At 36.8% G+C, this 72,089-nt stretch overlaps 4 protein-coding genes and 1 long non-coding RNA gene across 6 annotated transcripts; 4 read left to right on the top strand and 1 right to left on the bottom strand.

The window, feature by feature from the left end:
• The first annotated feature begins 26,179 nt into the window (after positions 1 to 26,179).
• Positions 26,180 to 36,624, top strand: LOC143596507 (agamous-like MADS-box protein AGL12). 2 transcript variants are annotated; one of them, XM_077075263.1, is made up of 7 exons: positions 26,186 to 26,588; positions 29,202 to 29,283; positions 31,517 to 31,578; positions 31,697 to 31,796; positions 32,720 to 32,761; positions 36,267 to 36,308; positions 36,412 to 36,608. In XM_077075263.1, the coding sequence occupies exons 1-7, from the start codon at positions 26,407 to 26,409 to the stop codon at positions 36,502 to 36,504; spliced, it is 603 nt and encodes a 200-aa protein (XP_076931378.1). In that variant the 5' UTR covers positions 26,186 to 26,406; the 3' UTR covers positions 36,505 to 36,608. The 2 variants fall into 2 exon arrangements, with proteins under 2 accessions (XP_076931379.1, XP_076931378.1); XM_077075264.1 differs by lacking the exon at positions 32,720 to 32,761 and having other exon boundaries at positions 26,180 to 26,588; positions 36,412 to 36,624.
• A 7,618-nt stretch (positions 36,625 to 44,242) lies between these two features.
• On the top strand, positions 44,243 to 47,098 carry LOC143596506 (GDSL esterase/lipase At1g71691-like). The gene is made up of 5 exons (XM_077075262.1): positions 44,243 to 44,931; positions 45,419 to 45,546; positions 45,796 to 46,035; positions 46,126 to 46,375; positions 46,461 to 47,098. Exons 1-5 carry the CDS (start codon positions 44,658 to 44,660, stop codon positions 46,679 to 46,681), a joined length of 1,113 nt encoding a protein of 370 aa, XP_076931377.1. The 5' UTR covers positions 44,243 to 44,657; the 3' UTR covers positions 46,682 to 47,098.
• Positions 47,099 to 50,367: 3,269 nt separating this feature from the next.
• Positions 50,368 to 53,880, bottom strand: LOC143596508 (GDSL esterase/lipase At1g33811-like). Its single transcript, XM_077075265.1, has 6 exons — positions 53,763 to 53,880; positions 51,817 to 52,044; positions 51,405 to 51,529; positions 51,037 to 51,285; positions 50,685 to 50,949; positions 50,368 to 50,582 (listed from the first exon to the last, which is right to left on the bottom strand). The coding sequence occupies exons 1-6, from the start codon at positions 53,878 to 53,880 to the stop codon at positions 50,368 to 50,370; spliced, it is 1,200 nt and encodes a 399-aa protein (XP_076931380.1).
• Positions 53,881 to 56,479: 2,599 nt separating this feature from the next.
• On the top strand, positions 56,480 to 57,572 carry LOC143596505 (uncharacterized). The gene is made up of 2 exons (XR_013146723.1): positions 56,480 to 56,538; positions 57,300 to 57,572. It is a non-coding gene; the product is annotated as an uncharacterized LOC143596505 (long non-coding RNA).
• Positions 57,573 to 59,454: 1,882 nt separating this feature from the next.
• LOC143596504 (uncharacterized) lies at positions 59,455 to 62,493 on the top strand. Its single transcript, XM_077075261.1, has 7 exons — positions 59,455 to 59,929; positions 61,242 to 61,294; positions 61,441 to 61,533; positions 61,627 to 61,850; positions 61,969 to 62,035; positions 62,112 to 62,222; positions 62,304 to 62,493. Exons 1-7 carry the CDS (start codon positions 59,494 to 59,496, stop codon positions 62,325 to 62,327), a joined length of 1,008 nt encoding a protein of 335 aa, XP_076931376.1. The 5' UTR covers positions 59,455 to 59,493; the 3' UTR covers positions 62,328 to 62,493.
• The last annotated feature ends 9,596 nt before the right edge of the window (positions 62,494 to 72,089 follow it).

The raw sequence follows: 72,089 nt of genomic DNA, 5'->3' as shown, positions 1-72,089 counted from the left end.
AAAATCATCCCCGTCGGATGAGGTATGAAGAGGATTCGACCTAAGGGTGAAACCAGGCCTTAAATATGGAATAAAATCATCAAAATCCGCTTTCATGCATCCAACGAATCGTAGTTTGATAGTGATGATTCACATAACCTAATCCGACAAAATAACAAAAGTGAACTCGGTCTACCAAATTACTAGTTCGTTAGTATAAAACTCCAAATAAATCAATGGTCAAAGGTAAATGGTTCAATCAGTATAAGAACTTAATCCTAAATAGTGATCAGCGCCAGCCATGGCCTATGGCAGGGTAGTCGACCGCCATAGGCCTGACCACCCGGTAGGCCTGAAAAGTTTTTAAAATTTTTTTATATTTTATATATGTATATATATATATATATTGTTATAAAAAAATTATATTTGAACCTATATTTTGAGTTTTTTTTAGGCCTATTTAAAATTTGTCCACAATCTATATTGCCCAATTATTTGTAGCCCAATGCCCATAACCCATTTACATTTTTTTGATTGTTTAGAATATTAGATAGATTATAGAACATCAGGAAGCAGAAGGTTTTAAATTAAAAATACAAACCACCATCTTCCATAGTACCGTACGGTACCACAAACCACCGCAGGCACTCGGCAGCTTGCACCACCACCACTGGCAGCCGGCTCCGCCTCCAGCCTCCTCCTCCGTGACTCCGTCCAGCCCTGCTCCAGCGCCCAGCCAGGTTAGTTATTTACTTGTTTACTTTTATTATAAAACTTAGTGAGTTAGGGAGTTAGGGTTAGTAACAGTTTTGATTGTTTATAGTTTCTTTCATTATGTAGATTTCTTGAATTGTTGTTTTTCAGTTTATTTCAAGTTGTCAACAGTAGGTTTGATTGTTTTAATGTTTTAGATTTTCAGTATATAATCACTAATCAGTTTGTTTGTTAATTTTTACTTTGTTTTTGTTTATTGAATAACATAATAAGAGACTAAGAGTAACACATATATATTATTTTATTCAGGAAAATGCCTCCTAAATACAAGGCGAACATAGATTATCAAGAATTGATCGAGAGTTTTGCTTCAAAAAATGCAAGGCGAGCTAGCATCGCGTTTCGTTTAGGTATGTAAATTAGATTATTTTGCTAGAATATTTACGTTTTGTGTATTGAAATTAATATTATCATCGTATGATTTGCTTTTTTAGTTATGAGTTATCAAGTTTATATTTTACTTAACTCTTAAGGCCCAAATTTAGATTCACCTTGTTGGGCCTAGTTTTGTGGTTTGAGCTTGTTTGTATTTATCTCTTTGTATTTGGGCTTGGGTTTTCGGTACGCATGTAAACCGAGAACACTTATGTGTTCTCGGTGGGCTTGGTGTTGTTTGGGTCGGCCACTGGTTGTTATCCCTATATATAGAGGTGTGATGTATAGGGTTATGGTTGTTCATTCTCATTATTATCAAGTATTATAAGTGCTTAAGCACCCGACGTATTCAATATATACACGTGTGTTTTGAAGCAATTACGTGTTAGTTTACTTGTTATTTCTCGTGTTCTTGAATCACCGAGCATTGGTATTCCGCACCAATACTCGTTTGGTTGATATCATATTGTAGTGATCCAGATTCGGGACTTACAATTGGTATCAGAGCCTTTGACAAATTCAGGCTCGTTATTGTGATATTAATGGATTCAAGATCGTACTGTATTTGGTGGTGTAGGAGTATTTCCAGCGAGACAATGTTTGGAGAAGAAAGATCAATCTATTTTTGGATAAGAATTTGTTTGACTAGAAAATTAATTCGACTCCCACAATAGTTGGAAAGTTGTTATTCAGTTGAGATTTCCTTAGTGTTCTCAGTCCACATAGTTCTCGGCAAGCTTGTGTTCTCAGCAAACTAGTGATCTCGGTCAAACTGATTTGGTCAACTTTCACATAGTTCTCGGCAAGGTTGTGTTCTCGGAAAACTAGTGATCTCGGTCAAACTGATTTGGTCAATTTACACAGTTCTCGGTAAGGGGGAGTTTTCGGTCTAAAGGTTGGTCAACCAGAGTAGTTTTCGGTCAACTATTTGGTCAGCTTTGTGTTCTCGGTCAACATTAGTTCTTACTTTAGTTCTCGGCCCAAAATTCTTTGTTCTCTGCCCAGTCTGCGTTTGGGCTTCTCTTATTGGACTTACATTTTAATTGGACCTAAAATAACTCAGTAACAGTTTTGAAATGGCCAAGTTAACCAATGGTAGCAACTCAACCAACTCGTCACTTCACCAAGAACTTGATTCAATCATGGGTACTGCTACTCGCATACCTCGTTTATTGTCCCACGAGGGGTTTAGTGAATGGAAATTTCGCTTCGAACATTATGCCAAAATGAAAGATGCGAAAATTTGGAGAAGCATTGTGAGGGGACCTCAAGTGATTACTTATCAAAGAGAAAATTCAAATGAGGTTCTTGTAAAGCCGGTTGTTGACTATGATGATGATGATTTTGCTAAGGTTGAAGAAGACGAGAAAGCTCTATCAACTCTAACCATGGCTCTTTCACCTGAGACTGCTCTTCAATTTAGAGAACTCCAAACAGCTAAGGAATTGTGGGCTGCACTGATAGAGGTCTATGAAGGTAATGAGGATATGAAAAGAAGTCGCCAAGATCTTCTAAGAGAAAAATTTAACATGTTTAGTCATGTTCTGGGAGAGACACTGGAGTCCCAACTTCAAAGATTCATATCTCTTGTAACTGAAATGAGATCTGCTGGAATCTTTCTACAAACCTCAGAGATTAACAACAAGTTGGTGAATTCTCTGCCTAAGAATTGGTACATGAATGTTGTAGTTATTAAAAAGACTAAAGATCTTAATAGAATGAGCATAACTAAGATGATTGCTACTATTAAGGCCTGTGATATGGATGATAAACAACGGGCAATAAATCATGCTAGTTCTTATAGTGCTGCTGGATATAACATTGCGTCAAACAGTGCTCTCATGTCACAAGATAGTTTCTCTTTGTTCAAACCTACTCAACAACCACCATAGGGAAAATTTCAGATGTTTTCATCTACTCTCGGTCAATCATCGTCATCCAACTCACCCAACTCAGCTCCAGTATTTTTCACCAAGTCTGGTCAGTCTACAACTGAATCAGGAAAAACCACTCCTAGTCAAAACTTTAGTCAGATCCCCACCATACCGAAAGAAACTCAAGAGAATATCGCGTTAATGGCAGGATTTATGAACTGTTACCATGCGTTTCTGGCTGGAGACTTGGTCCAACCCATGGCTGCTACTGAATTTGATAAGATTCATCCTGATGATGTTGAAGAAATGGACATCGCGTGGCAAATTGCCATGGTGGTTTTCCGTGTTAAGAAGTTTACTAAAAGGACGGGTAGAAATAATTGGAACATGCCAAATAATCAAAAAGTGGGTTTTAACAAGGAGACTCTCAGGTGTTATAACTGTCATGAGCCGCGTCATTTTGCTCGTGAATGCACCAATCCGGCTAAAGATGGGAATACGGAAAGGGCTTTGGTTCCAGCTGGAAATGCTCGGGGTGAAACTGGAGGAAGTTTGGGAAACGGTGAAAGAAGTATGGTTGCTCAAACGTTCTCTTGGAAAGGTCAGATGGCTGCGCTAAACATTGGAAATCAGACTGCAAATTTCGCAACTGTTGAAGACTCGGAAGAAGAAAACATTGCTGAGGAGAAGGTCAAGGAGCTTCAGTTTGCATACATGGCATTCACTTCTCCAGATTTGTCTGAGGTACATTTTCAACCATGCTCTTTAAATTGTGGTGAGAAAATAGAAATGTATAAACTTCATAATGACAGTCTAAGTAGAGATATGGAAAGAATAAAATCTGAGAGTTTCAAACTTAAGAAAAATGAAAAGGGATTTTTAGACAAAATTGAATCTCTTAACAAAGACATTAAGAAACTTAAGTCTGATCTTAGCATTAAGAGCTGTCACCATCGTGATGCCAAACAAGAAATCGTAGAATTAACTGCTAAACTGGAAGCCTCCAAGCTAGAAATATTGAAACTCACTAGCAAATTTGAAAAGGCTGAACTTGATTTTAAGAAATTCGATGGTTCCAGTAAAGTAGTTGATTCAATGATTGAAAATCAGCTATGGTGGAAAGAAAATGAAGGTGAAGGAATAGGATACAGTCAAGTTCCTCTACCTTACAATCACAACTATGTCCCTACCCCTGTCACCAAAGAACAGGAGGAAAAGATAAAGGACATGAAGTATGGCAAACAAGACAAAGGTGATGAAACCAGCTCTACGGATGCTGGTTCGTCTACTTTAAATATGAATGATTCTAATGTTTCTACTTCATGTGCAGAAAGAGTAATTGTGAAGGAATGGACTGATGAGGATGACGACCCGTGTTTAGATTTTGATAATAATGTTGTTTCTGATGTTTCTTTAGATCTTCCTGTTTTGAATTCTGTTATTCCGACTGTTTGTGTGGGCTCTGTTTTAAAGAGCAAGGATTCTTGTGTGGTTGATTCGGTTAAGACTTTAAAATCTAATAATGTGGTTTCTAATAAAAGCAAAATTTCAAAAAATTCAAAAACATCAGAAAAAATATGTTGCACCTAAGTTTGTCAAGGAGGGATGCTCTAAAGACAAACAAGGTGATAAGTTCAAAAGGCAAAATGTGAATTCTCACAAATCTAAACAGACTGGTCCACACAACCAGTTCAGACAAGGAGCTGCCAAAGTGATTTTTTCATAAAACGTCAGACATGTTTCAACTGTGGCACTCCTGGTCATATTGCCAGAAATTGTCCACATCGTCCGTACATTCCATACTACGGATTTTATCAAAGGAATATGCCATATGCACCTCATAATGCATATAGGCCAGGGTTTAGACATTATTCGGCTAGTTCCTTTGACGATGGAATTGAAACAAATCTGGCAGGTTTAGTCCTCATCAGACCAAACCCAACATGATCAAAAGAAGGGTTAGTAAAGGTGTTTCAAGTTCAAAATCACATATAAACTCTAACACTAGACCTAAACAGGAGAAGAAAACGGTTTCATCTAATCATTCTACGTCTAAAACACCGGAGATCATGACAACCATTCGTACGTATAACTCCAAGTCTCACAGACATAGATGGTTGCCTAAGTCTCCGGCCAAAGAGTCAACAAAATCTATTTTTGATTATCAAAATGACATGTCATGGCAATCTGTGACAACTGTAGACGAATCAGGGTCACCCAGCGTAAGTATGGACTGGGTACAAAAACTAACTAATCCCGCGTTTCGTGTAGGGACAGCTATGGAAGAATATCATCAGACCTTGGTATGTTGATAGTGGTTGTTCCAGGCACATGACAGGAGACATCACCCAACTACACGACATTCAAACATTTAATGGCGGGTATGTGTCCTTTGCGAGAGGTGAGAAAGTAAAGATCACTCAAAAGGGTACTGTAAGTAACAGTGTGTTGAAATTTGAAAATGTTAATTTTGTTCCAGAATTGAAGCACAGTCTTTTAAGTGTGTCGCAAATTTGTGACAAAGATTTTTCAACTCATTTTACTAAAAAGGAGTGCTTAATTCTGAAACCGTGTATAATCATACCAGAAGAATGGATTCTTGTTCGATCACAACGAAAAGATAATGCTTATGTGATCGACATGAACCAAAATGTTCCCGACGAAATTACATGCTTGTTTTCAAAAGTGTCGGAACATAATGTGATGCTTTGGCATCGTCGGCTTGGTCATGCTAATATAAAAAATCTAAATCGTCTTGCTAAAAACAATTTGGTGCGTGGCTTGCCAATCAAGGATTTTGTGACTGTTGAAAAATGTGTTGCATGTGCTTTGGGGAAACATCATCGAAAATCTCATAAACCTAAGCTAATTAATACCATCTCATATGTTTTTCAATTACTTCATATGGACCTTTTTGGGCCGGTTCATGTTTTAAGTTTATCTCATAGCTCTTATTGTCTCGTTATTACTTATGACTACTCACATTTTACATGGGTATTTTTCTTGTCAAATAAGAGTGAAACTGCAGATCTGATCAAGAAGTTTGTTGATGCTATGCATGAAGAACTGAATCAGTTTGAGAAGTTAAAGGTATGGAGACTGGTTAAATTGCCGGAAGGAAAGAAAGCTCTTGATACAAGATGGGTTTTTAGGAACAAGCAAGATAACACTGGGGTTATTGTTCGTAATAAGGCACGACTGGTAGTTCGTGGGTTTCGCTAGGTTGAAGGGTTAGATTACACAGAAGTCTATGCTCCAGTAGCTAGGCATGAGGCCATTAGAATTTTTCTGGCATATGCATCATATATGGGTTTTACAGTTTATCAGATGGATGTTAAAACAACGTTTTTGTATGGTGAGGTCAAAGAAGAAATTTATGTCGATCAGCCGCCGGGTTTCGTTGACTCTAAGAAGCCAAATCATGTTTACAAGTTAGACAAGGCTCTGTACGAGCTACATCAGGCTCCACGGGCGTGGTATGCTACACTGACCGCGCACCTACTTGACCACGGCTACAAGCGGGGAACGATTGATCAAACTTTGTTCCAGAAAACTGTCGGAAAAGATTTGATTCTGGTTCAGATTTATGTTGACGACATCATCTTCGGTTCCACCAGTGCTGACTTCTGAAAAGAATTTGAAGGCGTTATGAAGAAAAGATTTGAGATGAGTTCATTGGGTGAAATGACAACATTTCTGGGGTTACAGGTTCGCCAAAGTCCATCGGGTATTCTGTTACATCAAGGAAAGTACGTTGAAGATATGTTGGCTAAGTTTGAGCTTCAAGATTGCAAGAGAGCTAATACTCCAATGGCTGAAAGACCGCTTTTGTCATCTGATCCTTAAGGGAGTCCCGTAGATCAGACATACTATCGATCGATGATCGGGTCTCCGATGTATCTCACAGCCAGTCGTTCCGACATAATGTTCGCAGTCTGCCAATGTGCTCGCTTCCAGGCTAATCCTAAACTCTCTCATTTAATTGCTGTTAAAGTTATTTTTAGATATCTAAAGGGACAACCGAAGTTAGGTCTTTGGTATCCCAAGCAATCAGAATTTGATCTTTATGCTTTGCTGATAGCAATTATGGTGGAGATGACATTGACAAGAAATCCTCGTCAGCTGCCTGCCAGTTTCTCGGAGATCGGCTCATTTCATGGCAGTGTAAGAAACAACAAACAGTGTCTACTTCGACAGCCGAAGTAGAGTATGTTGTTGCGTCCGCTTGTTGGTCTCAGGTTATCTGTATGCAAAATCAGTTGCTGGATTACGGTTTGGAATTTCTTGACACTCCTATTTTCTGTGATAATGAAGCAGCCATTGCTATTGTGAAAAACCCAGTCCAACATTCTAAAACGAAGCACATCGATATTAAAATTCATTTTATTCGTGACTATTTCGACCGAAAAATGATTCATCTTGAACAGGTCCACACCGATAATAACGTGGCGGACTTATTTACCAAACCGGTCGGAACAACAAAATTTAATGTGCTTGTGAGTTTTCTTAAAATGCTACGTTTCGAGGATTGAGTCTTTTTGGGGATAAATTTGTACTTGTGTTTAGTTTTTGCACAAATTTAGGGGGGAGAAAAATTAAAAATGTAAAAAATAGTGTATGTGCGTTGTCTTTAAAATATATATATATATATTGAGTTTCACTAATTTCATTTTCTCTTAAAATTATGTCGGTTGCTCAAGTTTGAAGGACATATACTTGTATATGGTTGGTCTGGTGTTCTACTTGTAGTTTCACAGAATAACCATTTACCTAACGACTGAAAGCACCCGGGGCGATTATGATAAATTTTTTTGTGTTTGTGCTCTTTCACTTAAAATTATGTCGGTAACTCTGAGTTGGAAGGACATGTGTTTTCATGCATGTTTGGTCCAGTTAACCACTTGTGGTTACAATGGATAGCCATTAACCTGAAAGCTTAAAGTAACCGGGGTGACTGAATGCTTAACACGTGTGTTTTATCTAACTCTCTAGGAAATTATATTACTATTCAGTTAACAGCTTTTAGAAGCATCAAAAATATTTTCAAATGAAAATTGATCCAACCTTTGGAAAATGATAGATAAATTGTTTTTGTGTGCCTAACGGGTGAAGTTATTAAGCTTAAAAAGGCCCTAGAACAGTCATTGATACTGTACGGTAGCTTTCCATGATGCGTAAAAGTTAAAGTGATATAAACTAAATTTGCTAAGCTTAATGTGGAGGGTCATTTTGAAGACAGGTGCATGTCTCCAGATACATCTCTCTGAATGATAAGCAGAAAAGCAATTACCCAGTCATACACGAGCCCGTTAGTGTCTTGATCACCAAAAATATTGTGCTATTACATTTATTATTATTATTCAAAAAAAAATCAACAGAAGAGTTATCTATGAGTTACTTATCTACTATTAAGTTATTTTCTATAAAGGCTTAAAGGGACAAACGAGAACTACAGAGATGGGGGCACACAAGTAAGTCCTGTCATGTCTCGAATGAAAGGTTTGTCAGTTTACTGGCACTAAATCCAACGTTCAACCTTAAAGCCTAAAATTTTGCGTTCATAAAAACTTTTGATCAAGCACTAGGGGGTTGGAGTCAAATTGGGGTGATCTGGGGAAAGCCGAATACGCTTTGAGAATATATAGGAGGCACCACAGGCCCACGAGTGATGTCCATCTAAGCTTTATGCCGAACTGAACCCTAATCATATCACTGATACAATGAAAATCATGCTAAGTATGTTATACCGGCTATCAACCTGTCTCTTTGCGTCATAATAATGCTGAACAATAATCCTTGTGACAGCCTCTTAAACGATATGATTCCATGTTCGGATCTTTTCATAAAAGGGCGGCAGTTTTACGAAGAACTGAAATTTGATCCCGACAATAAATATAAAGGGAGTTTTTCTTTTTTTTTTGGTAAAAGTATTTTCTTTATTTTATTTTATTTTATTCTGTCCTGTCTTGGGTAATTTTATCTTTCTTCAAAATTACTCTCCTCGAAACGTTTGTATAATCCATTTCTTTAAACTTAGGCTTTGAAAGTTTTGGACCTTCCAAATGGGTCATGATTCATGTATTGGGCTATTTTTCAAAGTCTTTGAAAGTGTTAAAAGCTTTGGGCTGGCTTTATTGGATTTTCGGCTCACCTTGAGCCCTCAAAAGGTTTTCGGCCCGGCCCGCTGATTTTGATATATATGTTAAAGAGCTTCCTTTACTCATTCTTATTATCTTCTCAATCTCAAAAACCCTCTCAGCCGAGATCCTATTTTATAATATTTCTTGCCGAGATTTAAACTCTTTTACTCATTAAAGCTTCAAGTGTGTTTGGTAAATAGCAGGTACTGGAGATGGTTTCATGTCTCTAAGAAATATTGTTGTGGCCTTACAAACTGTCCTTATGGATGACTTGATGAACTCTGATCCTTGGTGTTGTGAGAAAAAAAGGGGTTTTGATGGATTTAATAGTGGTTAATTAAGGGTTTTCGGTTGATCTCAACCAATTTGTTGCAGGTTTAATGGTGGTTTCAGGGATCTCGGTGGAATTGAAGGGGATTGCTCGTTTCCCGAGGAGGAATCCAAAAGGGTTTTCCTGTTCACAGCTGTGATGGAGTTCTCGATTGACTTTCGTTGACCGAGAACTCCCTATCATGACAGAAAATCTCGTTCTTGCCCAAGTCCTGATCGAGAACCCTTGTTCCTGGTTAAACACTGACAGAGAACCCCCCTTCATGACAGAAAACTTTGTTTTTAGCTAAATCGTGACCGAGAACCATTGTTCTCGGTTAAATTGTTGACAGAGAACCTATTTTTGACCGAGATCCCCCCTGCCTGGTCCATATTCTCACTGTTTGGGCCCAGATTCTCATTGTGGTTCACTTTTGGGCCTCTCCAACGTAGACTGGATCACCACAGAAGTTCTTTTAAGCCCACCATGCCTAATAATCCTAGTGAATTTTAATTTATGGTTAAAACGTCCATTACTTCTATCTAACTTGCTAAGTTTGGTGCAAATATGGCTGATCAAAATTCGTTAAAGTTTGTAGAGACTCATAATATAGCTGGTCACCTGTATGATCCACCTTTGGCTCATAAGGAGTTCATGTCGATGATTTTTGGACTGAATACTTGCAGGATCTCTCATGCTCTTCGTGAGAATCCTATCATTTTCAAGAAGATGGTCATTGACTTCTGGAAGAATGCAAAGATCAACTCTCAAGGAGCAGACGGAGTTATTTCAATCGTCTCCAAAATACAGATGAAGCTTGTTACTGTTACTGAAGCCATTATCAGAGAAGTACTTTTGTTTGGGGATCAACCCGACTACCCAACTGAGTACTCTGCAGCCGAAGTTACTGAAGTAATTACAAGAATGGGGTATGAAGACACTTATACACCGGCAATCAAGAAATTATTTAATCCTTACTGGAGATACCTATTGCACACGTTTTTCACATGTATCTCAGGAAGACAGAGGGGTACCGATGAAATCAGCCACACTCAAATATCTGTCGTTGCTGCTCTGATCATGGGATGGAACTACAACTATTCCAAGTTCGTCTTTAATGAAATGATAAGCAATCTAAGGGCAAAGAAGAAGGAGATGTTTTTGATGTACCCAAGGTTTTTACAGATGATTTTTGACTCTCATTACACCGACTTGGTTAAATCTGTTGAAACTTTGGATGTGAAATCTATGGGACCCAGTTCCTTTGGGTTAATGAAGCAGTCAAGAAAAGGAGCCAAAGTGGTTTACAGGGGATTGAGACCACTTGAAAAATTCGGTCATTTCGCTGAGACCGAAGCTGAGCCTGTCGTGGCTCAGGTTGCCAACGAGCATGTGGCTCCCACCCAACCACGTGCTGCAACGTTTGAGATTTCAGATGACGAAGATGATGAAGAAGAGCTCCGTCAGCTCAGTACTCTTACAAATGATGAAATTGAACACTGTCAGACAGACACCCCTCAAAGTACTAAAGATTTAAGTGCTTTGGAAGCTGTGAAAGCATTATTGCAGTCAACTGCGCTAAAACCTCCTCAGTCTGTTGCTGAAGTCAATGAAGAAGACATAGCTGAAGATCCAACTGCAGACTTAGGTCCTCGAAAACGGAGAGAAAGAAAGATCCGAGGCCTGGAGTGCTGATAGATGAATCTGAAATAACCACTATTCCAACAACAAACGAAACAACCAACCCAGTTCAACTTTCAACTCAACCTGAGACACCTGCTTCAGAAACACAAGCTGAACAAGATATACCTGCGGATGAGCCATCATTCCATGATTTGCTGACCGGTGATTTCGGTGATGACTTTGACTTTGATTTTGAAGCAGAAATTCCTTACACCGACACTACAGACATTCCTTCCGGCTCATCTGGCCCTGACACTCAGAGTCAGTCAAGCACCAGTATGTCAGATAAAGTTGCCCAGATTCTGGCGATGCAAGAAACCTATCTTCAGAATAAAGGTAAAGGGGTGATTTTTGAAGATGCTCCTGTTGATGTTCATGCATTGCAACGTAGAGTTTTTGAACTCGAACAAGATGCAGTAGTCAAAGATGTTCGTATTCAGGAATTGGAGGCGGGAAATTCCGACAAAGACTCCAAGATTAAGGAATTACAGTCCAATATGGGAGAGTTAACTGCACTCTATCTTGACCTCCAACAAAAGCTCTTTCAAAAGTTTGGAGATGAATTTAAAGGCAGTAATGATGAATCCTCCAAAGTACCTAATGTGAGTCAAGGTGCTAGTTCTACTGCTCGTTCTGTTGAAAATATTGATGACTCGAAATCTCTGCAACATTATCTAGATGCTCCTCCTGTCTCCAAAGAGAAATATGACAGAATTAAGAAGAATCTTTTTGAAAAAGGAAAGAAAAAGCTGCTGGTGATGAAAAACTCAAATCAGAATGTGGAATCGTCGGATCATCCAGACAGGTTGTTATTGAGTTTCAAAAGGGCTTTAATAGTAAATATGGTGATCGATCGGGAGTTTTATCATGGGGCTTTGATGCGGATAAAAATATGTGGTGGGTTAAAAGGAAATCAGGGGCCACCGAATACTACAAGAAGATGAAAGATTTTGGCTCCTGGACGAAAGTGGATTTAAGTGATTTAATCAACTCTCCATTCACTAATCCAACTAATGATAAAAGAGGTACTGATTTCTGGAATTTCCTGAAACGAGAGGTAAATCGAGGCTTCCCGAACATGAAGACTGTTGAGTCCTTTCTAAAGAAAGCCAAGGGAGTCCTGGATCCGAGGACCGGAAAAACTATGGTTAACGTAATGTGGCCAGCAACAAACAAGCTAACTCACATTCCTGTTCCTGACCAGATACCTGATGGCACATTGATGGCACATTGGATGATATGAGATTCTGGATATATGATAGTGTCACCGCCACTGTCATTATAAAGCTGAAAAAGGGGAAGGGCCAGTACAAATTTGTTGAACCAAGAGATTTACTAAAGCTGGGAGAGCGTGACATCAAGACTCTCAGTACTCATCAGATTGTTGCAGATTCGATTTTTTAAACGGCTACTAAAGAGTTTACGAGTATGGTAGCTACTATAATCTGGTGCAAGTTTTGGGCAGGTGCTTTAAAGGATGCTGATGTTGACTACATGGAGCAAGATTAAAAACCAAGCTACAAACCAAGGGGGAGATTGTTGGGCCTAGTTTTGTGGTTTGAGCTTGTTTGTATTTATCTCTTTGTATTTGGGCTTGGGTTTTGGGTACGCATGTAAACCGAGAACACTTATGTGTTCTCGGTGGGCTTGGTGTTGTTTGGGCCGGCCACTGGTTGTTATCCCTATATATAGAGGTGTGATGTATAGGGTTATGGTTGTTCATTCTCATTATTATCAAGTATTATAAGTGCTTAAGAACCCGACGTATTCAATATATATACGTGTGTTTTGAAGCAATTACGTGTTAGTTTACTTGTTATTTCTCGTGTTCTTGAATCACCGAGCATTGGTATTCCGCACCAATACTCGTTTGGTTGATATCATATTGTAGTGATCCAGATTCGGGACTTACACACCTTCGGCCCAAAATTTTTTAGTGTTTCTCGGAGACGGCCCTGATACCGATGAACATAAACCAATCAATTTATGATAAACGTAAATCCCAGAAAAACAACTGTTTAATGAACTCATATAAACGTAAAGGTTCTGTTAAACTAATACAGATACAGATAGAAATCACAAAACATCAGTTCGTTTAAAACCCTGCTCCTGAAGTGGTCACGAAAGGGATCCTAGGCGGCCGATTGGGGAGTTGAGAGTACTCGGACATGGTAAATATAAAGAAAATTAATGTTTGGATATTATATATTTGTAAAAATAAGCATAATTCACGTCAAATGGGTACTCTGGGTGACTAGGCAACTTTTGAATGACTTTAAGAGAACCCTAGCCCATCTAGCCCGACTTTTGACCGCCTAGCCCGACTTTTTGTCCGACTTTTTGAAATTCCTTGCCCGACTTTTGACCGCCTCCCGCCCCGCCTGACTTTTGACCGACTTTGACCGCCTCCGACTAATCCAGGTTGACTTGGAAATACTCTCCAATGTAGGGGTTTGAGGACCGACTAGTCGAACTTGGAATCCGGCTTTTACAACACTGGTCTTGCCACTACATCATGGTTAGCTCGATTATGGATTGGAAGGATAAAACCATAGAAGAATTAGTTATTGGAAGGTGTTAAGATGATGAATCAAAGCCCCAAATTCGTCCACGGCTGCTAAGGTATCAAGATATCTCGACAAAGGGTTAAATCAGGCTTAAATATTAAGAAAATCATCAAAAACTGACTTCTTGCGTAAGGCGTACCGTAAGCTATGGTAGGCCGGCGTAGCTTACGGTGGACCCCAGTGCTATGGTAGTTGAGCCTTGCCTTATGGTTGCATTTTAACTCTGTCAGAGTCGTAAGCTATGGTGGCAGGCCATAAGTTACGGTTTCCCCGTACTCAGTCTTTTGTCTACCATTTTCATGATGCCTGTGCAACGTTCCGACTCTCCGGTTGCTTCCCTTCATCAATAACTTATAACTTGATTCATTATTATCTTGAATGCTCCCAATTAATTCCTTTAAGCTCAGAACACCTACACACATAAAACAATCAAAGTAATTGTGTTCCATGGATATAAATAACTAAAACACACGATATTAGATATTAAAAACACATTATTTTACTCACTCGTCACTTCCTCTCAATTGGTTTGAAACAAAAAAAATAACCAATCCCTTTTCTTTATTTAAGTTGAAGCATCCTTGCAAGTAAATTCTCCCGTCTCTTAACATTATATTTGTATATGCTTCATGAACATCTATTATATTTTATATACACCATTATTATAGAAGTTTAGAGTTTTCACATGGTATTATTTGATTTTTTATATATAAATACCTATAATGTCTACAAATATTACTCATATTCAGATGTAATTAATAGTTATTTGAATAGTGTCACAAACACATGAATTGATATTTATTATCAAACAAATATTGAGATAAATACAGACCTTTACATAAAACTTATTTTTATATATTTATATTCTTTTTTCATTATTTACATTGTATATTCGTTATACATATATATATATATATATATCTATATCTATATATTACATATAAAACATTTAAGGAGGATAAAATGGTAATTCATTATTTTTTTGGTGAGACGCCGTTGAATTAATTATCACCGTAAAAAAAATATGAATGGCTATGTTCTCCGACGATGCATGCAAGACTTCTGTCTGTTAGCATTCCACCTCATCATAAAACATTCAATTATATGCTTTCAATCAATGAATGGTTTCAATTGAACTACCCTAAAATCATCTGTTCACAATTCAAATATCTCGCTCTCAAAATCATATCTGGTTTCATATCTTGATTAGGGTAATCAAGGGTTCCAATGGTGATTCAGATTCCCTACTATTCTAATTCCATTTCCGTTTAGTGTTGAGGAACCTTGATTTGTGTGGGACTCCGGCTACCATTTCCTCGCTCTCGGTCATCAGCGCAAGGACGTCTTCAATTCTGGCGCCCCCAATTTTGCAATCCATTTCGTTATATAGCTTATTACAGGTTCAATTTCATATGCATTCTAAAATCTACACAGTTACTGCTTATTACTTCTGCTTTTAGTCTATTGTTAGTTTTTCAAATTTATTTTGATTTTATTTGTTTATTTGTTTTTCTATTGCTAGGATCCATAAGTATAATTCTTGATTTTTTTATTTTTTTTTTGCATCAAAGTTACTAATATTCGGTTTATTGATCAGTTATAAAACTTCTGGTTTAATGAGGATGTCTTAACAAGTGGATCGAATTGGATATAAACTTTTATCAACTAAGTCCTAAGAAGTGAAGAGTGAGATTTTGACTTACGCTAAACTGGTGGGGTAAGTCGAGACAGACATGGGAGTTGGCTCAGATCACAACCATACAAAAGTTATGGATTAGTAAGCATGATGAAGTGGTTTGTTTGTTTTTTTTGGTTTTATAATCTGTCAAAATCCATATACCTACTCTCCTAGAAGCATTAGTGCTGTAGAATCAGAAAGCTTAACAGGTTTGGATTTCTCCATCTTTTATGAATGTTTAGGAAAGAGCTCGGAGTGCGATAAAGACCAGGTGTTGGAACGTTAATACTTATTGTTGTATTTTGGCTATTTACTAACACTGTCTTTTTAACTAGCTTATTACTATTCTGGTTGGTGGAAAATTAATTAATTAAGTTAAATGTTTGCCTTTTAGGATTTGATAATAGTCTCTCCAAATATATTTTGGTGTAGGAGATTGACACAACATTTTACAATTTTTACTTTTGCTAAATTTTAAATTCATTTATATATAGTTGGCTAAATGTATAGAAGAAGAAGGCATAGTATTAGCAATAGAGATTAACTTTTTAATATTATTGAAAATTAGACAAGAAATTACATAATATAGAACAAGATGAATGAATATAAGTGATATTTTTTATGTAAGTGAAGATGATATTGTTCCTGTTTTACCCTTTTATGTTTATAGAAACTTTTCGTATATTACGCCCTGCTTGTGGTGCGCGCATATAATGTATATATGTGTGAACCCTCGGGTGGGCAAAAGTAAAATTGCACTAATTTTGACGTTATTTTACTAATCTCGTGAAAATAACGTTAAAAGTGGCGGAAGGTTAATCAGGCATCATGTGGTGGCGTTGATAGCCGAAAGACAAGGGCACATGCACCGATCAGCCGGTGTCCCGATGATTGAGTGCTATGTGCCTTATGTTCAAGGCTTGATGCAAAACTACTATCGAGCTGGGGGTCTCACCGGAAGCAGCCTCTCTATCCCTATGGGATAGAGGTAAGGCTGTCTACATCTTACCCTCCTCAGACCCTACCATAGCATTGCTATTGGTGGGATATACTGAGTACGATGATGATGATGATGATGATGATGATGATGATGATGAAACTTTTCGTATATTGTCCATGACTTTGTTGCTATAACCAATAATGCCACTTTCTACAGGTTCACAAACATACCGAGGTACTCATCCGCAAGACAATCAGCAGCTGACACCTATTGCAGATATTCTAGGAAGAAACAGCAAGGTTTGCCACTAAAACAAAGGCCTTTTTTTAAGTACTTTTAGTAATTTAAATACATGATAAACATCACTAACCAATAAAACTACAGCAATAAGTTTGTTTCACTACATGTAAGTACATTAAGATGTAAATAATTATAAAAATATATATATTCATATTTATATAATAATAAATATTGAATGAGCCGAGTTAAGCGGTGCTCGAGCTTGAAAATGATAGAGCTCTAAAGAGTTGAGCTTGAGTCAAGCTCTCTTAAAAAATAACGAACCAAGCTTGAGCCTTCAAGAAGGTCAGACAAACCCTCAAGTACTCTTAAGGTCATGGTCTTCTGATCTGTGTTTTTTTTATATAATTTTTAATATTTTTTTTGGGTGATTGTTGTTGTTCGTCTCGTAGCAATCATAATGAAAAAAAATTATGAGATCGAACTACAGAAGCATACTTGAAATTCATCTAATTATCATGATTTTTTTTTCTACATTTACATTGGTCTAATTATTACCGTGAATAGGTTATATTGAAGATCATCAAACGCTGCACATAGTTTTCAAACACTCCTGTGACCGGACAACTTCTTGGGTAAGATATGTTATATGACACGGTTCATTTATTTTTTTTATTATAGTTTTTAGTTTGTTCAGTATAATTCTTCGTGTACTACTTTTTGTCAACTCATACATCTGACAGATTTGTGATGAAGATGAGGAGATTGTGGCAGATGGTGCTAACTATCAACTTGAGATGGTGAGTTCATATACATTATTAAGAAAGTTGCAAACTTTATAATGATTTTGCTGCTCGTAGTCTGTTTTAGGCCGGTTCTAGAGATCTCCAAGAACAACCCTAAACTTTATTCCGAATAAGTTACATATAGTGACTCTAAATCATATCCTTTTCTTTTAAAGAGTGGCTCCTTTATTGAAAAGTTTTCATGTTGACTAAAACCTGAAAATCAAATTAAGTGACCCACAGGAAGCCACTATTGGAAATACGTTAGTACTAAACCATTGTGTACCTAATTGAGATAGAGAATAATAATAATTTATTTTGGTCTGTTTATTGTGTCTAAACTGAACATATTTCTGTATTATTTTTATTTCTATGGTTGCAGGTTCATTAGAAAACAGGGGTCTAGAGGTTCATTCGAACAGCCGACATCATCTACCAAGGTACAATTTTATTGCACCATGGTTTATGCACGTTTGCAGTTTATATGCAAGTATTTCCATACTCTAATTAATCACCTCTAATAGCCTTGGGCTTATTACCAATGTAAACAAGACGAGCGGAGCGCGAGCTTGACTAGGCCCGTGTTCCACTCACTTTATGAGCTCGACTTGGCTCGTGCAAAAGTAATCAGGTTTCGCAACGTGGTTTTCGGAACTGCGTAAGAGTTGTCATGCTTGAGGGAATTGAACAAGAAGACAACAATGAGTTTTACAAGTAATATATTTTATTATATTTCTTCTTCAAATTTGTAAACGAACCGAATGAACATGAACGGGGCATGTTCGTGTTCGTTTGTTTAACCTTTAGCCAAAAAACGATTGAACACGAAAATTAAAAAAAAATCTGGTCCTAAACCTTATCCAGAACATAAATGATGATGAATTGATTATGAAATGGTTATATTTGTTACAAGTTGCTAACTTGCTATATCAAAATTAACTATACATAATAATAATATATAAAGTAGATGTGGGTTTTATTAATAAGTTAAGGTTTCTTGTAATTATTCTAAGATCCGCTTTCTTCATGTGGCCATCCACAAATGCTGTTTTTAGATGTTGGTGAATTGAAATGTTATTATTACATAGGTGAAATATGGGTGAATAAAGGAAATAAATTCTAGAACCCATCAACTTTATACGTAATTCGTGTATGTATATAATGAACCCGTCAACTTTATACCGACTAAATTATATATAGTTGACGTAGGAGCCCAATAACAAATGAAATTAACGTACCAGACATTCACTCATACACACCATACAATCCACTAAGTCTGTTTTTGAATGGGCAGAATATTATGTTTTAAAACCATGAATAGGTTGATGTGTAATACATAACAGAAATGAATTTAACATCAGTTGGTATTCAAACAAAATGCTCAAGCTTTTTATATAATCGCCACCAAAAGTTGATATATAATAAGTGGTGGTATTCACTTCTTCTTATGAATCATTAATAAATGGTGTACATGTGGAATGCAAATTTGAAATATAACATGGAACCAACTGACCTTAAGCTCGCTTAAGGTTTTTCTCAAAATGTATAAAAATAATTAAAACGGGACCTTAAACTCGTTTAAGGTTTTTCTCAAAATGTATAAAAATAATTAAGAACAAATCTAATTTTACTAATAAATAAATACGAGTCTAGAACGATCCGAGAGCTTAAAGGAACAACTCACGAGCTGAGCTTGAGCTTTAGAAAAAGAGCTCGAAAGAAACAAATCACGTGTTGCCATGAGTCAAAAAGAACCGACCTCGACACCAACTTTAATGAAAGTTTTGAAGTTTGAAGCATGAAATGATGTATCATTGTGTTTAATTCATTTTTTGCTGATAATATATAATCGTGTGTATCTATGCATTTCCACGTCAACTACCTCAGTCACAAATCATAAGCTACATCGAATCTAGATTTAACTATAGCAAATAAGGGTACCATAACGAACCGAACAACTATCGTCCGAATTTCCGTTGCGTCCCCGCCGCAATGCGCGGGCACTCATACTAGTATATATATATATATATATATATATATATATATATATATATATATATATATATATATATATATATATATATATATATATCTGTGTATGTGTATAAGGGAAGGATCAAGAGAGAACTCTTTTTTAAAGATAGAACTAGAGAACTCCTAATTAGAAGGCTATTATTGTAAATATGCGTCCAATTACATCTTGCATCAGATACATCGTGAGAACCCCTCTGCTTCATCTTCCTCATCTCGCCTACAGCAACCATTGAAGATCGATAAACCATAATCATCGATTCTAACCCTAATTGACTATAGATATTGAAGATCGATTCTCTTTGTGGATCGTTACATGTATGTATTGTTGAAAATCAACTCTTTAGTTTTGATTTCAATCGTTAAATATGGTAATCGAAGGTTTTTCATTAGTTTACCTGATAAATTGAAGGTTTTTCATTTGTTTACCTGGTAAATTGATCATGTGTTGCTTTGTCTGAAGGTTTTACAATCAAAACTAACACCATGATTCCAAATTTAGGAAAATCTAGGTCAAAAACATGTGTTATTTGATGAAAAATCAATAATTTGTTTTATTAGAGTGCCCACCCGAGTTCATTTGTTGATGTTGATTCAAGTTCTAGCAAAACAAATTGTATTCTATTGCAATATGTTGGTATTGACGAACAAGGTAGCATCTCAATTATATACTACGTATATGTAATATGATGTTACATATTTCATATATGTAATATAAACTACATATGATTTGCTTGTTTAGAATGACTAATCAAGCTCCTATGCTAGTATTGCTTCAAGTTCTAGAAATTCTATTCATAATATCTTTGTCAATTTATGGTGTCGAATAATAAGATAACATCTTATTTTTGTACAGTATATATATGTATAAAAGTGTTACATGTATATAAATTCACATGAGATTAATATATAAGCAGTAAATCTCTTCTTGCATATTTGATATATAATTAAATATATAAGCGTATATGCTACGTACATGCTCATCGGCAAGTTCTCTGATAACTCGTTGATTTGATAGGAATCACTTCAATAAAATAGGTAAGTAAATCTCTTATTCAGGTCACCTAGTTGTTGACTATATGACTGAATTAATGACATGTATATTTGGACTTTTAGGATAGGAATTCGTGGAGATGGTTGAGGATATGGTTGATAGACCTAAACCTCTCCGAGGACATGGTTGAGGATAGGAATTCGTGGAGAAGTAGAATTAAAGTTAAGGATTTTTAGAGAGAATTGAATACCTTAGGGCTTAGACTTAACTTATTTAGGTCACATACCATAATGGTATTTCCCTTACATATTTTATTATTATTATTATTAGCTTTTATATTGCGGTTAAACTGTGACCTTTTTATTAATATTATTATAATTAGTAGTAGTTTTTTATATAACTGTTAAACTTTGATTTCCTTTTTTTGCTTCATACACATGTTCTTAGAGCCGAGGGTCTCTCTGGAAGCCACCTCTTTATTCCTTTGGATAGAGGTACGGTGTGCCTACATCCCACCCTCCCCAGACCCTACCTATAGCTCTGCTGTCGGTGGGATTTTACTGGGTATGATTGATTGATATATATATATATATATTTGGACTTTTAGTTTTATGGTCACTCTTACAATTAGTGGCTTGTGCAGTTGAACTTTATACACAGCTAGCCAAAACTGGCCCATTTACTTATAACGAGTTTCAGATACAATTTCATTAAGGATTATTGTTTATGTAATTGTTAAATTTGTTAAATATATTAATTGTTACAAATTGAAATCTAAGTACATGATTCACCCATTTATTGTTGAAGATTGTAGTATCTAAATCAATTGGTAATTGAACAACAATCTAGTTTTAGTTTATATGGAGTGTTATGTTTAATATGTAATGTTTGTTTTGTTTTTCAAAAGAAAGTATGGTTAATGATTATGTTGGTCCTTCTATGTCCCTAAGGTTTACTTTGTGTTTTAAGCTGCAACACTCACTGATTTGATACTGTAACAATTTCTTTATTTATTTAGGGATATTTGGAAATATGTCCGTCAAGTTACATGTCAACATGACAACTTTTTACACGGGCCAGAGTAAAGATGGCCAGAAACACACTTTCTCCATAATTGATTTTATGCTAAGTTGGTAGCTGCAATACCACATTGTTAAGCAGGCCTGGAATTTACATTTTGTACATCTATTTTAATTTTGTTAATTACCTTTTGTGACTATAGTTTACTTTTTCAAATAGTGAGGAAATATATGTCACGTTACAAACACACATAAACGATGCCATGTTGTGTCGATACTCTAAAGCGTGTTCCCCATCCAGTTCAGGGCAGATTAGTGGTGATATTAGGAATTCGACAACCTTGTATTTTGATTTTGAAGAAAACTTGTGTAAATTTGCTAGCATGGGCGTCGCAATGCATGGGTCAAATTGCTAGTGTAATTAAACATGTTTAGTTTAATTTATTTGAAGATGTGTTATGTTTGCTAGATATGTATAAAAATTTCAGATTTCATATAAATTTGAAGCTGGTTTCTGCTGCATTCAATAAAGTTATTATTATTATCATTTAACTATTGGTGGTTCTTTAATGGCGGCATGGTTTCGTTCATTTTGGTTTCTTATTTCGAGCGTTTCCATTTGGTATTGTCATAGTGTTTATCGGTGGGCTACAACCTAACTTCAGTTCAACGACAACTTTTTTAGCAGTCTCTAAACTGCCTAAAAACATAAATTTCACTGCATAAATGTAAATATGATATATATTGCACATATGTAATACAAATAAATAAGCTTGTGTTGGGGTTACAATTGAGTGTAAGAAAGCATCAACATGCAGATAAAAAAACACAATTTATAAAATGTAAGAAAAATATACAATGCACATATGTAATACAAACAAATAAGCTTGAATTAAGGTTATAAGTTGAATATGAAGAAACACCAACAAAAGATTTACACAAAGACAAACAAGATTATATTCTAGGCTATCCTTTAGTATTATTAACTCTTTTTTTCCAACACTGTCTTTTCTTTTTCTTTGTACTTTCCTTGATGTCCGATCTTCATATCCTAATTATAAAATAAAGCAAACATTTAGTATTCACATATAATAAAGTACTAATAGATATACACAATACTTTAGTGATGCATATATGCAATACAACATACAAGAATATTGCACATATGTAATACAACTTAGTTAATATGTTCTAGTAGCTAAGCAATGCTTGCATGTGTGACAACAAGCAATAACACTGCATATATGTAATATGACACACCTTATATACATGTAATTGCTAATCATTGCGTATATGCAATATAACATGCAATATAACATGCAATACCACTTCACATACGTAATACAACATGCCAACATGGTTCATTACCCTTACTTTATTCAACAATACACATGTGCAGTAGTATTGAATACATTGTATATTTGTATTACTGCATACATGTGAGACAATAGTAATACATAAATGCAATACCATTACATATATGTAATATAATAGTACTGAACATATGTTATACAGTATTGCTGCATGTATATATAATCCAGCATCATGGTTTCTTTTTATCTTTGATTTAAATATATTCATAACCTAGTTACAAACTAAATCAAACAGTAACTATTTGTATGTGATACAATAGTAACATATATGTAATGCCTTAGTGTTATAGGGTCGGACAAAATTACAAGGTTAAGAGCAACAATTATTCATTAATACTGCCTGTTGAGATGTTTGTGTGTTTTATTAACTTCTCAAGGATGCGTATATTAAAATTAATTGTCACTAAGTTTGATTTCAATACACGTATCACAATTTAAATAGTATTTTGTAGGATTAAACTAATTACATAGATCAACTGAGGGAACAACATATCTATCGAGCATCTAAAATTGTTAAAAAGTAAAGAATTGTATAATAAGAAAACCTGCAACTTATGATGATATAGGTGACCTGAGATTCCAGTGATGCATTGCTATCATATGCTCTTCCATGTTGCTGCATATTCTCGGGAATTTAATGACGAATAAGTTTTACAACGAATCATGATTCAATACTAAAAGCTTAAATGTACAACTACAACCATAATAAGATTTTTTTCAATGTGTTTTACCTTGAAGAATAAGTTAAGTCTCAAACAAGAATTCTATACAAAAATAATCGATCAAACATGTGATTCGTAAAACGAGTTCATTTAGATATTTCATCAAACAGTTGGAGGGCATACGAATCAGATAGTAAATCAAGCCTATGTTAATCAATTAAGCACCAAAATTGGACAACTAAATACACAATATAATTAAAACGACTTCATTTACACATATGCAATATCACTAAAACTATACAATTACATTAGCCTTACTACATTTAACACTAAATATGCGTAGTTTAACTAAAAATATGCAGTATTGCATATGTGTAATCTGTCAACTCTACATATACATGTATTTACAACATCACTAGATATATATAATACACCTGTACCACACACACACACATATATATATATGTAGTACAACAAAGATGCATATATATAATACTTGGTAATTCATGTAAATACATGAACTAATAAATATGTTCATCGTTCATAGCTTTCGCTTGTTATTAGTAAACAAATTAACGTGCATTGACACTTTCTTGTAATTTGATTAAACAAAACGAACACATAGCCTATTGAACGCAATTGCCTCTGTTATGGTCGGTTGGGTATATAATACGCCTAATCGATAAGTTAATATGTGATATTGAAGATTAAAACTGTTAACCTGTCATTATTCTTCTGATCTGTGCTCAATTTTGCAGCAGATCTGGATGAATTGACGAGTAATGTAAAATACACAAAAGGATATCAATATGTGCATTGTCATAGCTTTATCAATGAACAAATTAATATTCGTCGACACTCTAATACTACGTTCAACACTTTATATATGCAATATAGCTAGAAATATGCAGTAAAATACATCATTTACGAACTATATGTATATAATATTCGTCTTATCATGTAAGACACCTAAATTGATATCAAATTCTGATTCTTCATATACGCTCAATCAAAACATTCACAAAAAAAAAACAAAAAAAAACAAAACAGAGCATCTACACTATATGAATGTAGTGCACATAATTGACACTTATAACATATGATTGACAGATGATGAGTATGTACCTATTATTTGTTCTTTCCTGCTTAATTTTGTTATTGGTTGGACGTGTTAGATTGTCGAGCGTCCGACACCTAATTAACACTAATAATGTTTGAATTGAACGACAATTAGAGGTTATATGTGATGCATATATGCAAACGTCATAACTACATGTATGTAATGCATCAAAACTATTTATACATGCAGTGCACCAGTAATGCATATATGCAATACTTGAAAGATCATGTACAATATATGAAGCGACCAATATGTGCATCAATCTACAAATTAATGTTCAACTACGCTATATCATTATTCAATTAAATTATATAAACAAAAACATAGTCTATCGAACGCGATAGCCTCTGATATGTGCTCGAGTGGTGTATAATAACCCCAATTGACACACACAATATGGGAAATCTACAGTTACAATCGCTTACATGTTGGTGTTCTTCAAATTCATGCTTGATTTTGCAGTCAATTTGGATGAACCATACGATCAACTGAGGAAAAACTGAAACCTTAGATCTGGGACTAGTGAATCGGTGTGAGTGAGTGAGTGATAAGAGGGAAGAAAGAAACACTTGTATTTTAATAATTCCAACATTACCCTCCCTCATTAAAAGAAACTCAGCAGTTTTTATTGTTCCCCTTTCCTTTTTTAAGTCTTTGGTCTAATAAAATCAATGGTGTTAAATGAGTTCTCTAGTTCTATCTTTAAAATGAGTTTTCTCTAGATCTCACCCCTGTGTGTGTGTGTGTATATGTGTGTGTGTGTGTGTGGACCTCTTAATGTTTTGCTTGTTTTGTTTTGTTTCGTTTCGTTTATTTACTTCGTATAATTATACGGTCCATTATTTTATTAATGATCAACGAATCCTTTAAATGGGCTACTGGCTAAATTCACAACATCAGAATACACTCGATTATCGATTCGAGGAAAACCTTCACCTAAGGCCAACGTCCGTTAACACTCACCCGAAGGCATGACAGTGTGCTGAAATAAAATCGATTCAGTTTAAGGATTCAACTAGTGAGCGTCACCTACTCGCTTGTCTCTCATCATTACCCGGTGTCGAAATTAAATGATGGAGACAAGAATCTGGGTCACATGAAACATCAAGTATCTTTCTTACCTCCACGCCACCCGCTTATTGGCAATACTATCCGTTGTATTTATATTATATGATCATTTGTGTCCCATATTATATTAAATGAATTTAATTTTTTTCTACTTATATTAAACAACAAATCACAATGCATAACATATATATTTCAATACTTAAAAATCATCTTATAATCTTGTAGTCTTTCGTTTTTTTACTTTTTGAAATGTAAATGTGTTATATTTTGTTTATGATTCTTTCAATATTTATTGGAAACCTTATGTAGTATACGGGTCTCAATCACGTTTATAATAAACGAGATTAAACTTCATTAATAGTTCTAGTCTAGTCTCAGTTTATTTTAAAAAAAAATGTGTGCTAGTGCTACAACATTTTCGAATTGATTTGATAACCTTTTACGCACAGTGGATTCCTTCTTTTTGAACAGTTTAGTGAACTGTAAAAGGAGTCACATAAGTATTTATTCTTTTATTTGTTTTGTTTTGTTTATTAGGTTGCCCTAGAACATGGCATAAGAATCAAATTTTTGGAGTGAGTGGTATATAAGCTGTTGGCCATGACACACAATGGATTAATGTGTGTTAAGCTAAGTTAGAAAACACAAAGGAGAAAGCAACAACCTCGAAGCTAGTTCAAACTAGTGGGAGGTTGTCTGCAAAAACTTAGCAGACTTCAAAAACTTTTACTTCATTTACATAAAAATCGTATTAGTTACAAGATCATCTGAGAAGCAAAACCTGACGATTTGATATGGCAAGAGGAAAGGTACAAATGAGGAGGATTGAGAACCCGGTGCATAGGCAGGTGACATTCTGCAAGCGTCGTTCTGGGCTGCTTAAGAAGGCCAAGGAACTTGCCGTGTTGTGTGATGCTGAAGTTGGTCTCGTCATTTTCTCCGCCCATGGAAAGCTCTATGAGCTTTCCACGAACGGGTATGCACACTACATAAACCTCATTTTATGTGCTTTCGTAACAAGAAAAAAGTGCCCGGGTCATATGATAGTCATATAAAGATATAAGATTTTGATTCATCGGGGCATAGATAGATGGTAACATGTTTCACTAAGAAATATATCACCTTAATTATATTAGCACGTAAAAAATAAATCAAAGCCAATCAAAGGAGCATATATTATCCCACTTATTAGAAACTGATTAATAATGAACTATTGAACTGTCACTTTCATTATGATATTGCGAGATATGTACTTGAAAAGTGTGGTTCTACACGTGAACTCAACCTTTTATACTTTTTCATGCCTTAGACCTATAAAAACATGTCTATGTGCACAGCAGTTGTAATACAGCTACGTACTTTTATATTACTTTCATATAATCAGATTAAATAAAAACTTGCTGGCCATTTTTTTCTTTCATTGTGAGACTTTTAGACTTATACCTTCTGTCTGAATTATGTATCTACAAATATTCTTTCTTAGGCATGAAATGCATCAATTCTCTCATTTGGACATACGATATATATAGCAGACTTTATGTAATTCGGGTGCATGCACAAGAGTCAGGTTATTCTAAAAAGAAATTGTCGTCATAAAAAAAAACCTCTAATAAATAATAAAAAATTAATTAAAAAAATCATAACTCAAAATTTAAAAGAAATTAAAAAAATAGAGTGCTTCCCCCGTCTTTTGTCGTTCTAAAAAAAACAAATAAATAAAAAAGCACACGCAATGTTGAGGAAAAAGATCACTGTATCTTTTTATTTATTATTGTGTTTTTTTCGTCATTGATCTTTTTTCTTGACATTGTGTCATTTTACTTGATATTGTGTTATATTACTCAACATTGTGTTATAAGTTGTTCGACATTGTGTTATATTTTGCGATTTACTGTCTCTTTTTTGATCTATCATTGTGTATTTTTGTATATTTTCGTTATTGTGTCTTTTTTCTTGATATTGTGTCTTTTCGTCTTTTTAACTCGAAAGGTAGGGGAAACATTTTAGTGTATTTATTTTGTTTTTTTAATTTATATTTTGAGTTATGATTTTTTTATTATTATTATTTGAATTTTTAGGGGTTTTTGTGTGGCTACGAATCATTCTCACACTTTTTATTTTAATCCCCCTTTGCATTTTAACTTTTCCGGCGTGCACAACTATAAGATTATTTTCATATTGTTCTATAAAACCTTTTTTTTAATAGTAGGTAGTTTAGGATTTCATAAGTAATTTAGTTATTTTTTGAAGCTTTATTTTCTAGGTTGTTCACTACCCCGGCCTGCAAGCAAACTTATTCAAATTCCGACTTTTTTTTGGAGTGTGTTGGTGTCTGAAGCTCGCTTGAGTGACAAGTTAACTCGAGTGTTTTTTTATCAAACATAACACGTTGCTTACAGTTTTTCACCAAACTCGATCTATATATGAAATTTACCACTCCCAAAAGAACTCGCGGAGTTCGTCTGTACAACTAGGTAGAGAATTGTCTAGAAGTATATGAACATTTGAAAAAACCCATAGAAATTTTTGGCTAAATGTTAAAACATATATTATTGAAAAAAAGTGTAAATTTACATATACAAATGTTTGTGTATGTTTATTATATATATATGGGTTTGAATCAAATACAAATGAAATTAACATGCTAAACGTAGAATCAAGTAAAATAATTATTTAATTTCATCATAGAGTAATTACCCCCCCCCCCCCTTCTCATTAAAAGTGTTCACATTTCATTTTTTATTTATCTCATTACAAATGTTCACTTTCAAAATTTATTAGTAAATTTTCAAGTTCACCCCTAAACACACACAACTATAACATTAATAAACAATATTTATGGACCCAATGTCCAAGGGTATTATTGTCATCTGGTAAGTAAAAGAAAACAATAATTTAATCTACCTTAAACTTTGTATTTTTCAAACTAAGACAATTTGATCGGGACGGGGGGCGTATATAATTACTCTAATTTTATATATAATTACTCTACTTGATTTCCACAATTAGCACTTTAATTTTATTTGTATGTTATATATATATATATATATATATATATATATATATAAAGAGGAGAGAGAGTCAGGATAACGTACAATAATTCTTAACGTACGCGAATCACGCTCAAAGGCAAAAATACTAAAACGCTCAAAACGGAATTTTCGTGAAGAAAAGTAAAAAAATTGATCGATTAACGATCCAAAACTGTTTATTTCGGTAAACCAATGGTTAATTGGATACGTATTGACGAGTTTGAGATCTTGTTATGTGATTTCATAGATCGATTTCATAAATATAAGTATTTTTGTACCTAATGTACGTTAAGCAATTATTGTATTTTTTCTTTTCTCTCTATATATACAGAGGAATGTTAATATGCAAATAAAATTAATTAACGTGCTAATTATGAAAATCAAGTAGAGTAATTATGCAATTATTCTATGATATAATTATATAATTACTCTGTATATATAATTACTATACCTGATTTTCACAATTAACACATTAATTTTATTTATATTTAATCCAAACCTTATATATAATATTAATTGTGCGACTATTAACATATTTTGTGCATTTGTGAATAAAGAAGCATGCAGGGGCTGATAGATAAGTATATGAAATCTAGCCGTTGCCATGTGGAGGAACAAGCTGATGAAAAGCAAGTTCTGGTACGTCTTTATTTCTCTTTTTCTCTCCGTATATACCTTATGCTGAGAATTGGATGCTTAAGTAGTCAAGGAGAATATCTAAAAAAATATCTAATCAAGATAACATAATTTTAAATCTTTTATTTTACTTTTAAGAGCATTAATCATTGATTCGTTCTTTATGTCACGGCTACTCTTACACGTAGCTTGCACTAGCTAATTACATTCAACGATGAGACTTAGAAAGTTATAGTCGATTCAAAATGCAACACGTAAAACTTTTTCCTCATAAAAAAGAATGTTTCATAGTATATTTTGACCTTTAGTTTCACTTTGTCTTGAAAAGACTTGTCCTATAAAAGGTTCTAGCTAAGACGTATAATTAAACTTTACCTACTTTGTTTAATTTGGTTCTGTTCGTAATATTTTAGTTGCAAATTCTACTAACAAACTGAGTATTAAAACAGTCGATTTTTAAATTGTGTAACACTTGGTTTTAACGTCACAAAGTTCCACTTAAATTTTTTTCTTCCAAGAACTTTAACGATGAACGATAATACGATATAAACCACTTGAAACTACAAAAGTTCATATATTTTCCTGAATGTTCATATACACTAAAATATCGATCATCCAGTACAAAATTTTGGTTAGACCCTTTGATTGTCCCTCATAAAAAAACATGGTGTTGCCAAATGTGTCCCCATTTTTCTTATTTTTACTAAACATATCTTCTTCCTCAAGATTTACATTAATATGATACAAACCTTTGTTGTTTCTTTTTTGTTATTTTGTTATCTTTTATTATTGTTAATTTTAAAATACATTTTAAATAATTTTTAAATAAAAAAATTACTTTTTCTTATTTAAAATAAACACATTTTTATTATATAAATATAACTTTCTTTTTTATATAATTTTATTTTATTTTTTAGGGTGTTTTTTCAAATAGTTATTAGTGATAGCTTGCATTTTTTTAAAACAAATTTTATATTGTTTGTCAATTAAAAATGAGTAAAGGGTCATTTTCGTCCTTATGGTTTAGCAAATAATGTGAATTTAGTTCAAAAATTTATTTTTTGTATATGGACCCTCCACGTTTCTCAATTCTTGCCAATTACATCTAAATTACTAACTCAGTTAAATTTAATCGTTAAGTCAGGGATAGACATGTCTTTTCACTCTCCCTTTATTATAATACTTGTTTAAGCGAATTCCGGTTTTCCTCGCTGTGGTTTGTCTAAATCTGCGATTTTAGTCCAATAGTTTCAAGTTTGCAATTTTCGTCCTTATCAAATTTGCGATTTTCGTACTTATAGTTTTATTTCACTTGCAATTAAACCCGAAAGTATTAACCCCGTTAAGTCTGTTTGTTAACTCATTTGCGTGACCCTAACGTGACGACCAATTTTATCGTGTTTCTCCCAAAATAAATCTCGGTCCTAATTTGCAAGCCCCCTCACGTGAGGGGCTAGGGTGTATTTGGGAAAAAAGAAAAAAAAGGACAAAATTGTCCCTCACGTTAAGGACACACTAATGTGTTTAACGACCAGACTTAACGAGATTAGTGAATTCGGGTTGAATTGCAAGTGAAATAAAATCATGGAAACGAATATTGCATATTTGAAACTACTGGACTATAATCGCATATTTGGACAAACCACAGGGACGAAAACCGCAATTCAATGAAATAAACATTATAATAAAGAAAGAGTGGAAAGACATGTCTACCCCTAACTTAACGATTAAATTTAACGGGGTTAGTGATTTAGATGTAATTGACAAGAATTGAAAAACGTGAATGGTCCATATGCAAAAAATAAAAATTCGCATTATTTGCTAAACCACAAGGACGAAAATGACACTTTACTCATTAAAAATAAAAAGAAATAGTGTAACGTACGTAATAAGCTACACAAATTTTATGAATTTAAAATAAAAAAATCTAATGTTCTGTTATGATTAATGTATTTAACATAAAAATATTGTTAGAGAGGGTATATGTCAAATATAATTGTTTTAAGAAATAGAAATTAGTTCAGAAAATGTGATATGACAAGTAATTAGGAAGAAGGTATGTTTAACATAACAAAAAAAATATTGTGACCACTAGCGAGACTGAATACATGTATTTAAGCCCCAATTGGGTGTTGACCAATTATACCAACATTAGTTTTTTTTTTACAATTGATGTAAGTATGTAACTATGTAACTTGTATACGCAATTAATGTAACATTAACTTTTGAATCACAGGAATCCAAAATGGAGGTTAACATGCTGAAAAATGAGATTGACGTACTTCAAAAAGGCCTCAGGTCTATCATCCAAGGCCTTTTCTTTTAAAGAAACTGTAGATATATAAAAATAATTTATAAAGTTAAGTTAATTCTTTTTCTTGTAAAATTATATATATATTTTGGTCAAATGTGCTAGGTATATGTTTCAAGGAGGTGCAGGAAGAATGAGTTTGGATGAACTACGAATTCTTGAGAACAATCTCGAAGTCTGGATGTATCATGTACGCTCTGCAAAAGTAAGGATATATACCGTGTTTTATTTATTTATTTATTTATTTATAACGGCAATAAAAAAATGCATTCAAAAGAGTAAAGACAGCAAAGAGCTGCAAGTAAGGATCATGTGTTTGTTCAGGCGAATAAATATCAAATCAGTATATATGAATTTTAAATGTTTGATGAAGTATTTTATTCTACGTTATCGATCTATGAATTCTACTCGATAATCTCAATGACCCATGGAAGCATTTATGTGTGCGTGTTTTGAATCACAATATATGGAAACATTTATTTAAGAAACGTACGGGTGTACGTGGTTCAGTGCGGTTTTCGGCTAAAACCAAACTGAAAATCAAAACATCACTTTTTGGAGTTTTTTGAAAGTGTTTTGTTTTGATTTTTCGGTTTTCTTTTTGTTTTCGGTTTTTGCCATTTGAACTTAAAAATTTTAGGCCGAAAAAAATAAAAATAATAAATTAGGTATAAATAATTTTGTTAATTGTAAAATAATAGACTATAATACATTTGACCAAAATATTCGAGTTACATATTTATTAAATTTTTAAAATTACGTAATACAAAATATTAAAAAACAAAAATTTAGGAATTCGGTTCAGTTCTTTCGGTTTTTATTACACGCAAACCAAAACCGAACCGTTAGTTCGATTTTTACAAAAACATAAAATCGAACCGTCGTTTTTTTGTTTCGGTTCAGTTTTTTCAGTTTGGAGTTTTCGATTTTTCGGTTTAGTATTGGTTTTTCCGGTTTTTTGCACACCCATACTGAGACGTTACTTTAATGGAATAATAAACGAAAAAAGTAAGATAGAAGACATTCAGTTTTGCATGATGGTATATGTAGTCTTGAAACTCTTAATTGCTTTCTTTTATCACCAAAATGAAATTAATTAACGATGTTTCAATGGATGTCTTTGTGCAGATGGACATTATGTCTCAAGAAATCCAGTTGCTTAAAAATAAGGTATGAGATTCAAAATATTGTTTATAATACAGCCATTTTAATCATGTGCTTGAACTAAACAAACAAATAAATTCAATAAAATCTCATATATAGTAAAAGTTACAGGTCATCTGGTTGGTGGCTTAGTGATAAACATAAAGTTTCATCATCATCATCATCATCATCATCATCGTACTCAGTATATCCCATCAATAGCAATGCTATGGTAGGGTCTGAGGAGGGTAAGATGTAGACAGCCTTACCTCTATCCCATAGGGATAGAGAGGCTGCTTCCGGTGAGACCCCCGGCTCGATATTAGTTTTGCATCAAGCCTTGGACATAAGGCACATAGCACTCAATCATCGGGACACCGGCTGATCGGTGCATGTGCCCTTGTCTTTCAGCTATCAACGCCACCACATGATGCCTGATAAACATAAAGTTTCTTACATATCCAAAGATTCTGAGTTCGAGTTTCATCAAAGTACAAAAAAATTTGTCTTTCTAAAAACGTAAAAGTTACGCAGGAGAGGAGGAAATACATTGTCTCTATCCCAACTTCCCAAGGGATAGAGTGAACAAAAAAATCATAAATAATAATGATAGCATACTACCGATAAATATAGTGATGAGATGAGTATTTTAGTAGCAAATAACAATCATAGAATAAATAAGGGATATTCGTTTTAAATATTCATAACTTTGATTCATTGGTAGATAGCACTCTTAATTTACGAAATGTTCCGCAACACTCCCAACTTTTAATGTATTTTCTTCTAACACTCACGGAGTAACGAGATACTAACATCGTTAGTGTTTGGGAGAAAAAATGTCATTTTTCAAAGTTCAAGGAGTAACATCAAAATTTCATTTATTATATATTCCACCATCCATTTCCACCCAACCACCACCCCTCTTCTTTCCGACAACCACCAACCACCACCGCCATTGACAACCACCAACCACCACCGCCACTGACAGCCACCAACCACCACAGCCGCCACCACCACCACCGGAACTATATCGTCGGAACCTAGAAACATAACAAGACTTAAACAAATCTACCTCAGGTATTACAACACGGCCGGCGTAAGTTGTTTTCCCAGAGTTGCAACATCTCTAGCTTCGGTAACTCACCGATGAAATCTAGTATTGATCCGTGAAGCTTGTTACAGAACACGTTCAATGAAGTGAGGTTTTTGACGTTCCGAAACGAGTCTGGTATCTCGCATGTGAATAAGCTATCACAGTTTTGAAGTTTTCCGATTTCAGGCGGGACTTCACCGGTGAGGCTGCAATTAGCGGCGCGAAGCTGCGGAGGTTAGATTAGTTACCGATTTCCGGCGGAATACCGCCCGATGTAAGTGTTCTAATACCTGAGGTAGATTTGTTGAAGGATTGTTATGTTTCCATGTTCCGGTGGTGGCAGCAGCAGCTGTGGTGGTTGGTGGCTGTCATTGGTGGTGGTGATTGGTGGTTGTTGACAGAGTAGAGGGGTGGTGGTTGTGTGGTGAGAGATGGTGGAATATATAATAAATGAAATCTTGATTTTACTCTTGAACTTTGAAAAATGACATTTTTTACCCCAAACACTAACGAAGTTAGTGTCTCGTTACTCCGGGGGTGCTAGAAGAAAATACGTTAAAAGTTGGGAGTGTTAGGAAACATTTCATAAGTTGGGAGCGCTATCTACCAGTAAGTCAAAGTTGAGAGTATTTAAAACCAATATCCCAATAAATAAGGACAAGTTGTAAAAACTTCTTAAGAGTATCTATACGTTCATCTAAAGAAGTCTCTACACTAAGACGGATTTTAGAGCACTAAAAGTGTAGTAGATGTAGCACGGACCCATTCGGCTATAATCATCCTGTGAAGGATAGTGCCCTATGGTCTTGCGACTGGTTCGGTAAACGTGTTTAGGTTGGTGACCAAGTGGGTCGCCTGTATTTTTTGTTGTGAAATTTTTCTTGGCCCAAGTAGGTCGATTGAATTCGGCTAGCCGCTAGCCTACTGCTCCGTGGGCTTCTATCCCCTAGTCGTATTCAAAGGATCTCTCAAGAGAAAAAAGATCTTCTGAATCTTTTTTTGGCATTTTTCCCTTGCTTTGACCGCAACTTTGTTTGGTCTTCCTCTTATCTGCTCATGTTTCAACACTAGCATAAAGTTTGAGCCTCCTGGATCTCTCTTGAACGACAGTCAGTGTTGGGCACCCCACTATGAAAGGAAAAAATGGTGCTTGCCCAGGTATGGAGAAGGTGGGGAATTCCAGTATTCCACCCATTGGGCCATGTTGTTGGGCGCAAACCACGCCCATAGCCACATTGATTTCCCCCACGCCTGCAATATTCGCTACTATGATGTAGGAACTCCGCTCAAAGGTAGATTTAGATCGGTTACAAGTGGCCATCAATACGACGTGTGTTTGTTGTTGTCAGGCGCTTTTACAATGATGTGTGAGTTGGAGCATGCTTCGAGCAGTGTACCATGTAGGGTTAATGAATGCCCCAATAACATCATGTTCTTTTGGAAACTCTCGAACTAATTTTAAGATCAATCTAGGCTCGCTAATTACCGATTGATCAACATCACCAAGGTGATCAATGAATTCTTTACGTTTATGGCCATAGGCATCCATATTGGATCAAGAATTAAGTAAGAGGTTCAAGAACTCATGTTCAATAGTGGTTTCCCAAGAACTTTAATTAGTAAAAAAATATAGTTTGAATATTGATCCACACAGAACGAGCGGTAGTATTTTTGCGGATTCTATTAGAGTTGTGGTCCCATCTGTGTGTTTCAGTACCTTGTATGCCTTTGCGTGTAGTTTGAAGAGCTTCGTCAATGAGCAATAAATGACCTTTGTGCCATATAATGTCCTGATCTTGTTCAAGATATTAGTCACGATGCAGGCTAGAACCCCCCCCCCCCCCCCCACACACACACACACACACAAACACCTGCATGAATTACTAGTAGTATTGATCCCTAAGAATTCAAGGGCCCTAGCCGAGTAGAAAATTTGGCTCCGCATTATATAGGACACGAATTACCTGGAGTATCCCTAAGCACTCAAGAGCCATAGGCAAGTAGAAAAATTGACGGTTTTAAAATTAGTTAGTGTTTTATCCTTCATTATATAAAACCTTCCACTTCCTTTTCACGTGTCTACCTCTATTTCATTTACAGGGATATTTGTTTTTAATGCTACCAACTTTCATTCATTGACGATAACACTCCTAGCTAATGATTTGTCTCCACCACTCACAATTTTCACCATATTTGTTTTTGGCACTCCTGAACTTAGCGAACCCTAACTCCGTTAGTTTTCTTGATGACGTGGAATTTTTTGTTAATAAAAGTAGGTAGTGTGTCCCACACCATCTCCTTTCTTCAACATAAAACCTCAACAACCTCTGTTTCCAGCGACCTCGTTTTTCCAGCAAATTTGATTTTTTCTGCTTTCACCTATTTGAAAAAAGAATAAAGAAGTACAACCATGAATTCTGCTTGTTTGGTATATTGCAGGAAGGGATACTAAAAGCAGCAAATAAGTGCCTCCAAGAGCAGGTAACTAAATATTACAACTTGGCAAAAATATTAATGGGATTTATGGTTCTAAAGTTGGAGCATCTTAAGTCTTACTTATTAATTAATACTTGCACTAATACAGATGGAGATGCAATATATTGCTGCGGACACGGACCCTACAATGACTAACATACCATACCCACTAACAGTTCAAAATGAGATATATCAGTACTAATAAAAGACCTAAATACGGCAGAGGCCATGACAATGGTTGTGAAATTTGCCCTACTTAGCCATGCAACGCATAAATGTTGCACAATAAATAAATAAATTGTTGCATTTATGAAATGTAAAACTATGGTTGCTTGTTTTAACTTTGAGAGTGTATTACTTGATATGTATGATATTTGTAATGAATGTGTGCATGGGTTTCTATTACTGTTGTCTCTTCTTTATTGTATGACTAGGTTCTTGACCCGTGTACGACACAGGTGGAAAATAGAAATCATCAACTAAAGACATATTTAAGATGATAAAAGTTTGTTTCATATGTTTATTGGGAGAATTATTTAATATAATTGCAATTCATATTCATAGGTAAACAAAGTATTTAAAAAAAAACTTACTAAAAAAGAATATTCATAATTCATTGTTTGGAAACATAATTTAAAACTTTAAAAATTACAAATTCATAAACTGCTAAATATTTCCTTATAAACCATATTTGTTGTCTTGTTTGTAACTTTACCTTACTTTCTAAAATATGTATTTTAATACAATATATACTCTTCACTATTGATAAAACAACATATTGTTGACCATAAGTAGAAAATGGGTCTCTCATATATATTCCAACTCTTGCTAAAGATCTGCTTTGAGTCGTTACAATTATATCACGCTAATTTATTGTGTCACCAATATCACCAACGATTAACGCTGCAACTTTAGAAATTTTTGGCAAGTTGTAAGTCTGTGCATCTTTTTGCCTTGTTCCAATAATGCACAACTTTAAATCCATACCGAGATCGTTTTTAAAACAATCGCTTACCATACGGTATCATTGAACCAAAAGATTTCGAGAATCCAACATTATCTTCAAGTAATGTTTATTGTGATTTAATATCATTAGTTTATTTCTTGAATGACATATTTATTGTGATTTAATATCATTGTAATTATTATTTTTTTTTTTCTAAATTCAACTTTCATTGCTTTTGTTACTCGCTTCTAAGATGCAGTAAATTAAGTCGTAAAGACTAAAGAAGAAGAAAATCACTGTGATTTGTACGTTCCTGAATTTATAGAACTCATTTGATCGAGTTATGAGAACTCGAAATAGCTTCATTTAACAATATTTTTTTATATCTATTTTTTCATATGTGTTATATATAAGTTCCATCTAAAACAAATATAAATCAATATAAAAACGAATGTAACGAATGTTTAAATATACGTATGAATAGTGCAATTTGCAAAGATGTAACGAATGTTTTCGTATTCATTATACTCAGAGGTGGCAATATGAATGGGTTGAGTTGGATGATAGGTCAGAACGAGTTTGGGTTAGGATGGGTATATGTCATGATTGGTCTTTTAAAACAAAAGGTTAGGATGAGTATATGTCAAGATGTGTAAAGTTAAGGGGTTGTTTGGTAGCCTCTTAATTGTTATTAAAAGGAATTAAGAGGCTATCTTTTAATAGTTACCTCTTAACCATTCAAACTTAAAACGACCTCCTAATCATTAAATGGTTATGAACCATTAAGGGGTAAACTCTTAATGATATTAAAAGACTACTAAACACTCATCTTAACCCAATTACAAGTTATAATACAAAGGGTTTCAAAACCTCTCAAAAAAATTTTCAATAAAAACAATAAAATATAATAACTCAAAATATAATTAAAAAACGAAAAAAGTAAAACAACTAAAATGTTTCCCTCGTCTTTCTCGTTCGTTAAAAAATCCAGTTTCGTCTCTGTTCAGGTTTAGTTTTTTTGGTTCGGTTTTGGTTCTTTTTTCATTTTGACCGGTTTCGGTTTCTATTCAGTTTGTTTGAAATAAATGGATGGAGCTTGTTTTAGTCTATTCCAACCCATAATCAAACTCATTCTAACCCATAACCAAAAGTTACTAGCATTTTACCAACTCTTCTTGACGTCCTTGAAAATTTCTTTTGATTCATTATGACCAATTTTAATTTTAAAAGTTATTCGTATTGACCTAAAACAACTCATTTGAATTTGTTTTAACACCACTAATTACACCTATATATGTAAATAATGAATCCATATTTTTTAGTAGATGTAACTTACATATAATATATATGGAAAAAAAATAATAAAACTTGTTATGACAAAGTCAAGACAAGGTCTAGTATATGTAGGTTTTAAAGATTCGTATCTTTCTGCTACACTACTTTTAGACAAAAGTATATTTTGACATGTTTTTTGAAATCTCAATCGAATAATTCAACAGACAACCAGAATGAGTATGTGTTTTATGTTATGAAAAGAATACCTGAAATTAACCAAAAGCTTTCTGCTTAAAGGTTTCAAGCTATCATAACGTTTGGCTAAAATGACTTCCTACTTTAATTTGTGAATCGTTTCCCCGCTTACCTGCCACTTCATTGTAAATCGTTTGGATGTTTCTACGATGGAGTTTGACCCGGATTTGTGAAACAGTGTGCCATTTTGACGTATGTTAATCAATTACTATAAGAGGTACTGGTTACTATAGATGAATCTTTCGTTAGAAGTAGCTTTGTTAGATTGGCTTTTTAGTAGTTGCTACTTAGAGCATCTCCAATGGTGGAGATGTGGACAGACTGAATTCCAAACGAAACCCACACAAGGATGTCACCATTGGAGATGGCTAGCTGGAAGAGAGAGGAGGCAGAACGGTTCGCGAATCCGGAACGCTTCAAAAGTGTACGGCATGACCCACCTTAACAAAACAAATACACACTTAGATTATTTTTCATCTTCCAAATCTCCCTACTTGGTTCACAAACTGTTAAAATCAACATAAAATGCATCTTTTTACATTATTTGTATTTTGTAAGAGAGGAGATGAGTGGGTAATAGAAAGAAGACGGAAGGAGGTGGGTGGTGACCGGTGAGTAGTTGGTAAGAATTTAGTGGTTGGTTATATTAAATTGTGAGATACACATGCTAAATTGTCTTTTTTTTTTCAAGATTTTGAAAAGGTTGATAATTCCCTGGGATAAAAAGTAATTTAGCTGTTTTTAACGATTAATAGTTTTTTTTCAAGATTTTGAAAAGGTAGATAATGTTTTTTTTTTTTTTAATTTATGTGTTTTTTAATACTCCGTATAAATGAATACAGATTAAATAAAAGGAAATTTAGATATGATGTGGACGGTGAGGTGGCGGATTGAAACAAGAACTATTTATTGTCCATTGGAGGATAAATGAAAGTTATGGAGGTTGGTTTGAAATCTGATGTGGCATACTGAAATGTCGGTTTGAAACAAAAACAATAGTTTACCATTGCGGATGCCCTTAGAGCATTCACAACAGGCACCACTTCCCGAGGTCCAAATGATGTGGCACTGTAGAAGACAACATCACAAACGCCACCGTTGTGAAGCCATGTCTGCCTTGGGTAGGTTATTGCTTCAAACTTGCAACAAATTGATGATGTGGCAACCTCTCTATCTGTCTCTCTCTCACACACACAGGTATATATACACACACACGTTATTATATATTAAGGTTTGTTGTACGTTGTAGAAGAAAGTTAGGTTTTGAGAAAAGTTTGGAATGTAATGTGATGTGATGATGATGTGACAGTTTGTGTTAGTTTGTTGTTATAGATACTATTATGTTGACCATGAAGACCAAATAAATTTTGTTAGTTTGTGTTAGTTTGTTTATGAGAAAAGTTTGGAATGCAAACTATCACAAGCTAGGGTAGCTCTAGTCAAATCATATTTTCTTTGTCTTGTACAAGAATATTACTTTTAAAGAACTTGTTTAAATAAATTTATATCCGAATGTCGACAAACGAATCTATACGAAACTTTGTATTTTAATTCTTTTTAAAGTTAAAGGATCACAAGTTATTGCAGAAAAATCAAATTATATGGGTTTGATGGTCCCTTGATCCTTCAACCACCCCAAGAGACCAACTTTTACCTTAACATGTATCTATTACAGAAACTTTCAAAAAAGACTAAATTGTCTAGTTATCAAAGAAAAACCTTTTCCTGTGTCCGTGGACTAGAACGACCAAATTTTGTAAATGGTGAAGTAGAAAAATAAAGACTAGATGGTCTTTGATCTAATGACATAAATGAGCTAGATAACACTTTGCCTATCTTTACTATGTAAGAGAAGTGAATTAGAATCCCGTAGACACGACCAACAATTAAAGGGCCGTTAAAGAAATAAAATGATATTATAATAAAAAGTCAAAGAAGCTCAAAAACTTCAATAAGTATCGATTGAACATACGAACCCACAGAGGCCGGAGTAAATACCAACCGCCAACTACACGAAACATAAGATTAAAAAAGTCAAAGCCTGTGAAAACATATAGTTACTCTTGGGTAGGGTGATTCATTTAAAACAAGAGTAGTAGAATTTAGTGAGCTCGACCGCAATCAAGAGTCACATGCATGAACTACAGGTAACAACACAAAAGTCCACTTGCATCAAAGTCTGCAATTTTAAAGTCCCAAGAATGTTTACTTTTTCTTCCTTTAAATTCGTCATTAATCACTAACCAATCAAGGATTCATCCAATTATCTCCATGAGAAAACTCATTATATATGAGAAAATCATTTGGTCTAAGTAATTAAGTTATTCAACTTTCATATTTTATTAAATTAAAGGTTTTAACATCTTTTTTTAGCTATTTTTCATTTTTGTTTTACATAGAAAATTTTTTTATCTTTCTTTTTTATGTTGACGTTGAGTGGTAACGTGAATTTTATTTTTTATTTTTGAATTTTAATATAATTAAGGTTTTTTAAAATTATCTAAATTTAACTACATATATTGCAAATTATGAACCCCACATCTTATCCCCCATTTCTTTCTTGACGCACAAAAAAATCCGTGAGACTATATTTGAAGATTTAATAACCCGATTTGAGAAAAATATGTATGAGTGACTTAATTGGAACAATTTTGAACCTTGATTACTATTTTATGAGATATTCCTTTTTTTAAAATAAGGCCTTTGAATTTTTATTTCAAAATGGGAGAAAAGTAATTAAGTGGGTAAAAGGTTTATCGGAGAGAGAAATGTTTTTTGTGTTTCTAGGTGATTTGCCATTTGAAAAGTTTTTCTGGTGTTGTCATATCTTATTCGGTGACATGGAACTTTTGTCTGAGATCTGTCATTTAAAATGGCCGAAACTATAAAAATAATGTATGATCCGCCATGAGAAATGTTAGATCCCCGAAAAAAGATATATATCATATTTGAAATGTACCTGCTGACGAGTGTAATGTTCAAGATGTGTCATTTCAAAGGACGGGCCACTCGTTTTTTATGAGTTCTGCAATTTCAAATGACGAATTTCAGACAAAACCTCAATGTCACTAGGAATATAGCCATTCCACAAGTCAGGCGGCTTATTCAAGCCAACCAAAAATCCCAAGAAAGCACGATTTGTTACTAGCAAGTAGCAATAAGATCGAGTCTAGCCATTTTAAAGTTTAATCTAATAGAACCAGTTTCTATATCATATTCCAATTTTTTGTTGTCACATCTATATATGGTTCTTTTTGTATTTTTATAAAACTAATGTTAAGAGTGCAAACAAGGTTCCAAGATAGAACTAGAAGAGACTAAAAGTAGTGCATCAAAGTTGATTGAGTTGCCGTTCTTCAATAGTTTGCATTAAAAAAAATTAATAGTAACTGCAAAATTTCCTACGTAAGATTATGCAAAATTGAACTTTTTAGCATCGACATCCCGAGTGTGCATTACATGTTGATAGTTTCGTTGTGTTGTGATTAAACTAGCAAATGCTAGTTAAAGTGTCACATCACTATCATCAAGACCGGCTCAAATTTCGAAGACCTAAAGCTAACTAAAATGTTGAGGCATAGTTATTTGATATAAACCATCCTCCTTTACTCAGATTTTGAGACAGAGACAATAATAAACTAACAAATTTATAGTTAGTAGAGTTAAAGTTTTATTTTTTTAGTTATATTATGTGTAAAAATATATTCAAATAACTTATTAAACGAACATATTGAAAGTTTCAATGTATAAATAAATTAATTATTCATTTATTTACTTAACCTAATATAAATATATCATTTATTTATAAAAAATGGAATGGTCCAGCTGGCTCTGGCTATCATGTAAGTAGTGGGGCTTTAACTACTCTTTCATTTAATTAGAGCATTTTGGTTAACTAGTCTTAACGTAGATAAATAATAAATTAAAAAAATAAAAAGATGTGGATGGTTGTTAGTGGGTTGGACCTACTTTTTATTTGATATAAAGCCGTTAAGGGGATGGTGCTCCATTTGATCTGGACGAGGTGTTCTGGATGGCACCATCATGCCCTTGTGGCATGGATTGCGTCTCTACAACAGATAGTCTTAATCATACGAAACTGAGATTAATACAATTTATGTCCATATGGTTTGTGGGCGGGGCCACATTAAGCCCCTCAAGGTTAAAATGAATCAATTGAATCTCTGCAATTTTCTAACATAACCAAATGAGTCCATTCACCCCCCCCCCCCCCCCGCCTTCCACTCCCTCGTCTCCCACGTTGGTTGGTGTCCCCTTCCACACTCCCCTCCTTTCCGTCGATCACCTCCTCCTTTATCACTCGCCCACCATCATCGCCTCCACTGTCGCCTCCCCACCCTCGTTGTCAATCGTCGCCTCCCACGGTCACTGATCAAGTAGGTGGTGATAGGGATCACAATAGGTCGGGGGGTTGGGTATTGGTGATCTCATACCCATACCCATTTGTAAAATTGTGTCCCCATACCCGGCCCATTACCCGTCGGGTATTTGACGGATAATTTTCCATCGAGTATCGGGCATACCCATGGGTATCGGGTATACCCGTTGGGATTTTCAAGTAATTTTTTTTATCATTATAATTCTTTTATATATTTATTCATACAACAACAATTACAAATTAAACGTTACAATAAGTAAATAAATAATATCATTATAATTTGTATATAATTTTCATAAATATGTTTTACAATCTACAAAATACAAAGAATTTCTTGGGTATATAACTCGGGCATATGATTTGGGTAAACTTGCATACAGTTTCGGATAATCGGGTCGGGTATCATCTAATCACAAGAGTCCCTCAAAGTTAATACGGGGAGCTAGGTGAAGGAGAGAGAGGAAACTGTACAAGAAGTTGGGCCTCAATATCATCTTGGTTTCACTTGAGATGCTTTATAAAGTGAGGTCGAACGAACTGGCGTTCAATATCAAAAAAGGACTAGATATAATCTTGGAAGAAATTAAAGCGAATTTGTTTTCGTGGTTAAAAAGTAGAGCAAGATTTCAGGAGGTTGATTGGAGTATGTGGTTTAATTTCGATTTTAGCATGTAGCTTTATCATTCACTTCTAGCATACATCTACCTAGTTGTGTGGTTTTATTACCTCTCCTACAGTTAATTACCAAAACTAAAGTAGCTTTTAAAAAAAGCGTGAGTTTATGATAGATTTGACAACATAAAACCGCTATAAGATGTCCACTATAAATTGCTTTAAAATTTCATAGCGTCTTCCCAAGAGTGCCAACATACTAACATACACTAAAAACTAGTGCAACGAAGTTTAGACTCTTGCGAATGGACCCTTTATATAATAGAAGAGGTTGTGCGAAAATGAAAGGAAAAGAAGCTTTGCAAAAGCTAAGGCCGAAGCTCTCGATCAGGCGATATCAAAGCATAGAGCGTTTACTCATGCATGATCAGGGTGATGTGTTTATTCCATCGGTTTTCTTTAAGGCAGAATCTATTATTCAAGATAGTTTAAGCCAATTTATAAAATTAAACCCGCTTTGTTTATTGTTATGATCACAATTATCTAAATTATATGAGTTAGCGCGTTTGTATAAAATTAAACCTGAATCTTTTTGTATTACCGGGGACGGCATGTGGCAGCCAATACCATAATGCAAGAAACAGATCACTGCGTCTTAATTTACTAGTTAACTACGTTATCAAATTGCAGTAGAAACATTTATTACTCTCCAACTAACTTTAATATATACTACACGGTAAATGCTTTAATCACTATATATTCTCCCCTCTATTACACCCCCTGCAGGTTTTGTGCAAAACCCCATTCTACTCTCACTTTATCATTGTCTATCTCATACAAGAACAACCTGACATACAAAATAATTATCATGGGTGGTGAAGATATAATAACCTTAAAGTTTTATTGTTTCTTGTACCTGTTGGTTGTCGGCATGTTGTCGTGTGGTGGTCGATTAGTCATGGCACAAGACAGTGGAGCAATGGTTCCTGCGTTGTTCGTATTTGGTGACTCGTTAATTGACAATGGGAACAACAATGACTTGACTTCTTTCGCTAAGGCTAATTATTTTCCTTACGGAATTGACTTCAATGGAGGTCCTACTGGTCGATTCTCCAATGGTTACACCATTGTTGATGAAATAGGTCCCTCATCTCTACTTCTGTGTTTGTGTTTGTGTTTGTTTTACATCAAATGATCACCTAGTTCCAAAGACATGCAATGCAACTAAAATATAAATAGCTTTTTTGATGAGTCATGCTATAGTTACATCACCCCTATTTGATTTTACTCAAATTAACGGCCGTCCACAAAACACTCAGACATCCATTTTGACCAAAAAAAAAGTAAACTTTGAAAATGATTGGTCAGAACGGCTGTTTGAACAATATTCGGACAGCCGGTCTAGCCATAGATCGACGTACTTACTTTGAAATTTTATTTGTCAAAATGGCCACCCAACCTGTATCTGGACCGCCGTTTGAATAGGGTTGAATAAGATTCAGATGATGTGTGATAGTTTGCTCTTTGTTCGATTTATAACAAACAGATTACACTAAATTGATTGTTTCTTTAGAATGAAAAACAAACAAACAATTCTGATATATAATACATGCATACATATGAATACAGCAATATTGCTAGGACTACCACTTATACCACCCTATTCCCAAGCATCAAATTCTAAAGATCAAATGGTTCATGGTGTCAATTTCGCTTCGGCAGCTTCTGGGATCCTCGATATTACCGGCCGGAATTTTGTAAGTTCTTTTTTATCTCACTTATTTTTTGGACTTTAGGCAATTTCAAAAGTTGTTCATGTAGGTATTGGAAATAATATATTATTAGTGATTGAGTCTCTCTATCCTAGGGATAGAGGTAAGGTTCGTATACAACTCACCCTCATCAGATCCTGCCAATAGTTTTTCTATAGGTGGGACTGGGATTTACCGGGTACGGTTGTTGTTTATGTTATTAGTGATTGACATTTTTCTGCTAAATACATACAGGTTGGTCGCCTCCCATTCAACCAACAGATCAAGAACTTCGAAAACTCTTTGGACCAAATAACCGACAATTTGAGTGTAGGCGATGCCACGAAGATGCTTTCTCGAAGTATTTTCTTTGTGGGAATGGGTAGCAATGACTACCTAAACAACTACCTCATGCCAAACTACCCTACCCGCAACCAGTACAACGGCCCACAGTTTGCAGACCTTTTGTCTAAGGAGTACACCACTCAACTCACTGTAAGCTGACTATATATATTCGGTATTCCCACTAGTTTCAAATCTTACAAGCTTTTATAACTGATTTCATAGTGTGACCTTTTAATTTAGAAACTTTATAATCTTGGAGCCCGGAAATTTGTCTTGGCTGGGATCGGACGGATGGGTTGTATCCCAAATATTATAGCGCAAGGCACGACTGGGAGATGTTCTGAGGAAGTGAACCAGCTAGTCCTACCTTTCAATCAGAACATGAAGACCATGATTGACAATCTAAGCACCAATCTCCCGGGTTCTAAATTTCTCTTCATGAATATTGATAACATGTTCGAAGATTTACTTTCCAACGCTAGATCCTACGGTAGTCCTTAATTACACCTCAAGTATTTACATTCCATCGGATATAATCTAATAAAATTGTAAATGTTTTCGGGTTGATGATGCAGGATTTCGTGTTGTGGATAGGGGATGTTGCGGGATTGGAAGAAACAGAGGAGAAGTAACATGTTTGCCTTTCCAAACTCCATGTCCAAACCGGAACAAGTACGTGTTTTGGGATGCATTCCACCCAACAGAAGCAGTGAATGTTTTGATGGGAAGGAAGGCTTTCGGTGGCACTCCTGAATTTATTTATCCGATCAACATTCAACAACTAGCAAGCATTTGATGATCTTCTTGAGTATGTACCGAAGTCACTATTACGATGAGATACATGTACGCTTATTTCGCTGCTCTATCCATTCTAGAATACTAAAAATAACATATAATCTTTAAACCATAAACAGATGACTCTGCACTCCTGATGTACCCATTTTATAATAATAAGACAACCTTTAGCTATGGACTACTTTTTTTAATTTTCATCTAAATTTGACTAGATCAATGTTTACATAACTCATAACTAGAGCGGTTAACAAACCAGTCGCCCTACATGTTTACTGGTTGGACCTATTGAACCGGATTAATTAGGCACTGGATTACATTATAAATAATATAAAAACTAGAATTGTGATTGTGTACGTGTAAAGAACAAAATACGAAATTAGTTTATGTTTTGATGTCGTGTGATGGTATCATGTGATGGATAATGTAGGAAAAGATCTTAATTTATCAAAGGAGACAATTGCACAAATGGTCGTTGTGATTTGGCCTCTATTGGGGATCAAAGCGCATATATTCCATGACCGAGTCAATAAAATCTCATTATTTGATCATATCAAAGGCTTTCTCGAAATCAACTTAGAAAAGAATACACGTCTTTTAGGGATCTTTTGACCCACCCCCTTAGATGGGAGAGTATCAATATTTGTTCCGCAAGTATGTCCATCATTTTAGTTTTTAAGCTAAAATCCTCTTTCTATATCCTCTGTCTGACATGTTATTTGCTCTCCAATTTTACTTCTATTTTGAAAAAGTGTTGTCTCCGAACATGTCAGCCTATGTTTGTTAAGGAAGCTGTCTCTGTTTTTGACAAAGGGCTTCGAGCGGCGATTGAGGATATTGTGGTATGTGGGGGTCCGTTTTTTGGGGATTTTCAATGGAGACTAGCCTCTCTCCCTATCCATTTCGGTGGTTTAGGGTTATATTCAGCTGAGGATGTTTCCACCTATGCTTTCGTCACCTCGAGAGCACAATCTTGGAAGTTACAGGACCACGTTTTGCGTGATTGTGGTGGTGATGTGTTGGATTCCGATTTTGGGTGTGCGATGGATTATTTGCACAACTCTATTCCCGATTTTGATCTTGTCGGGTTCGCTAATAAGGACACCCCCCCCCCCCCTAAAGCCCAAAATGCTTTGGCGAGTGCCCTTTATAGTAAAACCGTCCAAAGTTTGGGAGAAAAGTTTGGCATGTCCTCTCGTCAAAGAGCGGTACTAGAATGTCTTCAGGCTCCTCATACTCAAGACTTTTTGACTGTCACCCCAATCGAAGGGTTAGGCCAGCACATGTCAGCAGTGGAGTACCGAGCCATTCTTAAATATCGTTTAATGATCCCACTGTTTCCAGTTGATGAGCCATGCCCGGTCTGTCGTAAGGTTTGTTTAGATAATTTTGGTGAACACGCGATTCATTGCAAAGAACTCCCTGGGTTCAAATATAGACATGATTTGGTCAGAGATGTCTTTTGTGATATGTTAAAACGGGCGGGAATCTCGGCAAGAAAAGAGGCTCCTGTGAATTTCTTGTCGGATCCCCGTGAAGGAAGGTCTACTCTCCGACCAGCGGACATTCTTGTGTTTGGATGGGCGGGGGGGAAGCATGCTTGTGTGGACCTTACTGGGGTGTCCCCTCTTGTCGGGCTTAGGGACACCGGGTTTGTTGCTAGGCATGCCGTGCTAAAGGCAGAAGCAGGAAAAATTGCTAAGCACGAGAAGGCGTGTGTGGAGAATCAACACGCCTTCATTCCTTTTGCTTTTGACACATTTGGGTCTCTTGCCCCCGATGCTGTTACGTTTCTAAAAAGAGTTCAGCGGGTCGTGCACAGTAACTCATCGACGCTGAAGAACGATAACTTTGTTTTCAGTAGGATCGGTTTTGCCATTCAAAAGGGGGTGGCGGCGCAGCTTGTTGCCCGCTTACCTGCCTCTTTATTGTAATTGGAACTATTTTTAATATAATTTTGAAAAGCTTTAATTTTTTGCTAATATTTGAACATTATAGCCAGAGAACCGACCACTATTCCAAGCACTGGCCACCGTAGCCTAAAAACGATCTAATTGAAGCCAAGAACTATATATAGTCAAACAAACGATGTCAATTCTGTCTGTCGATGTATCATATTCTTACATAAATCAAAATACAGATTGTTGAACTCAATTCGTGTTTATTTAATTCTCATTCATGTCAGTTTGATTGTATGTTCAATTGCTTTTGATTGCCAATGGGATTGTGATCCATTGTTAAGAATTGCATAACCATCCTTTATTTACTTGTAACTTTTAACTTACTGCTTGCAATTTTTACCATCACTATCTTTGAATCCAGGCATTCAAGTTACGGGACAACCTTATCTTTGAATCTAGAATTTTAAGTTACGAGACAACCTACAACATAGCTGTATAAGTCACAAAAGTTCTGCTAGTTTACATTATAAATTTGTATGCATTTGACTCAAGATTATTGTGAATTATTGGAGTCACTACTTGGTAGTGTTAAAAAGCCAAACATCGAATGGGAGAAACATGTTCGAGCCGAACTAACAAAGTTCTTAATCAAATTCAAACAACCACGAAATAACAAATCCAAATTCATAAGCAAATCATACTAAAGTACGCGCATCATAGTGACGCTAGTTGTTGAATATTAATTGGATATGTATATTGAAGAGGTATGTACCCGCCTCAACATCGAGCGGGGCGGGTCAACCCACAAGATATATACAAGACATTAGAAATCAAAGATATTATCAAGGCACAAAGCCAAAACTTATGCGCACAGCGCATATCGCATATGCTCAAGCATCACATGCTTGCACATATCACATATGCTCAAGCATCACATATGCTCATGCATCACATATGCTCGCGCGTATCACATGCTCACGCATCATATATGCTTATGCATATCACATCGTGCGTGGCGCATCCGCTCGCGGCGCATATCACATACTCGCGCATCATACATGCCCACCCATATCACAGTTGCGCATGGCGCAGCTGCGCGTGGGACATCCGCGCGTGACGTGTATTACATGCTTGTGCGTATCACATCTGCGCATGAAATATCTGCGCGTGAGAATAAAGAGAAGACCTCGCGCATCCTCAGGATGGGCGCATATCACACATGCACATAATCAACCTCGTCCTTATCCAAATCAGGATTAGGGCAACCTTGATTGTGCACGTCAGACAACCTTCCAGAAGGCATCTTTTTAAGGAATAAGGATATGCTGTTGTTGACAGCTGCTAAATGAAAGGTGGACAGCTCAGCATGACTCATGGGTTACCACGTGATTATAACCAATGAAAAAGCACCAGGTGTCTCCAAGGACACGTGGCGCAAATCGATTGGAGGAGGCCAACAAAACCCTAATTTGGTCCCAGCTCAATCAGTGGAAACCCTAGCACTATAAATACAGCATCAACTCCACAAGGAAAGATATACAAGAACACAGTCACACAATCATACAGTATTCAGCTATTAAGCAATACTCTCCAGATTCCCTTACTCTCACATTATTATCTTCTCCTACATATACTTATTCTCACGCCGGAGGGTTACCCCAAAGAGGACCCCTCTGTCCCTTTCTGAGGGGTAAGTTAACGGCGTTGTTCATTTTGTAGGTGGAAGAACACAGATCCAGAAGAACCATCGGTGAAATAGTACAATCAAAACCCGAGGAAAGTAGATCTGCTACCAGTGAGTAGATCCACGTTTCTTCATATATGTTGGTGGCCTCGATGAATATATTACTCTTGCAGTCACGATATTTGCAGCTTCAGTCGGATGAAAGGCGTCCCAGAATATGTACTTTGAGCGGTCCCTGCAAGCTTGTTGAAGAGGAAGGCATGTCACTTGACCGTTGTTTCTTCCAACTCCACAACATCCTTTATCAATTACTTCAAATCCTAAGTTACATACATATACACAATTTAAAACAAGTAAGACATCTTTCAAAGCAAATTATATGTACTCATAAATGGCTGGAATAAATAGTAAATTTGAGATACCATTAGATTGAGCATTGAGAATAAGATCCTTGGTTGCTTGATAAGAATCCAAGTAAACAAACTGTGAGCCTTGAAGCCCACCATTATTAAAGCGATCTACAAGTTTCCGTAGGCCTGAGTTAAATAACTGGATAGCATTGTTTATGTTTTCATTGCACCTGCTGCTGTTACCGGTACCATTATACCGAGCTAGCCGATAAGGTATGCACCCAACTTGGCCAACACCAGTTACTATCACTTTTCGTGCGCCCAAATTATACAATGCCTGATGAATAATCGAACCGGATAATATACGTCAAAAAAATGACATGATAGCATTGTTTAGCCGACTAAAGCAAAAAAAAATACTCACGGTAAGCTGATTAGTATAATCATGAATGAGTGCATCTGCGTAGGTTTGCGCGGTGAATTGGGACCCGGTGTTGTAGAAATCTCGCATGAAATAGTTATTGAGATAGTCATTGCTTCCCATTCCAGAGTAGAAGATACACTTGCTAAGGTAAGTTGCCAAAGCATTGTTATCTCCTCTGAAGTAACGCCTCATTTGCTGCACTATAGTCCCAAAGTTATTTACTTGCTGGTTCATTGTAATGTGATCCCCCTATATATATACATGCACATATATTTTAACTTTGGTCAGCAACTAAATTACTGCAGTATTTTAAAAAAGAAAAAAGTATAAAAAGTGGAACACAAAATTAATTAAGAAAGTAGCATTACAAGATTATTTCCGGTTTCATCACGGATACCGGCAGCTCCAGATGCGAAATTCAGCCCACCAAGTATTGCCCGGCCACGAGTTCTTGCGAAGGGCGGGATGTTAGTTCGAAATCCTAGAAGTTGAGCTGCAATGGAATTTCTAAGCTTATTTAAAAATAATATTTAAATTTCATGAACTAAAAGTCATTTGGCCAAATGGTATTTGATGGTATTATAAACGTTCCCTCCTTTTGAAGGTCAACGGTTCAAATCCCGCAGTAGGGGGGTTAGGTGGATTTAAGAGTATATAATCAGATGATCATAAAAAATTATTATTATTATTATTATTAAATGAATTTATTCATAAATACACTAGATTTTATTCAAGTATAGAAGGTGAAAATTAAAGTAACATAAAGATTGAGAAACCAACCCAATGCATCAACGAAAGTCCGGCCATTAGTAAACCGGCCACTGGCGCCTTGAGGGAAGTCGATGCCATAAGGTCTATAGTTGGCTCTAGCAAGAGTGACAAGCCCATTGTTGTTACCGTTATCAACCAACGAGTCACCAAAGATGAAGAAACCCGGAACTTGTGACGTAATAACTTGTGAACAACCCTTTCCTGTTAATATTAACAAGGAAAGAGCTAACACCCAAACTCTTTCATCAAACTCCACATATTAATTTGATCATGCATTGATCGGGGTAGCATATATATATATATATGACCATTTGAGGGGTAAATTTGTAAAATTGCATTTATATATATTGGTTTTATTGTTATTATTATGTTGTAATAAAAAATTGTCTGTTAGCCCGTGAGATGGAGGTGAACGGTTTATGGTTAGAGATGGATGGAAGCCCCTTTTGAGTTGGGTTTATGAACCAATTAATAATGTCGGGTGCGGCTACTTGAAAGAGTGTGTACTTCATGTGAGACCTACAACATGTCTTGCACCTTTATTATCCTGGCTCCTTTTTTTTTTTGAATGACAAATTAGGATCACTCACGGACCACTAGAGTATCATCGTGTCACCAGCAGAACCACGCGATCATATCCATCTCCACTAGGCAATAATGCCTAACCACTAATTCAGGAGGAAACCCAATAAATCTTGGGAAAACCCCCTTGTGGGATTCGAACCCAGGACCTTATGGTCCCTAAGCCTTATCCCACCACCAAGATAGATAAATCCAAACAACACATAACTTTATATAGGAATTTTTTTATTGAGATGTTCTAATTGCAACTTGACATGGAAAAACAACAAAGTAGACTAATTAGATCAATGTTTATAAAAAATCATAACTCAAAATAAAAGTAACTTAACTAGTAAGAAATATTTTTTTGGAATGAATAGAGCATTTGAATAAGTAATATGTATATTACAAAAAATATAATTATGAATAGTGGGTGATAAATAATATTATTTTTCAAAGTATTCATTCTGTTTAATCTCTTATTAAGGGGAGCAGTATAAAGAATGAGAGGTCCCTTATCATTACCAACATGGAGTGTTGTTACCACAGTATGGCTCTGAAACATCAAGACTGGATAAATCTGATGTTAGATGCATGTAGGGCCATCCAAACCGTTTGTCGCTCGCTCGGAAATTGTTCAGAAAATGCTCGCTCATTTTTTTGCTCGATTGAAAACGAGCCGCTCTGCTCGGTTCGGTTTGTAAACGAGCAAAGGTCTGCTCGGTTCGGTTCGGCTCGAATATTTTTAATTTATTTTATATATAATTATATATGAACAAATATAAAAATATATAGACAAAACTCATAAATATAAGTTTACAATTATTTTCACCCCTTCAAAGTTTTTATATTCCATCAATTCGATAGCTTTATTTGTTCGTTTCAAGTTTTTAGAATACTAGAAGTTTGTTTAAATGATCATTATATCTCACTTCAAACTTATTTTTAATGAAAATTTACAATCTATTACACGTTTGTCTAAAAAACACTAATTTATTTATAAAATATATTATTTACAACATTCAAATTTGTTTCTTATTGGAAATTTTAAGTGAAAAAGAAATAAATAATGCTCGAAATCTCTCGATGTTCGATCGAAAATGCTCGATTCGATTTTGGCTCGTTTCAGTTTTCGCTCGGTTCGAATTTCATCCGCTCGGTTCGGTTTTAAACAAGCCAAGCAACGAGCAAGGCTTCGCTCAGTTCGGTTCGGCTCGCGAGCAGCCCTAGATGCATGGCTATTAGGTCCAGTATCAGGATGCCAAGTGGTGTCAGCAATAGAGTGACGTATATCTGCAAAATTAGAACATATATCTACAAAATCGGTTGTTGGGTTGGCACGAAATGTAGATGGGTCATGATTTGGACAATCACTTGGGATATGACCAAGTGACCTGGAATTACAAACAGATTAAAGTCTTCGTCATTGACCGGTTCATCAATGTTCGCAAGTACAAATGCATATTCATGTGCATGGCTGAGATAAGCAAGGGGTGTCTCATACCCTATCATATGTATCTTAATAAGTTGTGTCTAAAGAAGGTACTCTCATGAGGTGTGTGGAGCACAAGCACATCAAAAGAGACCCGTATGTCATGAGCAATGATGCCTTGAACATGTGAGAAGGAAGGTTCAGAGGCTGTGGATATAACAATCATGCGGACATGTGTGTCACTGGAGATCCATGCAGAGTAATTTGGATAAAGTTGTGGTAAGGGTGTGCAAGAAATCTAAAAGAACGATCCAAATCAAAAAAGTTGGACCGAAACATATACCAGTTGTTTGATTTTATGTTTTTGTAAAAACAAAACTTTTGGTTCGAATTTGGTTTTATATGTAATAAAAACCAGAAAAAAACGAACTAAACCCAAGACTTATAGATTTTCACTTATCAGTTTTTAATTTAAATATTTATAAGAAACTAAAGAAATAGTATAAGCCATATTTTATCCCGAATGTATAATAATGAATTAGTTATTAATTTACAAATATTCAGCGCGAAATTTATTATTTAAGCCAATTTTTCCTTTGGCCAACAATTTCAAGCTGAAATGAGAAAATTGGAAAAGCCACACTGAACCGGAAAAACTGAAACCAACGGTTTTCGAAATTTCCAAAACTGAAAATTCGGTTTTTGGTTTGGTTTTAGGCCACTAAATTGTGATGCAGATGCATCAAACATAAATGGTAAAAACCTTTTCGGGATAGATGATGTAGATGTCATGCTCTAATTACAAACCAGTATTTATAAAACTTAAATGCCTATAACTAGTACGGGTAGGTAAGGTCGTCTCCTCAGTGTATCAAAGGAAAATGCAGTTCAAATTCATTGCTCACTAATTAATTGTTTATACGGTGGACAGACGATGTCAAGTAGTTTAAAGATTGATTTGTTTGATGAAAATGCGATCACTTTTAGCTGTAAAACAACTAAGAAAAGAGTGACACACTTCAGCTTTAGGTATGCAATAAATTGAACAACTGTGAATCCTATCAATTTGATAAACACATAGATATGAATCATCAATAATTGATAAGCAATTACTAGACACAGTAATTTGGTTGTGTTGATTCACGTAACCTAATCCGGCGAATTGACACAACTGAAATTAGCTACCTAATTACCAGTTTGTTAATATAGGACTCCAAGTAAATCAGTGTTTAAAGATAAATTTCAATGACTATAAGAACTTAATCCTAAATATTGATGAACACAACAATCAATTGATGACAAACTAGAATCTCATATACACAATTGTTTAAAAAATCAAAACAAACATAAAGCTAGATAAAAAACACACTTAATCAAACTTCAATCCAATTGTTAAACAAGAAACACAGATACATTCTGTTTAGGCACATATCCTACACCTAAAGTGATCACAAGTGGTTTAGCCTTTCTTCAGCATGATAAATGACTCAATTATGTGTTAAACGGACGAAATCAAGGAAGGATTAACGATTCGGGAGCTTCGAGATGGTGTAAAATTGCCTTCTAAGTCGTCAATAGCCTCTGGAATGAAAGATGGGTCGAATGGAAGTTGAATGCTGATTATATAAAAATTAGGTTATTTTTCCTATCTTTGGGACCCTTCGCGTAGCGTGAAGATCTTCAGCCTTGTCCTTCGCGTCGCACGAAGGACAAACTAATAGTTTTTAATCTTCTGGCTCCCTCGCATAGTGCGAGGGATATGGTTTCAACCCATCGCGTCGCACGAAGGACAAACTAATAGTTTTTAATCTTCTGAAAATGAAGTTTCTTCATTTTCATTGTTTTAAGCCTTGAAACGCGTGCTCGCCACTCCTGACCATCTCAAGACATCATTTAAAGCTTGTAACTAGCCCAATAAGCATCGTTATCGTTCAAACACCTTAAATACAAAAGAAGACTTGAAATACCACAGTTCACACTACAAACTTGATAAAACTAAAACGTTTATCACACTAACATACACGACTTATACCCAACCATCATGAGACATTGACCCATTAAAATAGGGAAAATTCTCAAAATAACATATTTGAAGAGAAACGTTCCCAAAAACCCTTCCAAAATTATCTAGAAAGTTGAGATTCAAAGACAATCGAGAAACTGACACATGACGCCCAAACTCATTGTTGAAGATGAAGTTGTGCTCAATACTCACCGTGAAGATGGTCCTTTTTATTGGTCCTTTTTGAATCTCGTCGTAAAGATGGAACTAAGAGTGGTCATTCTGGAAACTTTTATAATGAAGGTCATGTTTTAAATATATCTTCTCAGTAAGGTTATTCTAGGATCTTTCTCTTAACCAAATTCATTGTTAGTTATGATGAATGATTTAATTATAGTTGGTGGGTGACAATGTCAATGCAAATTTGTAAGAGTTGCTTATAGCCTTCTCGATGGAAGTAAAAGCATGTAAAGTAAGCCATAGTTATAAGCTTACTCACGAAACTTTTAGTTTCATACAAGATCAACTTTTGCACGAAAACTGTAAGTCATATAAGACAAACTTTCACGCTAAACTTGTAGGTTATGTTGTGGGCTAATGTAGCTTTGATACCAAGATAAACCGACAATATAAATAAATAAATATAAAAACATATATTATTATTATCTTTTTTATTTGTTGAAGGTTTTGCATTGTGCCTCTTGGGAAAGCTTTGTTTACAGTCGTTTCTGAAGCGGTATGCTTCTCTTTATTTCGATATAGTTTATCTCAAGTATACTTCTTGCTTTTTCTTTGATGAACTCAAATAACTCATAGTTTTAGCTTAGCTTCTTAATTACAGTTTGAATAGGGGTGTAAACGAGCTTAGTCGAACGAGCTCGGTTCGTTTTAACTTATGAAAGCTCAAGCTCTTTTTTAAAGATCAAGCTCGGCTCGTGAGTCGTTTTTCCAACCTCGAGCTCGGCCAGTTTTTTACTTATTAATTAATTTATATACGTTTTTTTTAATTTTTATATTTTATTTATTTTGAGGAAAACCTTTAACGAACCTAAGCTTGGCCCATGCTCGTGTAGTACTTTAAATGAGCCAAAACTCAACTCGAGCTCAGCCGTGCATTGTGAAATGATGCATAGAAGTCCAAAAGAGTTGAAACTTTAAAAATACTTTAGGCTTGTTAACGCTCGACATCGCTTCCCATACAGGGCTCGATAATTAAACGAGCTTTACTTGAGGCCTGGGCTCGACTAGAGCTTGATAAGGCTCGACTTGGTTTGATCTTTTTATCGATCCGATCTGGAGTAGCTCGCGAGCGGCTCTGCGTGTTTGCACCCCCAAGTTTGACCTTAGCAGAGTGCATTAAGGCATTCGGTTTTCTTGAAATAATGCATATCTTGTTTACAATGATGCATGGCCCTGTACTCTACTTACTTCCGTACTGCATACTTTTTACAATTCTAGTAAAACAACCTTGAAGTGATGATTTTGTTTTACAAACAGGTGAACGTTGCAGCAAGCCGGACCATTGAGGTTCTTGAGAAACCAGAACAGTTTTCATCTCAATCACTACAAAAAGTTAATGATTTCAACAGTCAGCTTCACAAAGTGATGTTTTCTATGAAGACTACGCAGTCAAATGCTTTAAAGGTCAATCAGATTTCATTCCAAAGGCCATGAATAGTTATTAAACTGTGCGTCTAGGATGATATTTGTCGAAGAATATGGGAATGTATGAATACATTTTTTTAGCATGTTTTGCATTTGAGCCTGGTATATTATACAGCCAAAAAGTCTATTTACTGTGTGTTCAGATGCTTTTGTCTCAAAATGAAGCGAGTTGCTGTTGGTTATCTAGGAGTGTAAACGAGCCGAGTTCAAGCTTAGCTAGTTAATGGTTTTTCAAATTCTGGCTCAACTCGCTTATTATTCTTAGTTTATTTAATATATTATTTAGTTATATTTAAAGTTATTTTATATATATATATATATATAATAATGATTATATCACTAATAAGCTCGTTTACTCACGGGAGTCAACTTGAGCTCGATAACTAAAGTTCGAGCTTGTTTAAGCTAGTTTTGATTCAAAATTGTAACGAGAGCGTCTCGAGTACCTCATGAACACGTGATTTGTTTGCACCCGAAGGAATATTGTGTTTATTAAATCGTCTCAAGTAAAGTGTATATTTTTAATGTTAACGGGTGGAAATTACCTATTTGCCCATTAAATGCTAGGACTTAACTAGTTCTTTGTATGGTCATGAAAAACGAGACGCTTTATCATTTAAATGACAGAGAGTGAAAATAAATTTATAAAAGACTCGATCCGTATATTTTAAAGGACAAAATTTTAATTTAGTCAATAGTATAGAATTTACATTTTTTTTTGTTTCGGAAGTGCTTTTATTTAATTTCAATTTTTATAATAATTTCAGAATATAAGTGGTTGAGGAGAGTATATTCTCTCAATATTTATTGGAATATCCTCCCAATTTTATTATATATTTTAGAAAGCATATCTATGATAATTCTTGACTACAATCAAAATATCGAATGCCTTTATCTTCTTGTTACATGATTTAAGTAGAGTACTTTTTTATTAGTTACGAAGAATCACAAACCAAACTGAAGTATCATTAAAATATATAAATCCACTATGTGTTACGTTGAATCTAGTTACATAGTAAACAATAATTGAATCTAAGATTATTATACAATTGAGAGATAGTTTTAGCGATAAGAAAATAAGTTATGAGCATAAACACCAACTAAAACATGAAAACTAAGGGTGCAAATGAATCAAACGAGACCTTGCTCGTGTGCGTCCGTTAAGTTTTTTCGGAAAAACAGATGGTTCATGAAAATTCGTGTTGATGTTCATTTTTTAAGGAGTTGAGCCTTTTCATGTTCGTCAATGTCTGTTATTAATGAACACAAAAAGGAGGCAAGGACTAGGGAAGGAGGCAGGGGACTGGCCGGGGAAGTCGACATCTAGCGGAGGAATGCACTGTCTGTAAGGAATTGACTAGGAGAAGTGAGCTTATATGTAACGTAGTAACGGAGAAATGGAAGCACGGGTGTTAACCTTAAATAAAAATGGTTTAAACTTTAAACACTCGAAATTAGGGTAAAAGTACAAATAAATAGAAATAGTAAAAACCTTAATTAACAAACCTAATTGGACGGATATAAACGAACTTAACAGAACACATGCAAACAAACTTAACCAGACGTGCGTATATGAACACATTGCCGAACGTTGAACAAACAAACAAACATAAACAAACTAGTACCAAACAATTCACTATACATTTGCTTCATACGGACGCATTACCGAACGTAAACAAACACATCACCGAACGTTGAACAAACAAACAAACATAAACAAACTTTCCACCAAACAATTCACCAGACGTTTGCTTCATTTACGAGAGTTACGAACCTAATGAAAACTATTTAGTTAGTTGCCACGTGTACATGATAAATCCCAAATTAGGCAAGGTAACAACTAGGTAAAGTAAAAAACTTGTGACGCCTAAACCTGGGAAACAAAGTGTTGTGTTGTGACACGTATACATAATAAATAAAATTAAACCAACACCACACCATTCAATTCATCTTCTTCTTCTTCTTCTTCTTATCCTGAACACACTCCATCAAAACAAAACCACCATTAATTAATTAATTAATTAAAATGCGTATCCTTTCAAGACCACCATGCCTCTCACCATCTCTACCATCTATCCAATCTCAATTTATAACCAGACCCACTTCATCTTCATCTAATTCTATCTTCCTTACCTTTAGACCCTTAAACAAACGCTTCCATTTCTTCAACTCACCTCGTTCTTCCTTAAAAGAAACCAAGAAACAGCAACGCACGCTGCAGACCAACGCCCCACCGCCGCAGAGCAGTATTCGGAGGCTACTGAACTTTAATAATAATAATAATAGTAATAATAAAGATGATGATAATAGTGATGAGAATGAGGATAACAAGACGGCGGTTAAAGGGACGATCTTGGCTGGGTTGTTGCTTGTTGGTGTTGTTGGTGGGTTTGGGGCTGTTGGGTATGTTTATAGAGATCAGATTAATGCTTTCTTGATTCAGTTTTCCAGCTTCATTGAAGGTATTATTATTATTATTATTATTATTATTATTATTATTATTATTATAATGTAAATTGTTTAGGATTTGGGCTTTTTGTTAGGGTTACTTTGACCTATGGTTGATAGATGATTAGGGGAAGTGACCGGAATGCCCGTTTGACTAGTCAAAGTTACCGTTTTGTCCATTAGTAGACCCGCCTAGATAATAATTGTTACCTTATTGGATTTTTAACCAACCAGGTCACGCCACATGTTAGTGTCTAGTTAAGTCGTCATGATTTTTAAAAAAAAATCAGTCGAACTCCCTGGATATTTAAATGAAAACCAAGTTTGTTTGTTTTTTTCAAAAGACCAGCGATCAAGTCTGATCGCTGAGGATTCTTGAAAAAAAAAAGGTGGGTTGACTGATTTTTTTAGAAAAATTATGGTGATTCGACTAGATACTGACATATGTGACCTGGTTGGTTGAAAATCTAGTCGGGTAATGGTTATTATATAGGCGGGTTGGTTGACTGGATTTGGGAAGACCATAGTTGTCAATAGCGAATAGCGGTAAATAGCGACTGCTATTTCATATTTAGCGATAACGGAGTAGAAAATTTTTAAGCAAATAATTAGGGTTTATATTCACAAAGTAAGCTTTTACGGTGGAACTTGTGGAAGGTGCAACTGTTTGGTCGATAAGCAAGCCTTAAAAATAGGGTTCTTCAATTTTTTATATTAAATAAATAAAATAAAAATAAAAAAAAACCTAAATGCCTCTTTAATTACGCTAAATGACCGATGTTAGTATATAGCGGCCTATAGCCGCATCGCTACGTAGCGCGCTATAGCCCCCGCTATCACCGCTATTGACAACTATGGGGAAGACCGGATTTCAATAGACAAAATGGTAACTTTGACCGGTCTAATGGACATTTTGGTCATTTTCCCAAATTATTAACCAGTGGCACTCTTATTACATTTTGCCTTTTAATTTTTGTTAAATATTATTGTGAATACACATCAGTGGTTGCAAGTGCACAACAATTGTACTAGTTCCAAGCCATATATGATCAAATACTATTATTAGGATATTACATTTATAGTAAACATAATGTAAATCAAGTGGTAACCCTATATAAGGCGCTGAATACATGTAATTCTAAGAGAATTGGATTGTTATTTTAGAAGTTGCTTTTGTAATCACATATATTATGTTATTTATTATTTAAATTCAAGATTGTCTCTCAAGAAGTTATATATGGGAATTTTAAGACTTAACTTGTTTCACCAAGCTGGCAATTGAGCTTGACGTTTCTCATATTCCTCAACCTTTTGTCATGTGCACAGGATACGGCCCTGCTGGATACGCGCTTTTTGTTGCAGTTTATGCTGGCCTAGAAGTAAGTTTAATCCTTAACGGGCCTGATGTGCCAGTTGTGACTCAATGGGTTATGTTTTATCTCTAAGGGGTCTTTTGAGTATTAAAAGAAAAGTTAGATTTAATGAACACAATAGGATGCTGATGCAAGTAAGCGTTTTCTTGTAGGTACTTGCAATACCTGCAATCCCGTTGACAATGTCTGCTGGCCTTCTGTTTGGATCATTTACAGGCACAATACTTGTTTCTATAAGTGGGACTGTAAGTCATTAAATAATATGTTTACATAAGTGTGGTGTATCATTGACAAATTATTAAGCGGTTACGCATTTTGTTATTTTGAAACTGTTTCAGGTAGCAGCAAGTGTTGCATTTCTAGTTGCTAGATATTTTGCACGCGACCGAATACTTAAAATGGTTGAAGGAAACAAGAAGTTTCTTGCAATTGATAAAGCAATTGGAGAAAATGGTTTTAGAGTTGTCACGCTTCTTCGTTTGAGCCCGTTACTCCCATTTTCTCTTGGAAATTATTTATATGGACTTACATCAGTCAAGTTTGTTCCTTACGTCTTAGGAAGGTTAGCCTTTAATTATCGACACTTTTTTTTTAAATTTTTTTATGCTTCCCATATGTTATATATAAAGAATGCAACACATTGGTGAAGAAACATTATAAAAACCTATGATTGTATGCAGTTGGTTGGGGATGCTACCTGGAACATGGGCTTATGTTAGCGCTGGTGCATTTGGTCGAGCAATCATTGTGAGTTGTTTAATAATATTTTAATGGAGAAAGTATATGGTTTTATTTTTTTTAATTAAATTCTAATATTTCGCAGCAAGAAGAATCGGGAGTGGGTTTAGCAGGGGGGACGAATCAGCTACTGACTTTGGGGGCTGGATTATTGGCAACAGCCTTGGCTGCAACCTATGTCACGCGGTTAGCCAAGGTTAGACATGTGGTCATGATCACTTTTGAATTGGATTCTTAATTTTATTATTTTGTTTTTAATAATTATTTTCGTTTGCAGGATGCCATGAAAGACATTGAATAAGACGTATGGCTACTGCTTCTTATTCTGGCATAATTCAAGAGCTTCGAGTTACAGTATACATGGCTATAATGTATTGGAACAGATATGAGTAAATTCTATATGGCCACTTGTTGAAGCAACTGTAAATTTGAATCCCATTTCTATTATTGATATCATTTTAAGCATACTTTTGGCTGCAGCATTTGAAATGAGATGCTTATGTGATTTAACGCTAGGATCGGGTAGGGAATTTTACGGTTATCCCAATAGCGAATCTTTTTTCACCAAGTTTTTGCAGAGCACTAGGTCCCCAAGAATAGCTAACCCCTAAATATGATAGCCATTGTTACAATGGAAATCGGACCTGTCTTGTCGTGGGTTTGACCGTGTGTAGCATTCCAAAGTCGTTCTTGAGATAAGTTCATATCCAAACTGCAGCATCTCGATAAATCTTTTGGAAGGTGATATACTCGTGTAACATAGTACTTGAAGAGGTATGTACCCGCCTCAACACCGAGCGAGGCGGGTCAACCCACAAGATATAGACAAGAGGCTTGAAATCAAGATATTATGAAGGCACAAAGCCAAAACCTATGCGCATGGCGCATATCACATATGCTCACGCATATCACATATGCTCATGCATCACATGCTCAGGCATCACATATGCTCATGCATCACATATGCTCAGGCATCACATATGCTCACGCGTATCACATGCTCACGCACCATATATGCTCACGCATATCACATCTGAGCGTGACGCATCCGCGCGTGACGCATATCACATGCTCACGCATATCACATCTGCGCGTGGCGCATCCGCGCGTGGCGCATATCATATGCTTGTGCATATCACATCTGCGCATGAAACATCTGCGCGTGAGAATAAAGAGAAGACCTCGCGCATCCTCAGGATAGGCGCATATCACACATGCACATAATCAACCTCGTCCTTATCCAAATCAGGATAAGGACAACCTTGATTGTGCACGTCAGACAACCTTCCAGAAGGTATCTTTTTAAGGAATAAGAATATGCTGATGTTGACAGCTGTCAATGACAGGTGGACAACTCAGCAAAACCCATGTGCTACCACGTGATTGCACATGGGTCAGAGAATAATCAATGAAAAAGCACCAGGTGTCTCAAGGACACGTGGCGCAAAGCAATAGGAGGAGGCCAAAAAGGCCCTAATTGGGTCTGAGCCCAATCATTGGAAACCCTAGCACTATAAATACCACATCAACTCCACAAGGAGAGGTATGCCCTATTACGCTGTATCACGCATTATTAAGCAATCTCAGGCAATATTAAGCTATATTAAGCAATACACTCCAATTCCTTACTCTCAGATTATTATCTTCTTCTACAAACTCTTATTCTCACACCGGAGGGTTACCCCAAAGAGGACCCCTCTGTCCCTTTCTGAGGGGTAAGTTTACGGTGCTGTTCATTTTGTAGGTGGAAGAATCCAGATTCCAGAGAACCATCGGTGAAATAGCATAATCACACCCGAGGAAAGTTGATCGTCTACCAGTGAGTCGATCCACGTTTCTTCATTGGCGCCATCACCTGTTACAACGGCAACAAAATCTCATCAGTTCTCTAAAAAAAAAAATTTCACCATGGTTTCTGGTGTTCGTAACAGCGATCAAGTTCTGGAGGATATTGAGCGTGAGGATGTTAATGAGGGACATCAGTTTCTGAGGGTGCCGCGTGATTCTACGCGCACCACCAGTAACCTTCCCTTCATCACAACTCCTCATAGCCAGACTGAAACTCCTCCAGACGATCTCACGTTCCAAAATCTTACCGGCGCGAAACAAAAAGGACCAATGGGTCCAGAAGATGAAACCAATGACCCTAAAGAGTGGCTCATAAACGAGCAACGACGTCTAATGGACAAGTACAACGAGCTGGTCAAACACAAAAAGTTAGCTGACTTAACACAAAGGCTAGCGTTTGATAAGCAAACCGTTCAAGGAACAAAAAGGGCGCGCGCGCCGGAAGATGGTCATTCTGTTCACACTGAACACGCTGAGTTTAGTGATGAAGAAGTGCACAGCATGAGGAAGACGCGAGATACTCATGCAGGAGGCTCACAGCTCCGCGCGCACGTGAACATGGCGCCTGGAGCCAAAGCCGATCTAGATCTGTACACACCGTACAGCCCACCAGTGAGAGGGCAAGTGGACATAACCACACCATACAGGCCAGCCATCTTGGTGAAGCATTCAAAGTTCACTGAGCGCATCGCGAAGGCTCCCATTCAGCACAAAACCAAAATGCCAAGTGGTTTGGGCAAATATGATGGCACAACAGATCCAGACGATTTCTTACAAGGTTTTTATAACACTGGAAACCTAGAAAGCTGGACGATGCCAACATGGTGTCACATGTTTGCTCGCTGCCTTACGGGCGCGGCGCGTGTCTGGTTCGAAAGCTTGCCGACTGGGCAAATCGATGGGTTCGAAGAGCTGTTGGAAAAGTTCCAAGCTCACTTCGTACAGCAGCGCAGACACACGCGCGACCCTGATGACATCATGCACTGCGTGCGCAGGAATGATGAAACGATTGAAGACTACATAACTCGTTTCAATCAGGAGTCTCTGGCAATCGGAGGTATCACTGAGCAACTCTTGCGCGTGGCCTTTATACAAGGCGCGCGCAGTGATCAACTCCGCCGAGCTCTCGTAAGCAGAGATGGCATGCCAACCACTTGGGCCAAGCTAATGGAAGCATCGCGAGTCTTCGCGAGAAATGAAAAACAAATTGCCCAAGATAGAGCGAGAGAAAGAGGGCATCAAGCTGAGACACCGCGCAGCAACGAAAGAAGGGGCAAACAGAACTCTGTATGGTCCAGGTTGCAACCAACCAGTTTTTCTCCCGCAGAAAAGCAGGCGCAACCAAGCTCACCTCAGCCCCAAAAAGACATTCGTAATCGCGGAGAAGGTGATAAGAGGGAAGGCGGCAGAGATCCTAACAGACCTCTGCCAAGAATATGGACTCCCCTCACTAAAACGCCTTCACAAGTGTTAAGCACTGAGAATGTCCAGTTCAAAAGCCCCAAGCCACTACACTATAAGGGACCATCAAACAGTGGCAAGTACTGTGAGTTTCACAAGTCCACAGGGCACAACACCGATGCATGCCACCACTTGAAGGATGCAATTGAAAAGGATGTGAAATCAGGCAAGCTGGCTCACCTGGTGAAAAACCCAAGACCAGAAAATGAACAACCAGAAGGAGCCTCAGCCAGCAAAAAGTTCAAAAGAATCTGTGTAGCCGAGGGAGGAAGGCAAGGGCAAAGATCAAGAAAGAGAAGCGCGCAAGTCCAAGGAGATTGGCGCGAGCAACAAGTAATTTTCCCAAGAATCAGGGGAGGCCCTTCTATCAGCAGTCCTCTTGTCATCACTACACACATTGCTCATTATGAAGTGTCAAAAGTCCTGGTGGACACTGGCAGCGAATCAGACATCATGTATGAGCAATGTTTCAGGAAACTGGATCCGGCAGACCAAGCAAGGCTTGAAATTGTGAATGCACCAATCTCTGGTGTTTCAAATGAAATCATTCATCCCCTAGGTCAAATACAATTTGAACTAACCATGGGGGATGAGAAACACAAGCGAGCCGAAGTTGTCAACTTCTTGGTCTTGCCCACCACTTCATGCCACAATATGATCTTGGGTAGGGGAACGATTGCCCAATTCAACGCCATACCGTCGCCAGCGCACGGCGCGTTGGGGTTCCCAACACCAACAGGTGTAACTTTTGTATACCGAGATCATTTGTGTGCAGTGACAAGTACTCCGCGGGAAGGGAGAATGAAACTTCCAATGGCAGACAACGCGCCAGAGGAATGGATTCTCAACCCAAAATTCCCGGAGCAAACAATCACAATTGGCGCTACGATATCAGACGACACGAGGTTGAGAATGAAAAGATTGCTCACAGCATATATGTCGGTCTTCGCGTGGCAACACTCTGATATGACTGGGGTTCCGCGAGACCTGGCGCAACATTCTCTCAACACGTTCAAGTCTGTAGAGCCAATTGCTCAAAAGAAGAGAGTCATGGGGGATGAGAAGGTGAAGGCCATGAATGAGCAGGTTGAGGATCTACTGCGCGCAAACATCATCCGCCCGATACGATACCAGACATGGGTAGCCAATCCTGTGATGGTAAAGAAAAGTAACGGGTCGTGGAGGATGTGCATTGACTTCAAGGACCTCAACAAAGCATGCCCAAAAGATTGTTACCCCCCTCCCAAACATCGACGCAAAAGTGGACTCCGTGGCGCCATTCAAGCTCAAATGTTTCCTGGATGCCTACAAGGGCTATCACCAGATTCAAATGGCACCACAAGACGAGGACAAGACTGCCTTCAGAACCGACAAGGGTGTTTTTTGTTACACAAAAATGCCCTTTGGTTTGAAGAATGCGGGAGCCACCTACCAAAGACTTATGGATGCCGTTTTCAACGAGCAAATTGGAAGAAACCTAGAAGTCTACGTGGATGATTTGGTGATCAAAAGCAGGGAGGAAAAACAAATGCTCAAAGACATCGAAGAAACCCTTGGGCGCCTAAAGGAAGTTAACATGAAGCTCAATCCGAGCAAATGCACTTTCGGCGTACAAGAGGGAAAATTTCTAGGTGTAATGGTCACCAAGGATGGTTTCAAGGTGAACCCAGAAAAGGTGGAGGCCATCCTTGACATGCCCTCGCCATCCACCATGAAAGAAGTCCAGAAGCTGAATGGTAGATTGGTATCAATCAACAGGTTCCTAGCGAACCATGCAAGCAAATCTACCCCATTTGTCAACACATTGAGAAATTGCTTAAAGAAAAGCCAATTCAAATGGACTCCTGAGGCCGAGCAAGCTTTCAGTGAGATAAAAGAATGTTTGATAAATCTGCCCGCGCTCACAGCTCCACTTCCTGGTGAAACTTTGACATTGTACCTATCAGCAGGAGAGCGCGCCATCGGCGCAGTATTGTTGGTGGATCGCAAGGGAATCCAAACGCCAATATACAATGTGAGTCGGGTGCTGACAGATCCTGAGACGCGCTACTCCATCATGGAAAAGTTAGTTTTGTCACTAACACACGCGTCGCGCAAGCTTCATAGATATTTCAATGGTCATCCCATTGAAGTTCTGACTGGTTACAACATCCAGCAAGTCTTGCGGCGTCCCGCGCTCTCAGGAAGGCTGACAAAATGGGCGCTGGAATTAGGAGAGCACACGATCGCCTATAAGCCCCGTCCAGCAATAAAGGGACAAGTCTTAGCTGATTTCATCGCAGAAATCCCCGAAGGAAAAATTGAAGAGGCTCAGCGCGAGGTAGACCCTCCGCGAGCCAATGATGAAGAAAATGTTTGGAGATTATTCACTGACGGAGCTTCAAACAACGAATGATCCGGCGCATGCCTCAAGCTGGTGGATCCAGAGAATCATGAATATACTTACGCCATCAGGTTGGACTTCAAGAGCACCAACAATGAAGCTGAGTATGAAACCCTGCTGGCTGGCCTGCGCATCGCGCACAAATTCGGAGTTAAAAAGCTAGAGGCCCATGTTGATTCATACTTGGTAGCAGCACAGGTCAATGGCCTTTATGATGCCAAGGAGAACACCATGCCTCTGTATCTAGAGCAGGCGAAAAAGCTCATCGAGCAATTTGACTGCTTCAGAATCATTCATATTCCGCGCAGTGAAAACAAATCTGCCGACGCACCGAGCAAGATGGCATCTACCAACTTCGATCACTTTGGCAAAGATGTCAGGGTAGAAGTAATGAGCAACCCGTCGATGGTAGCGAAGTCTGTCCTTGTAACTCATACAACCCCTTCATTATGGATAACTCCAATAATGGAATTCCTGAAGGAGGGAAAGGTACCGGACGATCGCGCACAGGCGAGGAGGATAAGACACAAGTCACAGAACTATGAACTGCTTGATGGTACATTATATCGACGCTCTTATCTTGGACCGCTCTTGAAATGCCTAGATGCTGAGGAAACAAGCTATGTGATCAGAGAGATACACGAAGGAATCTGTGGAATACATGCTGGCCCGCGCATGGTGGTTGCCAAGGCAATGAGCGCAGGTTACTATTGGCCAGGCATGTACTTGGACGCTTTAAAAGAGATCCAAAAATGCAAAGCGTGTCAGAGCTATGCGCCAAACACCATGGGGCCAAAGAACAACTTGATTCCGGTGACCTCCGCATGGCCTTTCCACAAATGGGCAATCGATATTGTGGGTCCCCTACCGCAGGCGCAAGGGCGAGTAAAATTTTTGGTAGTGGCAGTAGACTATTTTACAAAATGGGTTGAAGCCAAGCCACTAGCAAAAATCACAGCCGAGGCGATGAAGCAATTTATTTGGAGCCACATCATATGCCGTTTTGGCTTGCCCATGGAAATGGTGAGCGATAATGGCAAACAATTCACTGACAGGAAGATATCCAGCTGGCTCAAGGAATTGCGCATCAACCAAATCTTCACTTCGGTATACCACCCTCAGGGGAATGGCCAAGTGGAGCGCGCGAATCAAAGCTTGTTAAATGGGCTGAAGAAAAGGTTGTAGGGAGAATCCCATTCTTGGGTCGAAGAGCTACCTAATGTCCTGTGGGCGCACAGGACATTAAGCAAAACCAGCAATGGCGAATCCCCGTTCAGCCTAACCTATGGAACGGAGGCTATGATTCCAGCAGAAATTGGATGCCCATCCCATAGAGTGCTCATGATGAACAAGATTGATAATGAGCGCGAAAGGAGGTTGGATCTCAACTTACTTGAAGGGCGCAGAGAGGCGGCTATCATCAGTGAAGCCAAATACAAGAAAAAACTGGAAAAATATTACAATCAGCGCGTGAAAGAATGCCACTTCAAGAAGAATGATTTTGTCCTTCGAAACAATGAAGCTAGCCGCGCGATACCCCCGGGAAAGATGTCCCCCAATTGGGAGGGACCTTATCAAGTCTCGGAAGAATTGGGAAAAGGCGCATACGCTTTAAAAGATTTGAATGGAAAGAAGATCCCGCGCGCATGGAACGCAGCACAGCTTAGAAAATGTTTCATGTAAAAATTGTCAAATTTGTAATCAAGGCTCTTTAAGCCATTATGAATAATGATACGCGCTATCTTCTCTTAATGTGGTTCTATTACCTTTTGCATACATGTTTCACACTTCCCTTTATTAATTTTGAGCAATATGACAACATTGTATTGACATCAAAACAAAAAATAAAACGAAGTAAAACATACATGCGCGAGCTTCAAGCTCAAACGCGTTAACGAGTTTTTACCCTAAAACGTCAGGTCCTTAGCCCAATAATATGAGCCTTAGCTCAGGGCCTTAGCCCAATAATGTGAGCCTTAGCTCAAATCACTCACAACATCCATCCTACATGCTGCGCAGCCTGACCATAAAAATACCTAAGCACAACTAAGGCAAAGCACATGCCAAAACATAGTTGTTAAGGTCTCAGGTCGAGGTCGCGCATGAAATTGTAATGAATATCTGAGTAACACATGCTGACACGTAAAGGCTAAAAAACTCATAATTCCCTATAATAAATGCGCGATAACGTCGCGCAAAAGAGCAATAATAAAACGCCAAGGCGCGTGTCAACATAATCAGGGTATTGCAAAATCACTTACAATATGACAAGGATTAAGTAAAATAATTTCTTTACAACCTTGTTCTTATTTCAACGTGCAAACATATCTTATATTCAACAAGCAAACATGCAATATAAAGAGATGAACTAGGAATGCGCAAGATGCGAATAAAGGAAAAACAAAATTTCATTTCAAAGCATTGAAATTTACAAATTTACAAAGTGATAGAGATACAAACTACAAATAAAAAAAAAACATGAAGGGCTTCTCAAGTCTCTATATCGATGTTAGCCTCTTCATCGCTCTCATCACCTCCCTCAGCATCTGGCGCAACCCGCTCCTCATCATCTCCAAACTGACCATAGTCAAGTTGTTCGTCTTGAATGGAGTCTTCTATCACAATAGTGTCAGGAGCGGGTCCTTTGGCCACGCCAGAGCCGCTAGCGGAGGCAGCATTCCCCGCGCCATCATCACCGCCACCAGCCCCATCACACTCGTCAAGTAGCTTCTTTAGCGCGCCGAGATCGGGCTGGTCAGCAAGCGCGGCTATCTGCAAATCATAAGAAAAAGTATGAGTACAAAAACACTTGGAAAATAAATCAAGGTAAACTCATTAAGGTTAAAATACCTGCCCAAGGATGGGAATGGGAGTATTCAAATACTTCTCCCCCATCTCGGCCATATCCGCGCAGATAACGTCGAGCTGATAAGGGTAGTCGGATGGGTTCTTCTTCAGTGCGCTATATTCACAACCATCCTTGAACCCTTCAGCTCGACCCACCAAGCGCGAGGCAGCGTTGCAATCCATCACAAGGGTCTGAAACTCGTCTGAATATTTCATCGCGTAAGCGCAACGAGTCATACCCTGTGAGATTAGCCATTGGCGATCCTGCGCGAGGGAAGAAACAGTCGTCTCGAGGGCAGGAATCTGAGAGTTTAACAACTCAACAGTTTCCTTGGTCTGTTTCAGCTCCTCTTTGTCGGACGCTGCTGTCGCCAAGGCTTCTTCCTTTTCCGCTCGCGCAACATCAAGTGCTTCCTGGCTAGACGCTGCCGTCGCCAAGGCTTCATCTTTCTCGGCCCGCGCGGCCGCCAGCTCCTTCTTCAGGCGCGCAACCTCACTTTCCAATGATGATTTGTCAGTTATAGACTGGACAAGAGCTTGGTCACGCGCCTCCGCGTCCAGCTCCAAGTCGCGCACTCTACGCGCGTACTTGGCCGCGTCCGCCTCGGTCGCCTGTAGCTTCTCCCGCGCAGCCTGTAGCTCATGCCCGCGCTTCTCGAAGGCGGCGTTGGCACTTGCTCTGTTCTCGCTGAGCTCTGCTTGGAGTTTCTCAGCTCTCTCTCGAGCATCAGAAAGATTCCAAGCAGACACTTTAGCCTCTTGCTTGGCTTCCGCAAGAGCATCACGTACCTTTACGTAATCATAGCGAAGCTCTTGGGAGGCAGCAAAGAAAGCCGACCCAGCAAACAGATAATCGTTGAGCAAGTCCACGCGAGCGCGGTCCTCCTGAAACCTCCTTTCAGCTGGAGGCACAGAATGAGCCCAGAAGTCCTCACACACACCCATGGACTGAAATGAGCTGTCCTCAGTAATATTCCATCTCGGGCGGTAAATGTGATCGGCTTCCTGCAAACACAAAGTAATGATCTAAGTCATCAAAACACTAATATGGAAGTCCGCGCAGCGGAGCAAAAACAAACCTATACCTGCGGGGATGAAGCAGAAAAGTCAGCGCCAACCCCACGAGAAGACTGCGCCGCGAAATCTCGTGGCGCTGCAGGGCTGGCGCGGCCGCTGTCGGAGCCTTCAACTTGAACCTCCTCATCCTCTGAAACAGGCCTTTTCTCCTGCGACCTAGAAGAACCAAAATCAGTCTCGCGAGGAGGAGGTGATGGAGGTCTCGACGCCGCCAGGTCGGCGCGTAAAACGGCCTCCTGCTCCTTAGTAATCCCGATGAGGGGAGATTCAGCGCTTGCAGGAGCAGGAGCAGAACCAACGGCGCTGGCACCGGCGCCAGCAATGCCGCCGGCAGCTTGTGCGCCAGCTATGACTCCTATAAAAAATCAACAAAGAGAAATGGTTCATGACTTGATCTAAAAAGAGAAAAGTCAGAAAATAAAAGTGCAATACATACCTTGGCGCACC

Source organism: Bidens hawaiensis, unplaced genomic scaffold, assembly GCF_021521415.1.
Source record: "Bidens hawaiensis isolate Kalapana, Puna unplaced genomic scaffold, B.hawaiensis_p1.1 tig00046657_1, whole genome shotgun sequence".
In the NCBI taxonomy this organism is placed as follows: domain Eukaryota; kingdom Viridiplantae; phylum Streptophyta; class Magnoliopsida; order Asterales; family Asteraceae; genus Bidens; species Bidens hawaiensis.
Note: the sequence above shows the minus strand (reverse complement) of the source record. Positions and strands in the feature narration are given on the sequence as shown.

Bases quoted from the DNA above. Each gene is read 5' to 3' on its own strand.
- LOC143596507 (XM_077075263.1), top strand. From the start codon at position 26,407: ATGGCAAGAGGAAAGGTACAAATGAGGAGGATTGAGAACCCGGTGCAT. The intron at 26,589-29,201 runs GTATGCACACTA...TTGTGAATAAAG, and splicing joins TATGAGCTTTCCACGAACGG to AAGCATGCAGGGGCTGATAG. The intron at 36,309-36,411 runs GTAACTAAATAT...GCACTAATACAG, and splicing joins ATAAGTGCCTCCAAGAGCAG to ATGGAGATGCAATATATTGC.
- LOC143596504 (XM_077075261.1), top strand. From the start codon at position 59,494: ATGCGTATCCTTTCAAGACCACCATGCCTCTCACCATCTCTACCATCT. The intron at 59,930-61,241 runs GTATTATTATTA...TCATGTGCACAG, and splicing joins GTTTTCCAGCTTCATTGAAG to GATACGGCCCTGCTGGATAC. The intron at 61,851-61,968 runs GTTAGCCTTTAA...GATTGTATGCAG, and splicing joins GTTCCTTACGTCTTAGGAAG to TTGGTTGGGGATGCTACCTG.
- LOC143596506 (XM_077075262.1), top strand. From the start codon at position 44,658: ATGGGTGGTGAAGATATAATAACCTTAAAGTTTTATTGTTTCTTGTAC. The intron at 45,547-45,795 runs GTAAGTTCTTTT...AAATACATACAG, and splicing joins ATATTACCGGCCGGAATTTT to GTTGGTCGCCTCCCATTCAA. The intron at 46,036-46,125 runs GTAAGCTGACTA...CTTTTAATTTAG, and splicing joins AGTACACCACTCAACTCACT to AAACTTTATAATCTTGGAGC.
- LOC143596508 (XM_077075265.1), bottom strand. From the start codon at position 53,880: ATGATAGGGTATGAGACACCCCTTGCTTATCTCAGCCATGCACATGAA. The intron at 51,530-51,816 runs GTTGGTTTCTCA...ATTCCATTGCAG, and splicing joins GACTTTCGTTGATGCATTGG to CTCAACTTCTAGGATTTCGA. The intron at 50,583-50,684 runs GTATCTCAAATT...TATGTAACTTAG, and splicing joins TCTCAATGCTCAATCTAATG to GATTTGAAGTAATTGATAAA.